At 44.1% G+C, this 72,089-nt stretch overlaps 1 protein-coding gene across 1 annotated transcript; it reads left to right on the forward strand.

Annotated features, from left to right (window-relative positions):
• The first annotated feature begins 11,352 nt into the window (after positions 1-11,352).
• On the forward strand, positions 11,353-40,416 carry ACBD3 (acyl-CoA binding domain containing 3). Its single transcript, XM_084828647.1, has 8 exons — positions 11,353-11,703; positions 22,776-22,917; positions 26,464-26,604; positions 27,538-27,696; positions 29,571-29,745; positions 31,381-31,570; positions 32,157-32,441; positions 38,095-40,416. Exons 1-8 carry the CDS (start codon positions 11,415-11,417, stop codon positions 38,304-38,306), a joined length of 1,593 nt encoding a protein of 530 aa, XP_084684773.1. The 5' UTR covers positions 11,353-11,414; the 3' UTR covers positions 38,307-40,416.
• Positions 40,417-72,089: the final 31,673 nt, after the last annotated feature.

Below are 72,089 nucleotides of genomic sequence, written 5' to 3' on the forward strand. Positions count from 1 at the left end.
ACTTAATATAATACACGTCTGAGCAGTTTACATAAAAATGTTTTTAAATCATAGTTAAAAGTACAAAATAGTATAACATAACACTAAAAATTCCACTTACAATAACAAAGGTAAGATAAAAGGAAACAATAAAAAGATGTAAAATGGAGCATCATGATGATGATCAATTATAAGCTAAGAAAAGCTTGCATGAACAAGTGCGTTTTCAGGAAGTATTTAAAACATAACACATTTTCTGCTCCCAAACTGTATAGGGAAGGCAGGCTAGGGGCCACTACTGAGAAGTCCTACTTCCAAGATGTCACATGGCAACATTCTGTTAGTTGCGGAATGGCCAAGAAGGCCTTCACAGAAGATCTTAGCGGTTGGCTGGTATATGTAGGGGAACGCGGTATGCTAGGCATCCTGGTCCCTAGTAATTTAGTCAGTCAAATGGCTGGTTGGCCCATGCAGGAGCCAGGCTATTGATCCATGCAGCACTCCTCCTGATTGGCTTTGTATGTCAACAACAACATTCTGAATATGTCTCAGTAGCTAATGGGTTGCCCCTTTCCCTTGTTTACCATGGAGTGCTCCACCCTGGCACCTTTGGTTGTTGGGGAGTGGTGGTGGGTGTTTGTGTCTGGAGTACCAAGACAAGGTACCTGGTAGAGTTCTAGGAAGAGATGCGTTAGCAATGTGCTCAGGTTCCTATGAGTGTTATGGAAATAGGCTGTTTGTGCAAAGTGCTCCCTTTTTGCGCAAAGAGCCCTTTCCCCTTTTTCTCATCAGCACAGTTCTCCTTTCATCATAGGGCCAGAGAGATATAGCATCCCCCATGCCAAACATCCTAGCATTTGAGTAATGGGTTCCTTGTGTTATATACTGGTGGCGGCGTGCTGAGTTACACCATATCCTACACTCTGTTGTGATGATGAAGGTGGAGCTATCGTTGGATGTAGAGACAGCTATTTTTAAAAATGGTCCCCTCAAAGTCAATGCACCAGGTCTGGCGTAAAGTTGCACCATCAACGGGGGCATGGAGGAGTACAGCGTAAGTGTTCTCCGCCCTGTGCTGCTCCCAATTCTGCCATATTTTAGTTCTTCCACCAGCATCTCTTTGCTGGTGGAACAGCTCCGCTGGCAGAGTATTCCACCTGCAAATCTGAGGTGTCCCGCCAGTGTATCTGTCATGGCAGCATATTTTGCACTCCACCGGAGTGCTGGGGCTTCTGCCAAACCCTATGGCTTCTCAGCTGGTGGTTCTTGAGTAAAAGATTGCACCCTTAATCTTTTTCTTTAAAAAAAAAAATCATTTTTAACCCAGTTGTGCTCACATCAATAAATCAGCTGATTGTTACAAAAGGAACCTCTTTTCAACAACTTGCCTGAGGAAGGGATCTAGAGATACTGAAAGCTTGCATATTTTTGTGACCTTTGAGTAGGCCTAATAAAAATATTACACTAATATGGATTTTGGTACTTTTCAAATGTGTTACTTCATCTCACTGCCAACACATATCCAGCTAATTCAAAATCCTTTGTATAGAGACATTTTTAAAAGATCTCTCTCTCTCTCTCTCTCTCTCTCTCTCTCTCACGCGCGCGCACGCACACACACACACACACACATTTTAAGGCAGGTTTTTGCACACCACCAGCAAAACAGGCGGTATCTAAAAAGGACACATCTGAGTTTGTGAAACATCTGACTGCTTGCAAAACATTTGAGAAATGGTAAAGCAAAAAAAAAAAAAAAAAAAAGATGCCTTTTGCAAAATGCATAACACAATCCTCTCTCTTCAGTTCTCTCCAGCAGATGGCAGCTGAGATTCTATTCCTGCTCTTCCTGTTCCATTTCTGGACTTCTATAAAAAAATTCCAGTCTGTGGGCAGAACCAACAAAGAACTGAGAATTTTGCTGGTGAATATAAAGGATAAAAGTGATTAGATGTACAACAGAGAAATAATGCAACTTACTTCCAATAGAAATTGGATGCCCAGCCAAAGAATTAAACTGCTTGATAGGACATTATTAGCAGGCAGCAATCATACTGGATATCATGTAGCACACGGGTATTAATCTTGGCAAGACTGACCTCAAAGGCCTGCTATCGTCTCTGCAAATCAGCCCTGAAGCACTTACAGTCCAGTTCTAATTAAAATGGGAGGATCCCAAAGTAAGTTAATGGAGATGAATAAAGTAAATCCAAAGAAAGCAGTAGGGAAGGGAAGAGCTTGAAGGTCACACAATTGGCATCAGACACTGGTGGACCCTCCTTCAGACTTTCAAATGTGTAAAGGGGTAAGACTTATCCAGTTTAGCCCAATGCTGTACCCAAACATTTAGGATTCCTGTCTAACAGACACATTCAGGATTGTCTACCAGAGAAACAAGTCAGGAGTTGGGAGCTGATGAAGGCTGGTGCAGGCAGGGCTGGAGTCAAGGACAGGCATGGTTGGGCTCCTGCCAACGACCCACACTTCAACAGGGATCTGCTGATGAGAACCCCCTGGAGTTGCTCCTCCATTGCAACTTGACTGTTCACCTGTCTCTTGCTTTGGCCCAGAAAACACAGCGGTAGATGCTTCTGCCTATGTGCTCCCTGGGTCTCTGCATGTCAGGCAAGCAAGTGATGGCAAAGAGGATGAGGAGCCATAGTTGCTGGTGACTATGGCGATGAGAAGGTGGGCTCACTGTGGGAGGGGGCCCATTGAGAGCATATCACCCAAGGGCCTGAAAAATCTGGAGCTGACACTGCCTCCTCCTGTATAAGCCATCCCAGTCTTCATTGGAGGGCTTGCTTGTTGTTGTTCAGTCGTTCAGTCGTGTCCGACTCTTGGTGACCCCATGGACCATAGCACGCCAGGCCTTCCTGTCCTGCGCTCTCTCCCGGAGCGTGCTCAAGTTCATATTCATTGCATCCGTGATGCTATCTAGCCATCTCATCCTCTGCCGTCCCATTCTCCTTTTGCCTTCAGTCTTTCCCAGCATCAGGGTCTTTTCCAGGCAGTTTTCTCTTCGCATTAGGTGGCCAAAATATTGGAGCTTCAGCTTCATTATCTGTCCTTCCAATGAGCACTCAGGGTTGATTTCCTTTAGGATGGACTGATTTGACCTCCTTGCAGTCCAGGGGACTCGTAAGAGTCTTCTCCAGCACCACAGTTCGAAAGCATCAATTCTTCGGCGCTCAGCCTTCCTTATAGTCCAGCTCTCACAGCCATACATTACTACTGGGAAAACCATAGCTTTGATTAGACGGACCTTTGTCGGCAAGGTGATGTCTCTGCTTCTTACTATGCTGTCTAGGTTTGCCATAGCTTTCCTCCCAAGGAGCAAGCGTCTTTTAATTTCATGGCTACAGTCACCGTCTGCGGTGATCTTGGAGCCCAAGAAAGTAAAATCTGTCACTGCTTCCATTTCTTCCCCTTCTATATGCCAGGAAGTGATGGGGCCAGATGACATGATCTTAGTTTTTTTAATGTTGAGTTTCAAACCAGCTTTTGCACTCTCCTCTTTCACCCTCAACAAGAGGCTCTTGAGATCCTCTTCGCTTTCTGCCATTAGGGTGGTATCGTCTGCATATCGGAGGTTGTTGATAATTCTCCCGGCAATCTTAATTCCGACCTCTGATTCATCCAACCCGGCATTTCTCATGATGTACTCTGCATATAAGTTAAATAAGCAGGGTGACAATATGCAGCCTTGTCGTACTCCTTTCCCAATTTTGAACCACTCGGTTGTTCCATGTCTGGTTCTTACTGTTGCTTCTTGACCCTCGTACAGGTTTCTCAGGAGACAGATAAGGTGGTCTGGTACTCCCATCACTTTCAGAATTTGCCACAGTTTGTTGTGATCCACACAATCAAAGGCTTTAGCGTAGTCAATGAAGCAGAAATAGACGTTTTTCTGGAATTCTCTTGCTTTCTCCATGATGCAGCGAAAGTTGGCGATTTGATCTCTAGTTCCTCTGCCTCTTCGAAACCCAGCTTGTACTTCCGGTAGTTCTCGGTTCGCATACTGCTGAAGCCTAGCTTGTAGGATTTTGAGCATCACCTTGCTGGCATGAGAAATGAGCGCAATTGTGCGGTAGTTTGAACACTCTTTGGCGTTGCCCTTCTTTGGAATTGGAATGTAAACTGACCTTTTCCAGTCTTGTGGCCACTGTTGAGTGTTCCAGATTTTTGGCATATTGAATGCAGCACTTTAACAGCATCATCTTTTAGGATTTTAAATAGCTCGGCTGGAATATTGTCATCTCCGCTAGCTTTGTTGTTACTAATGCTTCCTAAGGCCCACTTGACTTCACTCTCTAGGATGTCTGGCTCAAGTTCAGTGACCGCACTATCATGGCTATCAGGGACATTCAGATCTTTCCTGTATAGTTCTTCTGTGTATTCTTGCCACCTCTTCTTAATCTCATCTGCTTCTGTTAGGTCCCTGCCTTCTTTGTCCTTTATCATGCCCGTCTTTGCACAAAACGTTCCCTTGAGATCTCCAATTTTCTTGAAGAGATCTCTAGTCTTTCCCATTCTGTTGTTTTCCTCGATTTCTTTGCGTTGTTCATTTAAGAAGGCCTTCTTGTCTCTCCTTGCTATTCTCTGGAACTCTGCATTCAGTTGGGTATATCTTCCCCTTTCTCCTTTGCTTTTCACTTCCCTTCTTTCGTGAGCTACTTGTAAAGCCTCATCAGACAGCCACTTGGCTTTCTTGCATTTCTTTTTCTTTGGGACGGATTTCGTTGCTGCCTCCTGAACAATGTTACGGACCTCCGTCCATAGTTCCTCAGGCACTCTGTCTATCAGGTCTAATCCCTGAAATCTATTCCTCACCTCCACTGTATATTCAACAGGGATATGATTTAGGTCATACCTGAAAGGTTTAGTGGTTTTCCCTACGTTCTTCAATTTAAGCCAAAATTTTGCAAGAAGCAGCTTATGATCTGAGCCACAGTCAGCTCCAGGTCTTGTTTTTACTGACTGTATGGAGCCTCTCCATCTTTGGCTGCAAAGGACATAATCAATCTGATTTCGATATTGACCATCTGGTGACGTCCATGTGTAGAGTCGCCTCTTGTGCTGTTGGAAAAGAGTGTTTGCTATGATCAACATGTTCTCTTGGCAAAACTCTATTAGCTTTTGTCCTGCTTCATTTTGTACACCAAGGCCATGCCTGCCTGTTATCCCGGTGATTTCTTGACTTCCTACTTTAGCATTCCAATCCCCTATGATGAAGAGGACATCTTTTTTTGGTGTTAGTTCTAGAAGGTGTTGTAGGTCTTCATAGAACCGATCAACCTCAGCTTCTTCGGCCTCAGTGGTTGGGGCATAGACTTGAATTACTGTGATGTTGAATGGTTTGCCTTGGATTCGTACTGAGATCATTCTATCATTTTTAAGATTGTACCCCAGTACTGCTTTTCCCACCCTTTTGTTGACTATGAGTGCTACTCCATTTCTTCTAAGGGATTCTTGCCCACAATAGTAGATATGATGGTCACCTGAATTAAATTCGCCCATGCCTGTCCATTTTAGTTCGCTGATTCCCAAGATGTCGATGTTCAATCTTGCCATCTCATGTTTGACCACCTCCAGCTTACCTTGATTCATTGATCTGACATTCCAGGTTCCTAAACAATATTGTTCTTTACAGCATCGGATTTTCTTTTCACCACCAGACACATCCACAGCTGAGTGTCCTTTTGGGTTTGGCCCAGCCGCTTCACTCTTTCTGGCGCTACTTGGAAATACCCTCTGCTCTTCCCCAGTAGCATATTGGACACCTTCCGACCTGAGGGGCTCATCTTCCGGCGTCATCTCTTTTAGCCTTGTGATACGTTCCATGGGGTTTTCTTGGCAAGAATACTGGAGTGGGTTGCCATTTCCTTCTCCAGTGGACCACATTTTGTCAGAACTCTCTGCCATGACCTGTCCGTCTTGGGTGGCCCTGCACGGCATAGCTTATGGCTTCACTGAGTTACGCAAGCCCCTTCGCCACAACAAGGCAGTGATCCATGAAGGGGAGGGCTTGCTTACCGTACCACAGTTTAGGTGATATTCATCAGATAGTGGTGCGCTGGAGGGGCTTCTTTGTAGTGGCACCCACCAAGTGGAATGATCTCCCCATTGAGATCAGGTGGGCTCCTGGTGTGGAGTGTTGCCACCAACAACTTAAGACATATTTGTTTGCTCAGGCATTTCCTGACTGTTAGTACTTCCAGCCAGCTTTCGTTATTGTGAATATTTTTGTGTTTTATGGTTTTATTGATTGCTTTTACTGTATTTTGGTATGATATTATTTTGTGAACTGCTTTGGGATTTTTCTGGTAAAAAATGAACAGTGGTGTATACATCCTTTTCATAAAATAACGATAAGTATATGAATTATCAGTTTCCACCTGTTCCTTGCATCTCAGTCATAGAACTTGCAAACAGATAGTAACAACTATCTGTATACAGGTTTATAAATTGCTTACTTTATTATGCTTCTGTTGCTTTGGTCATAACTTCAGACTTTTTTCTGTGATTGCCAAATCTATATTGCTTTAATGTTTTTGAAACTCCTCACTCTCAAAAGAGATTTGCCATTCTCTGAGAGCTCCCTGGTGGCCTTTAGCAAACTAGATGGTCGCTTGATTCAGCCCCCATCTGCAATATAGGACTAGTAATATTGACCTTCCTTACAGGGTGGTTGTAACTAAGGATTGCTAGATAATATGTGTTTACTGCTTTGAACACTCTCAGGTGCTATATCATTGCTTGTTGCTTCATTTGGGGGAGAACTACTGCTCCTCAATCACAGGTGGTCTAAAATCCTGAATTTCTCAATTTTTTTATATGGGCTGATCTCACTTCTGCTCACAGTGATGGAAAAAGGGGTCCAGGAAACCAGAGGTTTGGAGGACTGTGTAAGTCTATCAGTTCAGTCTATGGTTGGGAGTAGTTGAGACTTGGATTGTTAGCATGTCAGTTGAGAAGAAAAAAGGAGGCATGCAGAAGAAAATGGCCTCTTTAAGCCCCCTAAAAGCTTATAGTGAGTATCCCAGAGGGGGCGAAGGCAGTGGGTGAGAGATTATGGGGATGTGTTAGGAGGAATGAACAAAAAAAGGAACCCTTTTCCCTTTCTCACTCTCCAGAGCTCTGCAGTATAGCAATAAACTGCTCAAGTTTGGGCCTGCCAGCCAGCCCCCCAATTAACTAAGCCTTCCTCAACATTTCCCCCATTCCCCAGAAGGCCTCAACGCTATATCATGTCTCAGTTCCAGCAAGTCTGGAGTTGTGACCTGAACAATAGCAGTCCTCTAACATAATGTTGCAGGTCTCCACTGTTTGTTCTAAAATCAAAGTGCAAGTGTGGCTATGGCAGGGGATCATACCCCAAAAATGCAAACTAGGGGTTAATGTGTTCTTGGAGTTTTTAAAGCAGTTAGTAGGTGTAATACGAAGAGTCACTCCTAGCTTTCCTACAGGAGACATTTATTGTGCACCGGTGATTCATCACTCACAGTAGTTTGCAGGTACTTTACACAATGTTGTCATCCTCCACGGTTTCTTTGCAACCATTATAGCATGTGTGCGTTTTCTAACAAGGAACGTCTTGTATTTCCCTGAATGGTGGCATGAAACTCTGGTGTATTTGTGCAATTCCGCTATACCACAGTGCCACCTAGTAGTTGTGTAATGGAAGATGCAGAAAGGCAGAGACAGACAGACAGACAGACAGACAGACAGACAGACAGACACACACACACACACACACATATATATATATATATATATATATATATATATATATATATATATTCCAATCTTAATCCCATAAAGAATCTGGAAGCAGAAGCCTTGAGAGAGTGGCAGGTTAAAAGCCTCACGTGGAAAACCTCTCAGAATGCAAAGTGAATTAACAGTTATGGATGCATGAGGGAGCCTTGCATGTCAGCAGGGGTTAGGGGAGGGGGTTCTAGCAGCCAGGTGGATCCAAAGAAGTTTCCTTTTTAGCCTGGGTTTCTTGTATATTAAATAGACTAGTATGTTCAGCAAGTTCTGTAGTAGTCATGATTTCATTCTGTTACAAGCCTGGCTTAATTTGTTTCACTGTTTTATTCTTCTAGCTCCTTAGCCAGGGAACTGTTTATGACTGACTCATGGAGTAGCTTTGATTCAATAGCAGTGTGTCTCCTCAAAACAAAATAGCAACAAGCACCTGAAGAGCTATATTATTATCTAGCAATTATTGTCTAGTAATAATATTATCTAGTAATTCTTACAACAACCCTGTATGATAAGTTTGTGAAGCCCTTCACTTTCTGGATTCTGTCTGCTTTATTCATCCACTTCTGCTAATGCTTATTAGGCTTCCGCTGCCCAACTCAGGACCTCATTTTCCTGACAATCCTACTGATTCTATCTTAAGGAGCGCCTCCAGCAACACCAGACAGGCCGCTTAACAAGATCAGCCTCGGATGGCCTTCTCTCTGTCCATCAGCCAGGACAGTTAGACTGGTGCGGACAAGGGAGAGGGCCTTTCCTGTGGTGGCCCCCATTCTGTGGAACTCCCTCCCTAGGGAACTCCACCATGCCCCCTCTTTAATGAGCTTCCGTCGTGCATTAAAAACGTGGTTGTTCAGGCAGGCATTTGGGGTGGGTTAGGGTATTTTATAAATTTTTTTACTGTAGAATTTTATTGGTTTAAACTGTTTTATTGTACGCTGTACATCGCCCAGAGTGGCTGGGTGACCAGCCAGATGGGCGATTAATAAATTTAATAATAATAATAATAATAATAATAATAATTTGCAGAACCATGAGAGGTAGGCAACTAGGTTGCCCTCCAGGTTTTTGGAACTACAACTTCCAACATCCCCAGCCATTGGCTATGCTGACCAAAGCTTCTGAGAGTTGTAGCCCAAAACACCTGAGGGGCACTAGGACATCACTGTAAGCACCAGGTTCAAGGTACAGATGCCCATTTTCCCAGCCTGTTGTTGATAATGGCTCCTTTGACTTGCCTTGTGGTGCCAGTTTCCAAACACTGTATGTTCTGCAGCTGCCTGTTAGAGTCACCAGTGACCCCTCCCTATCAGAGGGAAATGGGAAGCAATGGAAGAGTTCAGTGGTAGAGCTTGTGCTTTGCATACAAAAGGCCTCTTGCCCTTGGCAAAGAAGAGCTGGAAAAGAGGCCTACCCCTGAGGTCTCAGAGAGAAGAACTCTTGCCGCTCAGACCCCATTGCACTACATGGGCGAATAGGAAATTTCATACATGGGACCGGAGTCTTTCTGATGGCTGCTGTTTTTCAGCCACAAGGGAATGAACTAATGTAAATAGATTGATTGAAACAGCTGCACTGTCACTTTCTTCTCACTCATTTCCTCCCTTATTTGCTTTCATGCAGATGGTCCAGGATTAATTGCATGAGATATGAAGGACCTATTTCCTGAATCATAAAACTGATATCATGCAGAAGACTTAATAAGCCGTACACTGTCCCAGAGGAGGTGAAGATGGCATTACATCATTTCCATAAAGGCTGAAGCTTGGTTTTGTACAAGATAGAAACAGGGAAGGGAAGAAAGCCCATGCATTAAAGTGACTTCTAAAAAACACACAGCTATCTGTAGTTTCCTAAATAAATTATCCTCATATCAACTAAAAAGTGGTAAGAATGTAAATAGGACCACTGAGCCATGAAACCACTGGCTCTACATACCAATGCTGAAAGGGGTGGGGCAGGGAGTCTTTGGGCTGGTTCACACGATTGCCACAGTCCACTGTGGCTTATTTAAGCCATGGTGGGTTGTGGTGTGTGCTGACGACCATTTTGAATATGCAAGCTGCGGTGGGCAGGCGCTGTGGCGCCTCATGTTGTGCAAACCCTGAGAGGGTGGCTTATGTGGGGGTTTAACCTATGCAAGGTTATCCCTATGCAAGGGATAAACAAATGGGTTGTTTTAGGGTTATGTGAGGGTTAAACCCTCACATAACCCTAAAACAACCCATTTGTTTATCCCTTGCATAGCCACCCTTGCCCGGTTCAAATGACAAGATAAGCAACAGCGACCGCCTGCCATGGCTTGAATAGTCAAAAGGGCCACTGGCGTGTGCCACAACCACCATGGCTTAAATAAACTGCAGTCAGCTGGGGTAATCATCCAAACCCATTCTTTGTCTTTAAGTAGAGGGTTCCTAGCACTAGCAATTAGAAGGCATTGTGCAGCTGCATAGTCTTTTTCTCTTTAACTGATTTTCTGCATCAAGAAAAAAAGGCAGGAGAAGCGGTAAGAAAACACAGGAGTAGAAGTTGACCTTGTCTGGCGTTTGCCAGACGACCCCGCACACTTTCCCCCAACCAACTGATCTGGTTTGGTGGCTTCCCGGCTTTTGTTCATCCCCCCCATTCTAAAAGGCTGAAACACCTCTCCTCGTCTTTGTTATTGGCACTAGGAGCTTTAAGAGAAAATATGCCGGTATTTTTGGAATTGTTGGTCCCGCCCCTCTTGCCTCCTCGCTGCCCACTACTGGAATGCGCCCCAGAGCTTCTCCGAAAGGGAATTCACCCCTCAGGCTGAAAGACGCTCTGCACTCCGGGTCTAAATTGTAGATCGGGCTTCAGGAAGTTTTTGCGAATTTATTTCCCGCAATCATCTAAGGGCGTCCAGATTTTGCAAGGTTCGCTGAAACTAGCCGGGGTTAGAAGTCGTTGCTACCTCGACCCCACGCCGCCCGCCCCAGCCTTTAATAGCTGGAGCAAATCAAGAGGTAGAGTTTTGAGCCGCAGCGGCAGGAGTAGCTTCCACGACGACAGGTCCCATCACCCCCAGCCAGATCTTCCAACCTGGCTCCCCGCGGAAGCGTTGGGCTATACAGGCTCCATCATCGCCAGCCAGCCTGCTGGCAGAGCGCCAGGTGGGGGAAGCTGGCCGGGGATGGTGAGACTTATAGTCCAACACTTCTGCAGGGCGCCAGGTTGGGAGATCTGGCTGGGGGTGATGGGAGCTGTCGTCCAACACGTCTGCAGGGGGCCGGATGGGGCAGGGCGGGGGAGCATCTGGAGAACTCGTGCTTGTCACACAGCAGCGGGTAAGCGTCAGAGAGTGAGATTTTGTCAGGAAAAAAAGATGGCAACCCTACGCCTGCTTACTCAGAAGGAAGTCCCCTTGAACTCAGTGGGTCCTGCTCCCACCTCAGTATGCACAGGATCGCAGCCCCAAATATTCTAAATAAGGCCACGTCGAGGCGAAAGAATCTAGGAGAAGTGTAGAAACGACTGGGGGGGAGGGGCGGCGGCGCCCGTCGCGCCACTGAGGCGCTGCCCCGCCTCCCCCTCCTCCGCCGGCCTGGCCGGGCCTTCGCGGCGCCGGAAGATCCGGGTCGTGAGGAGGGAGCAGGAAGTCGAGACGTGGCCGCCCAGCGAAGCAGCGGGGGGCGAGGCAGGCGATGGCGGCCGCGGCGGCGCTGAGCTCGGAGAGGCTGGAGGTCTCCATTGACGGGCTGACCCTGAGCCCGGACTCGGAGGAGGCCAGGCCGGGCCAGGCGGATACTAGGCCGCTCCCCGCTGCGGGGGGCCGAAGCGGCCGGGTGGGGACTAGCGTTCCGCCGGGGCAGGAGATGGACGAGGCCGGCGGCGACAGCGACGGAGGCGGCGGCGACGGTGGGCTGAGCCTGGAGCGGCGCTGGGGTTTTGGCCTGGAGGAGTTGTATGGCCTGGCGCTGCGCTTCTTCAAAGGTGACCACCCTGAAGCCCCCTTTTCCCCTTCCCGAGGCGGGAAGGTAACTCGAACTTCTCCGATTCCCTCCCCCCCATCTCCAATGTAAGGGGTGGGTGGCGGGAAGGCTTGGGAGAGCCGCCCACTCCCTTGTCTCTGAAGCCCGCAGAGTTCACTTCCAAAATCTTCTCTGTCATCAATTATCTCGGGCTACTTAACTGTTCACCCCGTTTATTTGTGGCTGTAAGAAATTGAGTTGAGAAAACGGCCTCCCTCAAAGGGTTGTTGTGAAAATCAATCAGAAATATTGAAAGGACTCTTTGCGGGGGTGGGGGGAGATTTGCGTTACTTTGTCCAGTGCCATCTACGCAATGTATGCAGAAAAGACTTTAAGGTTTAAACTTTAACTGCTAAGAGGAGAGTTGTAGTTGCAAGCTGTGTCCCCCCCCCCCCCCGAGGGTGCCTTTTGAAATAAGATTCTGGCTGGTATGTTAAGGGGTGTGTAGAATAAACATTTGTTTTAAGGGGATGTAATACGGTCTTGGAAAAATGGTAGCCTGGGTCCTCATAACCTTCATTTATAGTAGATTGAGGTTTGCTTTGAAATAATTTGTAATAAGTGAAACTGGATCTGTGTGATCCTGATCAGATCAGTCTTCCCAAGTTGCTGTAAGGTTAGATCTGCCCTTAAGAAGTTGGAGGAAACCATGGGAAGCTGTAGTGGATAATGCAATCAAGGATGTCAAATAAGCACCTAGCTTGATTAAAGAGAAAACACTTGCTTATTGATCGTTTAATTTAGCTTTGCAAGGCACTAATGGCAGTATTTTGGATTACTTCCTGGTAATGCACTCAGGATTATTGTGTGAAACGGAAGCATTCTTGTGTTAATGAAGAAGAGCAAAGGTGCTGTGATGCTATTAATAAAAGTACTTTTTATTGCACACTTGTTCAGGTTCTGTCCTGAATTAAACTGTCTTCCCATGGGGAATAACTTTTTTTACAGTATTGATTTGTCGGAGTCCCGTAAGTTTAAAATGTATTTCTTGTACCCATGAGATGCTATTTTGAATGAAAAAAGTGCTTCTACTCTGTTACTGATTTTATTGGTACACCCCCCCTTCTCCAATCCCAGTGTGGACAAGCTGACCATGAAGGAAATAGACACATTGAGATGCTGTCTTCATGTTGACCTTGCTCATGTGATGGATGGAGAGGAGAAGGGAATAGTAAAATCCCCTTTTCATCTCACTCAAGTCCCTGATTATTTTAATAACTTCTGTCCCACTTTTAAAATCTAAGATGGATCCAAAGCTGCTCACAAAATTGAAATCAAATACAACCACGAGTACAAAATCCAGAGCAGTAAATTACTGTTTGTAGACCCATTTTTCTGCTCATATTACAGTTGCAGGCACAGTAGTGTTCTTCTTCTTGGATGTTCTCTGGATATTATTTTATTTTGGTTCTCACAGGATGTTGTCTTTACAGGTCATATGATTAATAGAATGCATCTGTAACTTCTAAAAGTAGCCTAGGAATTGCCGTTTCTAGTAGGGGGAAGGGTCAGGTCTTGTAACTGAGGGATTTGCAACCCCTTTTTCCTTTAAATAAGTTGCTAGTGTGCAGTATTTTTCAAAGAGAACTCCAGAACAAAAGAAAGATCAGTTGATCCGTGTTTGGAATGGCTAGTGTCATAAATATTATGCCCCCTAAATGTGAACTTTTAACTTTGCTATTTCTTCCTAGAGAGAGTGAAGCACAATCCTATTCATCTTTAACTTGAAGTAAGTCTTACTGAGATTGGTAAGACTTACTACCAGGTAAATTTTCTGGGCAGAATATGTACTATGTTTCTGAGTGTTTTTTCGTTTCATAATATGATTATAAAGTGATGTGTTTATTTAGTCTGTAATACATGTGCATTCAGTAGATGGTCAGATCCAGGGGACTGATCATGGTCTGTGCATTTTGTGACTTAGTGAAGTCAGGTAATTACTTTGCTTTCTGTAACCATTTGTAGGTTATTTAATATTTAATAATATTCAGGGTGCAGTCATATCAGTTGTGCCCTTGATGATTGGAAGCCCCTGAACTCGGATGCTTCTGATTATCCAGTGCAGGGTGAGGGGAGCGGCGGAAGGGATCTTCACCTTCCTGTCCTCTTGCCCTTCATTTTTCACTAGGTGGGCTTTATTGCCCATCTAGCAATGGTGCTTCAGAGGGGGAGAGAAGGAGTCTGGAAGAGGCTCAGGACAGCTCGTATCCTGGCCTCTCTGGTCTTTTCCCCTCCCCACACACCTAAACGCCTCCCTTCCCCCCTCCCGACCGGGGGAGGTTGGATTCCCATGTATCCAATGGCCTCTCAGTCGATGCTTAGGGGCCATATAATTGTTCCCTTAGTTACCTTCCTTCCAATACAGGCGTAGTAATATTTAGCTACCTCATTCCCCATGATGAGTGCCTTAGATGCAAATTACTATATTTTTTACCTGAACTATCAGTTCAGATAATTTGTCACAAATTCATTTACATCAATATAATTTCATTTTACACTAATATCTTATAATAAGTGCATGTGCATTTAATGAAATAAGCTATTGACTTTGAAACTTCAGACGACGCTAAGCCACTTTGAATATATCCGTACTTGATTGTTTCTATGGAAATTAACATGAATAATTTTCTGGAATGACTAAGTTATTTTAAAAGAACATAGTCCACTGTTATGCATTTGTTCCCATAGATGCCTTTACTTACAAGATATGGGTGGACTCCAACTACTTTTCCCTCTTCCAATGGTGGAATCCAGTTAGCTTTCCTCTTCCAATGGAAGGAAGGGTGCAATTTTCAGCTATTTCCCTTCTCCCGCTGCAGCCCATAAGCCATCCCAAAATCTGTTCCACCGGTTTGGAGGATCTTCTGGAGCAGATTTTGGGGAGATGCGTGGGGGGAGGGGCGGAATAGCTGAAAATAATACTCTTCCTCATTCCGCTGACAGAATCCTTCTTTTGGTTAATCATAGAATTATGAAATAGTAGGGTTGGAAGGGGCCTATAAGATCATCGAGTCCAACCCCCTGCTCAATGCAGGAATCCAAGTCAAAGCATCCCTGACAGGTGGCTGTTCAGCTTCATCTTGAATGCCTCCAGTGCAGGAGAGCCCACTACCTCCCTAGGTAATTGATTCCATTGTTGTATTGCTCTAACAGTCTGGAAGTTTTTTCATGATGTTCAGCCGGAATCTGGCTTCCTGTAACTTGAGCCCATTATTCTGTGTCCTGCACTCTGGGATGATCGAGAAGAGATCCTGGCCTTCCTCTCTGTGACAACCTTTCAAGTACTTGAAGAGCGCTATCCTATCTCAGTCTTCTCTTCTCAAGGCTAAACATACCCAATTCCTTCAGTCTCTCTTCATAGGGCTTTGTTTCCAGTCCCCTGACCATTTTCATTGCCCTCCTCTGAACCCTCCCCAGTTTGTCATCCTTCTTAAAGTGTGGTGCCCAGAACTGGATTCAAGATGAGGCCTAACCAGTGCTGAGTAGAGAGGAACTAGTACTGCACGTGATTTGGAAGCTGGAGGGATGTTAGTTGGATTCCACCTCATGTGTCATAGTTGGGAGTTTAGAGAGGAATAATTGAACATTCTTGAAGGACCTTCACTTTTGAAATAAAGTTATTTTAACATGTTATCTATATAACTTGGTGTCTGTATAAACCATTACTTTTTAAAATAGTGTGATACACTAAATTGACGCTGTCATTCGATTTGTAGATTGAGCCTTCAGTTGGATTTACAGTTTGTAACCAGGAGAGTTTTCCATGGCTCTGTGGTAAAGCCCATTCTTTGCATGCACAAAGTTCCTGGTTCAGTCCCCAGCATCTCCACTTCAAGGATCTCCAATACTAGGCCTGGAAATGATAAAAGGGGAAGGAACGGTGCTGCCATTTTCCTCCCACAATCACCTTGGGGCATATTCTTGCTTAGTGTGACCTAGTTCCTAAAAATATCAAACTAGGTCAAAAGAGTTCCAGCATTTGAGAGAATTTTCTTAATATTTGCTCTACAAAAAGAGCAAAGTACAGATAAATTTGAACAAGACTAGTAAATCAGCAGGAGGGCTTAATACAGAAACCAGCTTCAGTGTAGGCAAGCTTGAACATAAGATTCATGGTTACTGTGCAGCAAACAAAGTGGAACTTTTGCATAATGTGTAATGTGGTGCTGAGTGTCTCCTGAATGCATACTGTACTAAGTGAAAAAGGTCTGCAACATTTATGCTTGAGGTACTTGAGGGGGGTTTTTTTTTGCACCCCTTCAGTTTTTGGCAATAACTGGACAAATTTGAAATTGTAGTTAACTTTTTTTCAGGTAGTTATTCCAAGGGCATATATCACGCACAAGTGCTCTGGGCGTGGTAAAATTAGTATGTTAACAGTTCTCAGTGCCACACACACACACACACACACACACACACACACAGATTCTTTCTATCTATCTATCTATCTATCTATCTATCTATCTATCTATGGGAAGTATATGAGCAGTCTTGTATTAAAATAATGTTCTTTGTTCCAATAAAAATAATTTTCCAAAAAAGCTTTCAATTTGTCTGACTATAAGTTAAATCACATGAACGGTGCAGTCGTATGCTTGTCTACTCAAAAGTAAGCCCCATTGAGTTCAGTGAGTCTTACTCCCAGGTAAGTCGGTATAGAATTACAGCCAAAGTATGTTTTATTTTTCTAATCAAGCATTTCTGTTCAACTACCTTTGACTACTGGAAAAAACTCTTCAATATTTTATACCGCATGTGCAATTAACATGTATTTTTTGTTTACTAAATAGTAAAAATATTCTAAATTGGATCCTGGTCAGTTCTAGGACATGAAAACATTCTCCAATTTGAAAATTTTCAGAAAACCCACATGACAAAATAATGTCTCCTTTGTTTTTCTGCACTAAGCTTTGCAATATAATATTGGACTTGTTGGGAGGGAGTTTGAAGGGGTGCATGCCCATTAATTAATTCAAACAAGATAGAGCAAGTTGTAACCTAGAAGCCTCCTCTCCTGGGGGGCATAGAAAGATGTCATTTGCCAAGTACTCTTGTTTATCTTAGGCGCAAGCCCTTGAGTGTCTCATTCTCCCTCATCACATTACCATTATCTGCTGCCAGTGAAGGTCTTCCTTTCTTAATTGATTCTGTATTTTTGTTTCTTCCTCCTTCAGGCATCTTTCTGGTGAAAGCAGACTTGAGCCTCTTGGCCTTTGGAAAGCTTGTTCACAGTGGCAGGATTTCAGCTTGCTTTTTGCAGATGTGTAAATTCTGAAGATGGCATTCTGTTTTGACTTTGGAAAATTTATTTTTTTATTCATTTTTATACTGCCCAATAGCCAACGCTCTCCGGGTGGTTCACAAAATTAAAACCATGAAAATACAATATAAAATAGATTAAAACTACAGAATAAATACAACCAGAATAAAACTTAGCAGCAGTGCGGATATTTAAAATGCAGTAGCAGATTTAAGATAGCAGAGCTAAAAAACTGGGATGATAAAATGCTAAAAATGCCTGGGAAAATAAAAAGGTCTTCACCTGGCGCTGGAAAGAGTACAACGTAAGTGCCAGGTGAACCTCTTTAGGGAGTTCATTCCACAACTGGTATGCCACAGCAGAAAATACCTTTTCCTAGTAGCCACCTGCCTTACCTCTTTTGGCAGGGGCTCCTAGAGAAGGACCCCTGAAGATGATCTTACAGTCCAGGCAGGTACATATGAGAGGAGGCGATCTTTCAGATAACCTGGCCCCAAACTATTTAGGGCTTTGAATGTTAATACCAGCACTTTGACTCAGGCCCAGAAAGGGACCGGCAACCAGTGCAGCTGGGAAAGTACTGGCATAATATGATCTCATTGGCCAGTCCCCATTAACAATCTTGCTGCTCTGTTTTGGACTAGCTGAAGTTTCTGGACCATTTTTAAAGGCAGCCCCACATATAATGTATTTCAGTAATCCAGATGAAAGATTATCAGAGCATGGATAACTGTACCTAGGCTATCTCTGTCCAGATAAGGGCATAGTTGGTATATCAGCCCAAGCTGATAAAAACTGCTCCATGCCACTGAGTTCACCTATGCCTCAAGTGACAGTTCTAGGTCCAAGAGCACCCCCAAACTACGAACCTGATCCTTTAGGGGGAGTGCAGCCCCATACAGAACAGGTTGAACATCACCTAGGTAGGTAGATGAGCCACCCACTATCAGTACTTCCATCTTGTCTGGATTGAGTCTCAGTTTATTGACCCTCATCCAGTCCATTACTGTGCCCAGGCACTGCCTGAGAACAGCCACTGCCTCACCTGGATTTGGTGAGAAAGAGAGGTAGAGCTGGGTCTCATCTGCATATGGATGACACCTCTGCCCACAGCTCTGAATGACTTCCCTTAGCGGTTTCATGTAGATGTTAAACAGCATGGGGGATAAAACAGAGCCCTGTGGAACCCCGTGGCATAGTTGCCAAGGCACAGAGCAATAATCCCCCAGCACCACCTTCTGGAATCGGCCATCCAAGTAGGAGCGGAACCATTGCAGCGCAGTGCCTCCAGCTCCCAGCTGAGACAACCTATACAGAGGGATAAAATAATTCGTATTTTATTTAAATAAATAAAGCTTTGGTTAGTTATATGACAAGAGAATTCAAATTGTGTTTAAACCACAGTGTCCAATAGGTACCATGGTGCAATCAAAAGAGAGAATAAATCCTTACTTAATTTTCTCTTGAATGATTTGCACTCTTAACCTGATGAGGTTATACAAACTGTCATGTTGTTAGTCATCCCGCTGTTAGCAGTTATACTTCAAATTTGACCCAAGACCAAGTGACAGTTTGAGGACTCTCTTCAGAGAGTGGTGGATATTCCTGCATGCTTGCATTTTGATTTGCCTGGTTGAGCCAGATGACACTGAACTTGTAAGTGTCCAATTTATGTTACAGCGATTTTGCAGAGTGTAAGTCTATCGTGGCTGGAGAAAATACTAAAACTTTGCTTGCAGTTGCACTGTGAACCCCAAAAGCTGTTTATACCAAGAAGTAACTAACTCTCTCGAGACGGGGGTGGGGGATGGGGAGAGGCTAAAGCCCTCTTGCCATCTTCTTCAAATTCCTTACGGGTGTAATTCTGTGCATATTTAATCAGAAAAAAGTCTTATAATTCCCAGCATACCCCAGCCAGCCATGCTGGGAGTAGTAGGACTTTTTTCTGTCTAAACATGCAAAGAATTGTGCCTTACGTCACTTGCTTTGTTTTCTCTTGCATTTTCCACAGCATCTTGTGGAAAGCCCATTGAGCAGACCATCCGACACTTATCTTAATTCTCCAGTATGATTTGATCTACAGCTAACCTGACAGTTAAATAAAACTCTTCAGTTGAAGTCTGGGAGCCATGTCAATAGGGAGCTAACACTGAATATGTAAGATCGTATTTAATTTTGCAGGGTGGGGGTGGCGTTAGTGTCTTTACCATCTTGGTAACCACAAACACTCTTCAGACATAGTCCCTTAATTAGTCACCTTAATTAAGTCATGTAAACTGAAGCTCTTAATGCATTTTAACAAGTCCTCTTTTAAGACCGTTGCTTTTAAGGACCTGGAGGCCATGTTGTAGAGTTGGCATTGCATGTAGTGTATGCACTGCAGTAGATGTATGCATGTATGATGTGACTATTACATGCACCTGTTGGATAGCATCCATGAAGAGCAAGGCACTCATTTGCTTCCCTTCTTCTTCCCATACACCTACATAATTCTTGGAACCATTTCTCAAAGTCTTCTAAAAGAAATAGTATGATATGATTGGAAATAATCTACATGTGCTCATGTGACCCTTTAACCAAAGGAAGAAATGTAAACTGTCTCTTAAGAATGCAGCTGCTAACCAGAAGCTGTTTGCCATCTGTTCTAGTCAATTTTACATCACCTTTGAAAACCAAGGAATAAGAAAGATAAATTGCTGTTAAGAAATTAGCAAACAGACATTTCTGTCTCCACTGAGGTCCCTCCCTTCTCCTTTATTACATTTCTACGTTTATCAGTTTACCAATTAGGGCTATTGCCACAGTAGCCAGAAGGAGAGGTCACTGCCGTTGCTCCAGAGAAATTGGCTATAGCAACCTTCCCCAACCTGGTGCCCTCCAGATGTTTTAGATGACAGTTCCCAGCATTCTTGACCATTGGCTATGCTGGCTGGGGCTGGTGGGAATTGAAATCCAAAACATCTGTAGGGTGTCAGCTTGGAGAAGACTGCACTATGCATACCATATAGAGTTTTAGTTGGAGGTAAGGCGAAAGAGGGATAACAGGTCAGGCAGAACGGACACTTGTGATACTTATTGAACATTCTTCCTAAAAGTTGAAGCCTCATTCTTGTACCCACCAAACTGAGAGAACAGTTCCATGGCACTTCAAAGACTAACAGTTTTATTGTGACACAATGTTTATGGACTAGATCCTGCTTTGCCAGATATGTGGAATTATCCTCAGTCAGATATTCACGCAGGTACCTAGAAAGAAGTTCATAAGTACTTGTGCCAATAGGTCGTGCAATGCATGCGGTTGCAATAGGTTTGCGATATTTCTGTGTAGAATGCAAGTGGTATACAAGTTAAGAACAGCATTAGCACTTCTGATAATACTACATTATTAGCTGTGGTATATTAATACCTTGTATATTTTTGCACACGTATAATGAGAGACACCTCCCCCCGATCCCAATTAAATCTTAATCAAATTTGCTTATAAATTCTAGTTCAGCAATTACGTGCTAGAGGCTCCTTCAGTATTTTGATTGAAATATGTTGATCTTCCTGTTAGTGGCAGAGTGTCCTGAACAACGTGTGGGACCTGCAGTACAACATTGATATGTATCTTCATCACCAACTCTTAACAGGAACGCTTCTGTTCAGGGTGCCAGCCAGTCAGCTATGTGCTCCCCCAGGATACCTGGTGCCCTTCAGATGTGTTGGACTACAACATCTGGAGGGTGTCAGGTTGGGGAAGATTGCTGTAAGCAGTAAAGGACTCAAGCAGGCCAAGTCACTTCCTCCCCCAGACCCTCCCTGGTTTTAATTTCCAACCCTCAAAGTTCTGTGGTTCTGGGGGCTACTGAGCATCCTCGGCCCTCATTGGACTGTGTTTTGGAGGGTTTGCCTCCTTTTGAGTGTAGTTTTAAAAACATTTTGTACTTCTGTGGAACTCAAGATACCCTGAGCATGCTGATACTTCTGTCTGTCTGTCTCTCTCTCTCTCTCTTGCCCTGTTTTGCCTCCAGTCCTGCCTTTCTAGAAGCTATGTAGATAGCATAGGTGACCATGACTGTGTTCTGTCAGTTTCTCTTCTCTTGTAGTAAGACAACTGGGTACAAGTCTGGAGTTCTTGGCAGTCTTTCACTTTACTGGTCTGATATTCTAGTTCTTAAGAATGCCTGATACAGTTTCTAGCATAATGTAAGCACAATTGTGTTTGGTGCTGTTGTTCACCTGGGGTGAACCCTTTGGGGCTGGATTGATGAAAGTGGGATATTTAAACTAGTACTAGATGACATTACTCTTGTGTCACACATCAGAAAAGCTAGGTTAAAAATTGTGAAATGGATAATTATTTATTGTTTATTTGGTTTTTAATAAAGCCCTTTAGTCCTGTGCATTCCTGCTTCCCTGCAACTCATATATCAGTCAGATCTGTGAATAATTTATTAAGCTGCTTTGAATAATTGAAAATAAAAACCGGTTATTTGTTTGCTTCACTAACAGTTTGGATAAATGTATTTAAATCGCATTTAAGTATGTATATAAAATAACAAGAATAAATAACTTCTGGGCAAACCTATATCCTAGTTGAATAGTCAAAAATAGGATTTATGTACTGGAAATTGTAAAGGGGCAGGCAGCTGTCTTGATAGAGAATAAAAAACATATTGATCTAGAGAGCCGACTGTGTTTCTGCAGTTTTTGTAAAAAGTGAATCTTATTTGTCTATTTATGTCCTTTACATTTTTATCTCACCCTTCCTCCAAGTGGTTCAGGGTATTATACAACAGTTTCCCACCTCTCCGTTTTATCTTCATAACAACCTTGTGAGTTAGATTAGGCTGAGAGAGATTGTGATTGGCCCAAGGTCACCCAGTGAGTTTTATGGCTGAGTGGAGACTTGAACCCAGGTTTCCCTGGCCCTTATCCAACACTCTAACCATGGCACCATACTTGTTCTCTCTCTCTGTTGTCATTGGGGCTGTTCATGCAACACACTAACCCACACTCAGTGGTTGAGTGTAGGTTGTTAAACTGTGGGTTGTTGAACCATGGGTTAGTGTGTTCTCTGAACCCAGGACGTTTACCGCAGGGTGGCTTGTTAACCATGTGGCTTGTTAACTACCCTGAAGAACCAAACAACAAACCATGGGTTCCCAAGGTGGCTTGTTTGAGAAAAATAAGCCACACTGCATGGATAACAAACCACCCTGCAGAAAATGTCCTGGGTTCAGACAACACGCTAACCCACAGTTCAACAACAAACCACACTCAACCACTGAGCGTGGGTTAGCATGTTGTGTGAACCCAGTCAGTGTGTGTTAAAGAGTAGTTCGCTTCCCCACAAATAGAATAAGACAAGGGCTTTTATTCTGTGGACTGGGACCTTGGGCAACTATCCTTGAAGGCTTCTCACTGAGTTCAGTAGGACTTAACAGAAGTATATGTAAAGGTAGGGGTTTCAGCCTTCCATCCACATTTTTTACATATTTACTTTGGAGTAAGTCCCAGTGAGTTCATTGTCACTTATTCCTTACAAATAAATCTGCACATGACTGAAGCTCTAGTTTTTTGCGTGGGGCAAAACGCTAGAAGTGAAAAGGGAGATATTTGTTTTACTAGTTCTGTAGGTCATATACACTGCTCAGTTCCCCTAAGTTGGTTAATATCTTGAAGTTACATAATTCATTTGACAAGGGAATGGGTGGCAAAGTGGTACATACTGATGCAGTCATTATGAGCACATATGTCTTTAAAATCATCCTGTCATTTATTTTCTTCAGAAAAAGATGGCAAAGCGTTTCATCCAACTTATGAAGAAAAACTCAGACTTGTAGCACTGCATAAGCAGGTTCTGCTGGGACCTTACAATCCAGACACCTGTCCTGAAGTTGGATTCTTTGATGTTCTGGGAAATGACAGAAGGTAAAAATCGATCAGTTTGTATGGAGCTTTCCATCAAATACAGAGATTGACCTGGTTCTTACATAATGCCAGTTCATGGGTTATTTAACCCATGAATTGGCAGGGCCACGAGCAAGGCAGCAAGCACACTGCCTCCTACGTGCTCGTCGCTTCCACTTTCAGTTGTCTTTCATGAACAACACAGGAACGCCTTGTTCCTGTCTTTTTTATGTGATGCCTGAACCTGTAGTTCTGGGTTGTTGAGGGGCAAACAACCGGAGTTTTAACCCAAAAACTCTGGGTTGTTTAACTCTAAACAACCCAGAGTGCTGAGTTCAGATGACACATCAAACAACCCAGGAACAGGGTGTTCCTGTGTTGTTGATTAAAGCTGATTCAAAACAGAAGCGGCGAGCATGTGGGAGTCACAGCACTTGTTCCCTCACTTGTGGTCCCAACAACCCATGGATTGTCATTATATGCAAACTGGAACATAGACTAAGCCATGGGGGCCAAATACGGCCCTCCTGGGCTCCCAGTCTGGCCCGCCAGGGTTCTCCAGATGGCCGTGTCCTCTTTCCCCAACCACAGATAGTTTGGTGGCTTACTGGCTTTTCTGCAATCTTTTCCCCCATTCAAAAAGATTGAAATGCTTCTTCTAAGGTTTGTTGTTGTTCAGTCGTTCAGTTGTGTCCGACTCTTCGTGACCCCATGGACCATAGCACGCCAGGCCTTTCTGTCCTGCGCTCTCTCCCGGAGCGTGCTCAAGTTCATATTCATTGCATCCGTGATGCTATCTAGCCATCTCATCCCCTGCCGCCCCCTTCTCCTTTTGCCTTCAGTCTTTCCCAGCATCAGGGTCTTTTCCAGAGAGTTTTCTCTTCGCATTAGGTGGCCAAAATATTTGAGCTTCAGCTTCAGTATCTGTCCTTCCAATGAGCACTCAGGGTTGATTTCCTTTAGGATTGACTAATTTGACCTTGCAGTCCAGGGGACTCGTAAGAGTCTTCTCCAGCACCACAGTTCAAAAGCATTGATTCTTCGGCGCTCAGTCTTCCTTACAGTCCAGCTCTCACAGCCATACGTTGCTACTGGGAAAACCATAGCTTTGATTAGACGGACCTTTGTCGGCAAGGTGATGTCTCTGCTTCTTACTATGCTGTCTAGGTTGGCCATAGCTTTCCTCCCAAGGAGCAAGCGTCTTTTAATTTCATGGCTACAGTCACTGTCTGCTGTGATCTTGGAGCCCAAGAAAGTAAAATCTGTCACTGCTTCCATTTCTTCCCCTTCTATATGCCAGGAAGTGATGGGGCCAGATGCCATGATCTTAGTTTTTTTAATGTTGAGTTTCAAACCAGCTTTTGTGCTCTCCTCTTTCACCCTCAACAACAGGCTCTTTAGATCCTCTTCGCTTTCTGCCGTTAGGGTGGTATCGTCTGTGTATCTGAGGTTGTTGATAATTCTCCCAGCAATCTTAATTCCGACCTCTGATTCATCCAACCCGGCGTTTCTCATGATGTACTCTGCATATAAGTTAAATAAGCAGGGTGACAATATGTAGCCTTGTCGTACTCCTTTCCCAATTTTGAACCAATCGGTTGTTCCATGTCTGGTTCTTACTGTTGCTTCTTGACCCTCGTACAGGTTTCTCAGGAGACAGGTAAGGTGGTCTGGTACTCCCATCACTTTCAGAATTTGCCACAGTTTGTTGTGATCCACACAATCAAAGGCTTTAGCGTAGTCAGTGAAGCAGAAATAGATGTTTTTCTGGAATTCTCTTGCTTTCTCCATGATCCAGCGAACGTTGGCAATTTGATTTCTAGTTCCTCTGCCTCTTCGAAACCCAGCTTGTACTTCCGGTAGTTCTCGGTTCACATACTGCTGAAGCCTAGCTTGTAGGATTTTGAGCATCACCTTGCTAGCATGTGAAATGAGCGCAATTGTGCAGTAGTTTGAACACTCTTTGGCATTGCCCTTCTTTGGAATTGGAATGTAAACTGACCTTTTCCAGTCTTGCGGCCATTGTTGAGTGTTCCAAATTTGTTGGCATATTGAAAGCAGCACTTTAACAGCATCATCTTTTAGGATCTTAAATAGCTCAGCTGGAATACTGTCATCTCCGCTAGCTTTGTTGTTACTAATGCTTCCTAAGGCCCACTTGACTTCACTCTCGAGGATGTCCGGCTCAAGTTCAGTGACCACACTATCATGGCTATCAGGGACATTAAGATCTTTCCTGTAGAGTTCTTCTGTGTATTCTTTCCACCTCTTCTTAATCTCCTCTGCATCTGTTAGGTCCCTGCCTTCTTTGTCCTTTATCATGCCTGTCTTTGCACAAAACGTTCCCTTGAGATCTCCGATTTTCTTGAAGAGATCTCTAGTCTTTCCCATTCTGTTGTTTTCCTCGATTTCTTTGCGTTGTTCATTTAAGAAGGCCTTCTTGTCTCTCCTTGCTATTCTCTGGAACTCTGCATTCAGTTGGATATATCTTCCCCTTTCTCCCTTGCTTTTCGCTTCCCTTCTTTCCTCAGCTAAGCCTCATCAGACAGCCACTTTGCTTTCTTGCATTTCTTTTTCTTTGGGATGGATTGAGTTGCTGCGACCTGAACAATGTTACGGACCTCCGTCCATAGTTCCTCTGGCACTCTGTCTATCAGGTCTAATCCCTGAAATCTATTCCTCACCTCCACTGTATATTCATCAGGGATATGATTTAGGTCATACCTGAATGGTTTAGTGGTTTTCCCTACGTTCTTCCATTTAAGCCGAAATTTTGCAACAAGAAGCTCATGATCTGAGCCGCAGTCAGCTCCAGGTCTTGTTTTTACTGACTGTAAGGTTTAGCCACTGGCAATAACAGTTTTAAACTACAATATGATGGCATTCGGTGGGGGGGTTGGCCCCACTCCCTTTGCCCCCACCCATCACTGGAACGTGGCCCCCAAGAGTGTTTCTAAAATGGAATTCAGCCCTCATTCTGAAAGAGATTCCCCACCCCTGGTCTGTGGGCTACAGTAGCAGTGGTGCAGTAAGATCTCACAAATTCAGCAGTTGAGCAAATCTTATTTTATGGAAAAATCTTATTTTATGGAAAGAGTCATCAACTATATGTTTTGACAGAAAGATGGGGGACAAATTTTGTTTTGTAGTTGAAATGAACCGTCAAAAATTTGTCAAATCTGACATGGGATTATAAGCGATAAGAAAGAAACCTTAATTCCTAACCAATTTGCTACTTTCTAGAATTCTCAAGTAGGGCTGTGCTGTACTGCTTCAAAGATCATTCAAGGAGGTTCCTTTCTTTTATAGAGTTGTTTGTATGTTGTCCCTGCTGAGGTACTGTTAACCAAGCTGCATATCTGGCTTAGCACCAAAATGCGAACTGGGAGTTTGGGAATCTCCTCTGCAGACATGCCCTATGCCCTTTGCTTTGGGTTGTCTTCCTTTTGGCTAAACAAGCTAGAAATTCCTTGGCCTTGAAATCCTGGCCTGCCATATTATCCCCCTACTAGTCTTTACACAGATGGTTGGACAAAATGATGTTTCACATATCTTTCCTTCTTGCAGGAAAGAATGGGCTGCCCTAGGAAACATGGCGAAGCAAGATGCCATGACAGAGTTTGTAAAGCTCCTAAATAGGTGCTGTCATCTCTTCTCAACGTATGTGACCTCCCATAAAATAGAGAAAGAAGAACAGGAAAAGAAAAGGTAAGTTTTTGTGCTTCTCTGGAATTGGGTGGGAGTTCACATAGTGTGCTGTGTCCTAGCTATCTTTCCTAAGAGTCATTTAGTTCTTAAACCATTTTAAACACTCCTGATATAAGTATGTTCTAGTGCAGTTTTTCTTAGCTTTGGAAACAGCTGCTTCCTTGTCTCGAAAATAGTGGTATTTCAGAAACACATGAGGAATATTGGTAACATTTTAAACAACATCAAAATATCTTGCCACCATTGGGCACGAATCTTATCAAATGTGTGTATGTGATTTAAAATATCTCTCTTTGGCCCAGGCCTGTTCATCTTCTTAAATTCTAGGAAGATACTGGCTTGTCTTAATGTTTGGCAAAGAATTTGGTTCCTGTTGAAAAAATGAGCTTTGTGACTTGCACTGTGCCTGCTTCCTATCAGCCATGTTTCTGTGCTTACAGACTGGTGGCATCCTACATTTAACATTCCACATTGTGTGGAAAACCTCTGAATCAGAGTTTAGAATAACATATGCATATAGAGTAGACTTGCAGAATTTCCCTAGTTTTCTTGGTACGCATTTTGGATTGTTTTGGTGTAGAGTATGAAATAGTTCTGAATTAAAGTAACAGTTCTGTATTCAGTGCTGATTCTGAGAAGAGATCTCTTAAATCTTCCCCATGCCACTTCTATTCATCTTGTACCTTACAGCACAATCGGACATAAGTCCCATTGAGCTAGTTACATGTGTATAGGATTGTAGCCTAGTATGTCACCACAAATAACTTAATGTGCCTATCTCTTATTTGAATTAACTTTATTGTTGGCAAATCTAGTGACAGTTCTGTAGAGCGATGGGCAATCACTTACGTCTTGAGTCTTCTTCCTTCATATAAAATGACAGGGGCAGTGGAGAATTGTTGACTAATTGTCTGGTAAACATGACTATTGCAGGAGGGAAGAGGAAGAACGTAGGCGACGTGAAGAAGAAGAACGAGAGCGTTTGCAAAAGGAGGAAGAGAAACGTAGGCGAGAAGAGGAAGAGAGGCTGAGACGGGAGGAAGAGGAGAGGCGGCGGATAGAAGAAGAGCGATTCCGAATGGAACAGCAGAAGTAAGGAGTCAAGAGTACATGACCGTTTTTATCACATTTGTATCCTATCATCTTCAAAAGAGCTTTTGTACATTAGGTTATCCCTTTTATTCTCACAGTAGCCGTGTGAGATGAGTTAGGCTGCACCTGAGGAAATGCTGCCTTGCACAAGGTCACACAGCGAGCTTTACAGTAGAGTCTTCCTTCCTTCCTTCCTTCCTTCCTTCCTTCCTTCCTTCCTTCCTTCCTTTCAAAGTATTTTAGCTGCTTTTTAGGGCCATGCTCTCACAAAGAGACATACAAAAGGAATGAGAGGAGGTACAATAGAAACAGTGTATGTAAAACTAATGGACACAATACTTGAAAAAGCTGCTCTGGGCATGCAAGCTATTTGTGGTTTCAACTCAAGACAGCATTGAAAAGGAACGGTTTCAAGGCCTGTCTAAATTTAAGAATTGAAGAGGATAGGCATAAGTCCATTTGAAGTAAGTTCCACTGTGTTGGGGCTGCCACTGAGAAGGCCCTGTCTCTTGTGTATGTCAACCTAACCAGTCTTAATGGTTGGTGCTTGGGAAGGACCCCTGAGGAAGATCTTGGTGTATGGGCAGAAATCTGTGCATGGAGATGGTCCTTTAGATAGCCTAATCTCAAGCTGTTACCTAGGTTATCTATCTCAAGCTGTTTTAAAGGTTTAGACCACTTTGAATTGGGCCGAGAAACCTACTGGTAGCCAATGCAGCTGATGCAAAATTGGAGTTATGCATTTAGACTCCTTGGTCCTCACTACCATCCAGATGGTCACATTTTGCATCAGCTGTAGCTTCTGTACAATCTTCAGAGGCAGCTCCACATAAAGTGCATTGCAGTGGTCTATTCTGGAGGTAACCAGTGCATAGGTAACCAAGGTCAGATTTGACTGTTCCAGATAGGGCCACAGCTGGAGCACAAGCTGGAGCTTTTAAAAAGCACTCCTGGCCACTGCTACTATGGATTTGAACCTGTGTCTCCTAGGTCAAATTCCACTGATGGTTCACTACACCACATTAACTCCCTTTAAAGATCTGTCCTGCCTTTTACTTCTTAATTAGAACCAGCTACATTGATCAAAACATTCCTGTCTAGTGTCCAATACAGCTAAAGCATTTTCTCAGTGTCATATGCAACTTCCCCCTTCTCTTATATCATAAAAAGTGCTTATTTCAGCATGCATACCAGTTTTCATATAAAAGTGTTGTTTGTGCCCTTCTTTGCAAATAGCAATGGGCAAGTGGGATCCTGCAATAAAATGTTGCAGCATGGAGTGCTTTGGTTCAGGATTCTGGTCACTCCATTCTATTCCCTCCTGCCCCCCAATAGTCAATCAGTGTTCCTTGCCACGGAGCATGCTCAGTTCTCATTGGGCTATTTGGGGGTTTCCCCCCTCCAGTTTGGTTTTGCCCAATCCTGGCCACATTATAATCTTGGATTTCTCCGCTGATGTCTATGGACATCTTCTGTCTGTGGAAACACTAAAAATAACTTCTGAGTGTGAACCAGGAAGTGACTTATCCAGTCTATGGTTCTTTTATGTGTATGTACGCGTGTGTGTGTGTGTATGTATGCATATGATCTAGTAATTTCTTAGCAAATGCAAATTTTGAATTGGGGAGTTCGGATTTCTCTCATTGTCTCTCAGCCACTGCACCTAACAAGAAAGTTAACATTCCAATCCGCTTTCTCATGTGTGCTCAGCTATTATGTTTCAGAAGTAAATCCTAAATATTCTGTTTTTATTATTACAGCCAGCTTGTTGTTAATATGATCAGTATTTAGTTTGCTGTGTTTGAGGCCAGCTTAAAAGGTGACTCTTTGATGTCTACAGAGTTGTTTATTAGGGCAATGTGTTCTTCATCTAGACAACAGATAATGGCGGCATTGAACTCTCAGACTGCTGTTCAGTTCCAGCAGTATGCAGCTCAGCAGTACCCTGGCAACTATGAGCAGCAGCAGATCTTAATTCGTCAGCTCCAGGAGCAGCACTATCAGCAGTACATGCAGCAACTTTATCAGGTCCAGCTTGCACAGCAACAGGTATAGCACATTGTGTTGGCAATGCAGCTTTTGGAAGGAGAGATGTTGAGCTCTCTTCTGAGACATCAGTGAGATATATTGCAGTTAATGATGAAGACATTCTAATACTATTCAGGTCCATATGCTAAGATTCTTTCTGTTAAATATATACAGTATTTCTCTGTCCTTTCCAATGAGGGTTAAGAATACATTCCAAATAAAAATATAAGCATTGATGTATCTGTGCTGCCTTTGCTAATCACGATCCTTTCTTGATCTCTTGGAAGCAGAGAAACTCTTGCACTAGAGAAAAAAAGAGTTGTCTTGATCCTTTCCCCATGTATGGTATGGCTGGAAGGCAGAGTTTCCTCTTTTCTGATCCACTGCCCAATCTTAAGGAGAGAGAGTATTTCTGAGAGCCAGTGTGGTGTAATGACTACAGGGTCAGTAGGACCCGGAAGACTCAGATTCAAATCCTCACTCAGTCAGCTTGCTGGGTGGTTTCAGGTTAACCACTGTCACTCAGCCTAGCCTAATCTACCCCAAATACAGCTTTGAAGATAGAATGAGGCTCGGGTGAAGGGTTCAAGAGAACTATGTATGCTGTCCTGAACTCATAGGAGGAAGGGCAGGATAAATGTAGCAATTAAATAAATAGCTCACAACCGTGGACCTTCCCCTTTCCAGTTTATTGTAAAATTACATGTTGACATCCAGCATTTTCATGGTAGCACCTTCCTTTAGTGCTTATTAGCTGGGGTGGGTTGTGATATTTCCGAGGGAAGGGAAGCTGTAGAATCCTAGATGAAGTTGCCTTGACTTCAGTGGGAAATAGCCACTTGCCAGAGAATGGGTTAAACAGTAACTTGGTGTGTCCAGCTCAGGAGCAGCTTACGGCACATTGATTCACATTGACTCTGAACTCAGAGACTGACGGGAATCCTCTGCAGCGAGGAGCGGTGGAGGCGATGTTTGCCTCCACACTCCCCTCTTTCTGCAGTTTAGCTTGGTGGGCATTTTCACCCATCTAGCTGAGGCGTTGCGGGGGGAGGGAAGGAGGCTGGGGAGGCCTCTGGATACGGCATAAGCCGGCCTTCCCAGTCCCCTCCCCGCCCACCGGCACTCCCGGCAGTTATGAGCTCATAGACACAGCTGGCGCGATGCTTTCCACACCGGCTCAAGGGGGAGGGGACCTCAGATTCCTGGGTCCGAGTGCTGTCTCTGGCTTCAGATCCAGGAATCCGAAATATCCTGTGCACCCCCCAGGCGTTGTCTAGGGGCCATAGGATTGCTCTCTTAGGCAGATAGAAACCTAATGTAATGGACATCCAACCACTGGAGCGATTACTTAAAAAATTAAGCATCCTGAGATTAGAATGGATCACTGGTCTGTAGCTTTGACCTTTCTCCAGGCTCAGGCTTCAAATACAAATCCATCCACTACACCTCTGCATATGCAACTGCCAGCAATATACAGGGTAACTGCCAGTATTCTATCGCCTTAAAGCTGACTGACTGGATCCTGGCCTCTTAGTTCTATTTGAACATGCAAGTAGGTTCCACAATATTTGCCACTCATAGATAGCACTCTAGTTCCTCTAAGATACATTTCACATCTTTCATTGCTCTTAGGTTGTTGTGTGTTTTAATTTGTAGGCAGCTTTACAAAAACAGCAGGAAGCAGCAGCCACAGCAGGGGCTTCAGTTACTTCTGTGTCAAGGGCAAACCCAGCCGTCACTGGAGAAATCCCATCCATAAACGGACAGGCTAGTGCACATGCAGACAGCTCTGAAAAAGATCTGGAAACTGATGCTTTAGAAGAAGCACTAGAGAATGGACCAAAAGGTAGGAATAAGGCTCTTGAACTCTAAAGGGAAATAGAAATGTTGGTATAGAAACCTGCTTATATGTTGTTTCTGATGGGGCCCTCCACTATCATTCTTCTGTTGTGGTTGGCAACCAGTGGTCCTTTAGTGTAATCGAGCCCACAAAATATGCCCTCCGATCTGTGAATCGGTGGTTAGCTGCTACTTAACTGCATGGGGCTCAACATCCTTGGCTATGATAGACATTTGTTATGGGAAAAGTGAAAGGGGAGAACTGGAGGAAGAAGGGAGGTGGTATACTTCCCTGTTGCTTCCAGGTTATCCAGGTAAGGTAGTACTTGGTGTATAGTTGGAAGTTTCATCCATACTCTTAAACCAGCCTTCAACTGACTTAAACTCAGGGAGGCTATGAGGTGCAGGATAGGCTCAGACTTCCTTCTGAGCCACCAAGTAATCTGCAAGGTTTGTCTTTGGGAGGGAGGCCTCGTGTTGCTGCTTCTTTGCGGTGGGTCTTCTCTAGTCTGTTGGCTTGCTACCCCAGAACACTTGTGTGTTATGGTGTAAATGGCTCGGCAATTGCACTTTTGTTCCCTCCTCCTTTTTAGATTCTGTTCCAGTCATAGCAGCACCATCCATGTGGACACGACCCCAGATTGCAGATTTCAAAGAGAAGATCCGCCAGGACGCAGATTCTGTGATCACAGTTGGCAGAGGAGAAGTAGTGACAGTTCGTGTACCAACACATGAAGAGGGATCTTATCTTTTCTGGGAGTTTGCTACAGACAATTATGACATTGGTTTTGGGGTATATTTTGAATGGACAGACTCCCCTAACACAGCAGTCAGCGTACATGTTAGTGAATCCAGCGAGGATGAGGACGAGGATGAAGGTACCTTATTTTATACACTTAGCAGGGGGTTGTGCCATTCAAGAAGGTATCCCAGGTTTTGCACTTGTTTAATGTACATGATCTGTCATGATGAGAAAGAGAAAAATCTGATGGTTATCAAACTTGGGATCTGGAAACTTGGTTCCATTGGGCAGGATCCAACAGAGGCCTTCCACACGCAGCCTCTACCACTGGCAGCTGTGATGTAGCACTTCTGGAGGTTGCGCCCCTTCCAGAAACGAGTGTTTCTGCTCGTTCCAGGGTTTTCCTGGGGAAGCACTATGTCATGGCTGCCAGCAGTAGGGGCCGTGCGTGCATGGGGACCGGTGGGAGCTGGCCGCGTGCAGAAGCCCCCCATTGGATCCTGCCCATTGTACGAGGGCAAGTGGGAAATGGGGAGGAGAAGCTCTAGAACATTGTGGTTTAGTCACTTGTGGGCAAAGAGTTATCAAGTGGGATTCATCTGGAGCAAGCAGGAATTCAAATGAGATAGATGTCCCTGTCCATTGCTGTCAATATCCTTGTGTAGCATTGATGATAGCAAGGTTCCTTGATTAGGGTAGCTCTCCTTCTCCACTGTCTTACACACACCCTCTCAACTTGGCAGGAATTTCAAAGTCAACTTAGAATTGAAATTGACAGGAAAATTGTCCTAGTGATATTTATAGATAGGCATCATTGAAAACCCCTTCATGGATCACTGCCTTGTTGTGGCGAAGGGGCTTGCGTAACTCAGTGAAGCCATAAGCTATGCTGTGCAGGGCCACCCAAGACGGACAGGTCATGGCGGAGAGCTCTGACAAAACGTGGTCCACTGGAGAAGGAAATGGCAACCCAATCCAGTATTCTTGTCAAGAAAACCCCATGGAACATATCACAAGGCTAAAAGAGATGACGCCGGAAGATGAGCCCCTCAGGTCGGAAGGTGTCCAATATACTACTGGGGAAGAGCAGAGGGAATTTCCAAGTAGCGCCAGAAAGAGTGAAGCGGCTGGGCCAAAGCCGAAAGGACACTCAGCTGTGGATGTGTCAGGTAGTGAAAAAAAAGTCCGATGCTGTAAAGAACAATATTGTTTAGGAACCTGGAATGTAAGATCAATGAATCAAGGTAAGCTGGAGGTGGTCAAACATGAGATGGCAAGATTGAACATCGACATCTTGGGAATGAGCGAACTAAAATGGACAAGCATGGGCGAATTTAATTCAGGTGACCATTATATCTACTACTGTGGGCAAGAATCCCTTAGAAGAAATGGGGTAGCACTCATAGTCAACAAAAGGGTGGGAAAAGCAGTACTCGGGTACAATCTCAAAAACAATAGAATGATCTCAATCCAAGGCAAACCATTCAACATCACAGTAATTCAAGTCTGTGCCCCAACCTCTGATGCCGAAGAAGCTGAGGTTGATCGGTTCTATGAAGACCTACAACACCTTCTAGAACTAACACCAAAAAAAGATGTCCTCTTCATCATAGGGGATTGGAATGCTAAAGTAGGAAGTCAAGAAATCACCGGGATAACAGGCAAGCATGGCCGTGATGTACAAAATAAAGCAGGACAAAAGCTAATCGAGTTTTGCCAAGAGAACACGCTGATCATCGCAAACACTTTTCCAACAGCACAAGAGGCGACTCTACACATGGACATCGCCAGATGGTCAGTATCGAAATCAGATTGATTATGTCCTTTTCACCAAAGATGGAGAAGTGCCATACAGTGAGTAAAAACAAGACCTGGAGCTGACTGTGGCTCAGATCATGAGCTGCTTCAAAATTTCGGCTTCAATTGAAGAACGTAGGGAAAACCACTAAACCATTCACATAAGACCTAAATCATATCCCTTATGAATATACAGTGGAGGTGACGAACAGATTTAAGGGATTAGACCTGAAAGACAGAGTGCCTGAGGAACTATGGACGGAGGTCTGTAACATTGTTCAGGAGGCAGCAACTCAATCCATCCCAAAGAAAAAGAAATGCAAGAAAGCAAAGTGGCTGTCTGATGAGGCTTTACAAGTAGCTGAGGAAAGAAGGGAAGCGAAAAGCAAGGGAGAAAGGGGAAGATATACCCAACTGAATGCAGAGTTCCAGAGAATAGCAAGGAGAGACAAGAAGGCCTTCTTAAATGAACAATGCAAAGAAATCGAGGAAAACAACAGAATGGGAAAGACGAGATCTCTTCAAGAAAATTGGAGATCTCAAGGGAACGTTTTGTGCAAAGACGGGCATGATAAAGGACAAAGAAGGCAGGGACCTAACAGAAGCAGATGAGATTAAGAAGAGGTGGCAAGAATACACAGAAGAACTCTACAGGAAAGATCTTAATGTCCCTGATAGCCATGATAGTGCGGTCACTGAACTTGAGCCGGACATCCTAGAAAGTGAAGTCAAGTGGGCCTTAGGAAGCATTACTAACAACAAAGCTAGCGGAGATGACAGTCTTCCAGCTGAGCTATTTAAGATCCTAAAAGATGATGCTGTTAAAGTGCTGAACTCAGTATGCCAACAAATTTGGAACATTCAACAATGGCCACAAGACTGGAAAAGGTCAGTTTACATTCCAATTCCAAAGAAGGGCAATGCCAAAGAGTGTTCAAACTACTGCACAATTGCGCTCATTTCACATGCCAGCAAGGTGATGCTCAAAATCCTACGAGCTAGGCTTCAGCAGTATGTGAACCGAGAACTACCGGAAGTACAAGCTGGGTTTCGAAGAGGCAGAGGAACTAGAAATCAAATCGCCAACATTCACTGGATCATGGAGAAAGCAAGAGAATTCCCGAAAAGCGTCTATTTCTGCTTCATTGACTACACTTAACCCTTTGATTGTGTGGATCACAACAAACTGTGGCAAATCCTTAAAGAGATGGGAGTACCAGACCACCTTACCTGTCTCCTGAGAAACCTGTACAAGGGTCAAGAAGCAACAGTAAGAACTAGACATGGAACAACCGATTGGTTCAAAATTGGGAAAGGAGTACGACAAGGCTGTATATTGTTGCCCTGCTTATTTAACTTATATGCAGAGTACATCATGAGAAACGCCGGGTTGGATGAATCTCAGGTCGGAATTAAGATTGCCAGGAGAATTATCAACAACCTCAGATACGCAGACGATACCACCCTAATGGCAGAAAGCGAAGAGGATCTAAAGAGCCTCTTGTTGAGGGTGAAAGAGGAGAGTGCAAAAGCTGGTTTGAAAGTCAACATTAAAAAAACTAAGATCATGGCATCTGGCCCCATCACTTCCTGGCATATAGAAGGGGAAGAAATGGAAGCAGTGACAGATTTTATTTTCTTGGGCTCCAAGATCACCACAGACGGTGACTGTAGCCATGAAATTAAAAGACGCTTGCTCCTGGGGAGGAAAGCTATGGCAAACCTAGAAGAACATAGTAAGAAGCAGAGACATCACCTTGCCGACAAAGGTCCGTCTAATCAAAGCTATGGTTTTCCCAGTAGCAACGTATGGCTGTGAGAGCTGGACTATAAGGAAGGCTGAGCACCGAAGAATCGATGCTTTTGAACTGTGGTGCTGGAGAAGACTCTTACGAGTCCCCTGGACTGCAAGGAGGTCAAATCAGTCCATCGGAAAGGAAATCAACCCTGAGTGCTCATTGGAAGGACAGATACTGAAGCTGAAGCTCAAATACTGTGGCCACCTAATGTGAAGAGAAAATTCCCTGGAAAAGACCCTGATGCTGGGAAATATTGAAGGCAAAAGGAGAGGGGGATGGCAGAGGATGAGATGGCTAGATAGCATCACCGATGCAATGAATATGGACTTGAGCACACTCTGGGAGAGAGTGCAGGACAGGCAGGCCTGGTGTGCTATGGTCCATGGGGTCACGAAGAGTCGGACACGACTGAACAACTGAACAACAACAACAATAATTGAAAATCAGCCCGATACCATACACTTTTTTAATCTCTTGCAGACATGAAGCTTAGAAGCCTAATTAATTAGAGCTTAAATGTTAGGGCAGTATTCAGTGGTGTCATTCCACAAACTCAAGTAGTGCTAGCAGAGCTCCGCCAATTCTTTCAGTTGTGCAAGCAGAGTGTGCACTAGCAGAACACCTGGCCCATTCGCGACTGCACGAGCGGAACTTAGTTGGGTTCTCCCCTTGCACGTAGCTCAGAAACTTAGTTTCCACTAGTACAATATCATTTGCGCTGGCAGAATGACAATGGCCTGGTTTGCACTACACGACAGCCTACCGTAGCTTAATTTACCTGCAGGGACTCTTTAAGTCGTGCTGGCCACCTGCAGGTACCAGGTTTGCATGGTACCCACAGGCACACAGCTTGTCATGTCATGCAAACCCAGGTGGTAGGAGTTGTTTGTGGGTTAGACAACCCTCAAATAACGCATGGCTTGTTTTAGGGTTATTTGTTGGCTGTCTAACCCTCATACTGCCCCTGCCCCTTATGTTGGCACAACACAACAAGCCATGGCAAGCAAGGCCACTATGGGTGCCATGTAAAAATGGCCCCCATGGGCGCCCAGAACAACACAACAGTCCCAGCAGGTAAATTAAGCTACGGTTGGCTGTCGTGATGTGCGAACAGGCCCACTGTTGAATACTGCCCTTAAATTGTCTGCCTATCTATCTAAAATTATTTCTAGGCCACCTTTGCCATGTGACTCTAGGATCTAGAGTCCAAAGTATGTGGTTTTCTGTGCTGTCCCTTCATCTGTTTCCAGGGCTCACTACCAGATTTTACTGTCTTGCAATTACCTAGTAATTTTTCTTTCTTACCTTTGTTGATGGTGTCACTTCCCAGATCCTCTTTTTCATAAACCTTCAGTTGATTTAAGAGCCTGTTTCACATGTCTTCATAATTAGGGAAGACCTTTGCATTATGGAACCATTACCCAGTCATTTGCCTCTCACTGTGTGATGTGCTTTATTGACTCCGTACAATGCCCAGATTTTAAATCTTTGGGTAGGAAAAATTGGTCTTTGTATTGTGGGAAGAGAGGACATTTGTGGGGGTTAGTTCTGTACAAGTGTGATGTTTGCTAGGAGCTTCATGCTAAGATCTTAGCGATGTAGTCCATGACATGTACTAGCTGGACAGTCAACTTCGATGGTTTTCATTCGCTTCGCTCCCCAATTTAACCTTCAATGTTGACATTAATAGTGGCCAGTCTTTGAATGTTATGTGACAGCAGATGATCTGGGATACTTTCAACAGTCTTGGATCTGGTGGTAAACAGCTATTTATTTTTTACAGAAGCAGTAGGAATACAGTGCTACTAAAATTGGGCCAATCCAGGCCAGGTTACTGAGGAGCTCTGGTCTCACTGACATCAGTGGGTCTTAAAAATTAGTCATTGAGACTGTGCTGAGAAATCATTGAAACAGGGTTTTAAAAATCAAAACCTTCATGTGCTAACACCATGTGTTCTTGGTCCAAATCCTCCTTGTGAACAGCAGCTGGTCATCACTGTTTTCTGTAAAGTTCTATCATAGATGAGATCATATGGTTTTGCTTTTGTTAAATGTAAATATTTTGCTCAGGTGTTGATGTGCTTTTAGGGGGATTAATCAACACTGACTATGAAGAATTGCGTTGTGGGGTTTGTTTGACATCAAGGCAACTTGCATCTAGTGACTAATGCTTTGCTTTTGACTCTTTCTCAGAAAATGCTAGCAGTGAAGAGAAAGCCAAAAAGAATGCCAACAAGCCTCAACTAGATGAAATAGTGCCTGTGTACAGACGAGACTGTCACGAAGAAGTATATGCTGGCAGCCATCAGTACCCAGGGCGAGGGGTCTATCTCCTTAAATTTGACAACTCCTACTCGCTATGGAGGTCAAAAACAGTTTACTACAGAGTCTATTATACAAGATAAAGATCTTGTTGTGGTGCCAGAGGCTGGGGTGGTGCAGAAGACATCATGTTGTTTGGAACTTCCATCAAGCATATTGGACCTTTTTGACTCTGTTACCCTGTCTGATGTATCTGTATGGTTTTTGTGTGTGTGTGTGTGTGTGTGTGTGTGTGCGCGCGCGTGTTAACTTTTGACACTGGGATCTGGGCTTTCTTCTGCAGCTCAGTGTTAATGCAGTTAATGGGGTTAGGATCTCCCAAGTCCTTTCGGGTTGTTTGCCAGAGCTTAAGACAGAAGGCCAAGCAAGTTGCAAACATTGCATAAATTGACCTTCCAAAACCCCTTAAACTCTTAACACACACATACAAGGACGACATGTTTCCTTGGTGGCAGTCAATCCGCTGTTGCCTGACCTATAAGTTTTGAACGTTTGAAGACAATAAATCTGTTAGTTGTTCATTTGAGGGTACCAGCCTTATTTGTGGGGTGGGAGTCTGATGCAATCTGCACTGTAGCAAGCAAATTTCTTAAAACTGTATTTGAATGTCAGAATTTTACACCATTAAACTTGAAACCTTAGTGGATGCAGTTTAGAAACTGATTTGTCTCGTGTCTGTTCTCATTGAAGAAATCCTTTGGCTCCTCTCTGTCCAAACAGCGCACTGCTGGATGAGACACAGGAGTGTGCATGCATGTGTACCCATGCCCTTGCCAGAGGTATGTAGGCCCATTCAACGCAAGAGTGTGGGTGTGGGTGTAGATATATATTTATATGCACATCAGGGCTATCTCTTGCTTGATTTCAACAATAGAACATTTTAATGTTGGGCATCAAGGAGAAAGATATCTGTCTTTCCCCTCTATCTGCTGCTAATCCCGAGATCCAAGTTTTGTGCAGGATTTTGACTTCAGAACAGAGACATAGGTAACTCACCTTTTGGATAAAAATCTCCAGAACTGTTCTTGTACATATCACACTAAAATGAATGGGAACTGTCTTTGTGTAATTCTTGCTTGTTGAATTGGCAGGTGTGTGCATGAGACATTCCTGTTGGTGGGCTTCTCTTTTGCAGCTGTCTGGGTAGGCTTCCAGTTAAAATCAGTTATCTGCCCAGTTTTTATAGTTCGTTTGGGGACCCTTGGGGGTGGGGGTGTAAACCTGAGTTTGCAATTCATGCATTTACATAATGAAAGGATGTTGTTAATGTTGTAGGAATTAATGTTGCACTGATGTTATGGCAATCACTGCCAGAAACACACTCACCGTAGTTTTTACTCAGATTGCATTTGTGTACTTATTCTGATGTCCTTATGTTATTTCAGGTACACAAGTAGCATTCTAATTTTCTTATCGATTTTAGAGCAAAACTGCACGTTTGCTCAGCAGTGACTAAGGCAGGTGGGCTTTTTGTTCCTTTTTTTTTTTTTTTGCAGCATAACAACTTTTATATGGAACCATGTTTCCAAGAAGGAGTTGGTATTTCAAAAAATGACTTGTATTAAGTGTGTTATGCATGAGGAATGCAATGACCCCCCCCCCCCCCGAATTATTTTTTGCAGTATAATTTATGTGCATTAGCTGCAAATACATGTTCCACCTCAAATGGGTCTGTTGGAATTCTGGGGGCTTTCTGTTCAAATATTTGTACATACATTATACATGGTTTTTTTCCTTCTCACATCTTATGGAGATCTCTTAAAAAGACTTGATTCCTCCATCTTGTTTGATTTAGCAGTGCATTACGAGCTACTGTCTAGCTAGTGGTTTTCCAGTCAACTCTGCTCTAACATGTTCAGTTCTCATGTGTACATAACACTTTATAAACTCATGGAGTTAGAAATGCGTTTTTAAAAGCTGTATTTTAAATTTTAAAAAGAAATTAGAGGCAGGCACTAATTCTATTGAGTACCTTAGATTTCTTTCTGTTCATACAATATTATGATTTAACAGGAAAAAATTGTGTTGGATAGCACTATACATTTGTTGTAAACAGCAGCACATTTTTGCTGTCATGCTTTGGATATCCATACTCCAAAAATTGCCTCTGACTGTTGACGAGTAGAGAAAAGTGTGCTTTCAAAATACCTTGGAATAATATATTTAATCTGAATTAAAAATGCTTATATGGAACCTCTTGGCTTTTTCTTAAGTACTGCGGGTATTGCTGTGGTTGAAGAAGAATATGATTTATTAAATTTGCAAACACTTCTTAAATGAAGCAACATTTTCAACCCCTACTTTTAAGTCAGAGGCGATGGGGACTAGCATTGGTTTCATCAGCATCACCCATTTTTCTGTTCAGGAATTTGCACAGGTTTCTGTGTCTAGTATAAATTATGCAGTGTGGGTTTAAATTGCATGACTAGAGTTTTGAATAATTTTCTGCTTGCAGAACTCAGATTTCTTTGTGGAATGTGGAGCATCTTTGGCAGAAATTATACTACTATTAAGTTGCAAGTTGAAGAGAGGCACTACAGTAAAGGAGACTTTGGAGAGGAAGAGGGAAACCAGCTGTATAGATTGGTAATATGGGAAGACAGAAAGGGACTAGAGGGAGGATTGTGTGGGGTGCATCTCCCTCTGTCTCCTCTGAGCTACCATGGGGTGGGGGGGAGAACTTAGCAAATGCAGGAGTTGAAAGTCGATTTACAGTTCCCCAGTCTACCATGAAGGGCACCCAGTGTTTGAACCTGTTTCATGGGAAAGAAAGCCCCCAGTTCTGGCTCATGTATCAACTACTGAACAAAAATTGAATCTAGAACTGGAAGCTACCATGTGATTTATTTAGGATGCAATCCTATGCATGTTTAGAACGAAAAATGTCCTGTATCTCCCAGCATTCTCCAGCCAGCCATGCTCAAATTGCATCTCCCAGCATTCCCCAGCTAGTTTCTCAAATTGCCAAATGTTCCCACAGCCCCAAAAGGTTGCCTATCCCTGCCCTAGCCTATCATGGAGGAAAATGGAATGACTGAGAAGGTGCTTGTCCAATGATAGTTAATGTGATCACTTGTAATTCAGCTGCACAAATGTCTTGATGGAGGTTTGTGGTTACTTTTTTTTGTGGCTCTTTATGGTTGACAAGCAATCAATCCAATATACTTTTGTATATTATTACAGTCCTCTATGGTTGATGTATCTAAGTATGTTTTTACAAGTGATGCTAAGAACACCTGTTAGCATAACATTGTATGACTTCTGAATTATCTAAAATTATTTCTAGGCCGCCTTTAAGGGTGAAACCCGCTCAAGATGGTTTACAAATAAAAACCACACAGAGTGGATACAATAGAAATCCATAAAAACATATTCAATAAAATCCATAGAAACGTATTCAATAAAATCCATAACATATTCAATAAAATCCATAAAAACAGTGAGTGCCAGTTAAAATCAATAAAAAGCAAAACTCACCAATAAAAACCAACAGCCCAGACTTCTGGGAAGGCTAGCGAAAACAGGTGGGTCTTCAGAGCTTTCCTGAAGATATGCAAAGAAGGGACCTGATGAACCTCTGATGGGAGTTGATTTAAGAAGTGCAGGGCCATCACTGAGAAGGCCCTTTCCCTTGTACTCATCAGTCTAACTGCCCTTGGTGGCAAGCAGGTGCAAGGTGTACTATAGAATGTCGAGATGGCCACTTTTTAAATTGAATCTACATTCGTATAACTTCCATTCAATGTATACTTATGGGAGATCTAGATGTTATTTGACCACCAGTTAAAATGGCCTTAAAGTACAATTGTCAAAATGGCACCATAAGCATCTGGTACCTGTACACATTCCTTTTTTCCTATGTAGGTGAGGGGTGGGCACCTTTTCCTTCCGATGTTTTGGCCTACAACTCCCATCAGTGAGGGCTCACTTTGGCATGTTTTAATAAATTAGCCACAGTGGCCCATCCTGTGAAAGTGAAAAGGAACGATAGCTGGAGTGATTAGATGCAGCCTTCCCCAACCTGGTGCCCTCCAGATGTTTTGCACCACAACTCCCATCAGTCTCACCCAGTGTGGCCAGTGTTGGGGGATAGTGGGAGCTGTAGTCCAGAACATCTGGAGGGCACTAGGTTGGGGAAGGCTACATTAGAAGAATTATCACCCAAGTGGTCAGAAAGCAGCTGTACATGGTGTGCTTTCTTCAAAGATTACAAGAGGCACATGGTTCTCAGATGTCTAGAGGGGGAAGGTAGAATATATTACTTATTCTACATGGTATAGGCTGCCTTCTCTGCCACCGGGTGGTGCCCAAAGTGAGCTACAATCCACAATAAAATCAATCTCAAACCATTAACATCCATACATGGTAAAATGCCAAAGCCAGAAAGAGGGCAGAGCCTGAAACTGTTAAGCAGCAGCAGCAGCAGATTAAAGAGTTCATGAGCCACTTCTGGAAATGCTTGTTTTTAACTTGATGGTAACAAGCAACCAAAGCTGAAGCGGGATGTCTGTCCTTCAGAGGGCAAAGCGTTCTGACATATGGGCACCACAACAGAGAAGGCACATCCTTCAAGAGTATCAATAAGGTGTGGGACGTGGAGCAAAGTACCGGTTTCAGGTCTCAGAGAACAGGCCGTTTCGGAATTTATAGCCCCTGCACTTTGAACTGGCCCCAAAATGAACAGGCAGCCAAAATGGAATAGGAAGGAGTAGGTCACTCCTTATGGCCTGGCCCTTGTTGAGAGGGATGCTGGAGCATTCGAAGTTGCTTTCAAAGGTAACCCCACTTGGCAACAGTCAACATCAGAGGTGACTGAAGCATAGCTGACTGAATATGCTGGCAGTATCCCCTCAGTCTGAAGTGATTATCTCAAAATTGGAGTGGGGGAGAGAGTTATTTTCCGCTCGTTGCGGTATTTCAGGTTCCCAGCAATTGGTCACAGGGAGAAGTGGAGCTCTTGAACATCAGATAGTGGGGAGGCTGTGGATGTTGTTGTACTCCATCTCCCATAATCTAGCCATTGCCCTGCTGGCTGGGGATGATGGGGTTTGTAGTCCAACATCTGGGGGGGCACAGGTTCTCCACCATATGCAAAGCAGATTTAATTTTCTTTTGAGCACATTTGAACTGTTGTCCTAAAGACCTTGTCAGGAAGAAGGCAAGAAGTGTGTTTATGTAGATTGCTTTTCTTCTCTTTGCTTTTTGTGCTTTGCTCTCCCAGCATCCCACCCCAACTAACCCAACACACTGAAGGCTAAAATGTATTCATTCCATTCAGCTTTGCAGGGATTAAAGTTGCATAATAATGTTAAGCCAGCAAACTTTGCCATATTATCTCTGAGCTGAAATAAGCGATGCCAGGACAGTTGGTGGCGAAGGGAAACATTTCTGTGAAAACTGGTCAAGCGTGCTTAAAATTCTTTCTTTTTCAATTTGCCCCATCCAAATGGTGGCCTTAGCTTATGGAAGCCTGCTCCTGTACAACATATTTTGCCTTTTGGAGACAAGGCAAAACAATTTTGACACGTCTTCCAGGCAACTTCTTAATTCCTGATGATCTGCCTTTTTTCCCTGTTTCTTTTTTTAACTGTTACCAGTATTTTTTCCTTGTATTCTTCTGCAGTTGACTCAGTCATCTAATATGCAAGTTTTGATAACACTTTTGAATCTTGTTTCGTTTGTTTAAGGGGTGGACAACTTCTGGTTGTCCGGGGGCATTTTTGCCCTCCTGGATCCCTGCCACAGTCCGCTCATTCCACCCCTTCCATGCCATGCCAAAACTGCTCTGCAGTGCTACAGAGCACTCAAGCTAAATTTAACCCTTTTGGTGCTCTGTAACATCAACGGAGTGCCAAAAGGGCCAGATGTAGCTTGCAAACAAGCTACTTTTGGCTGCTTGAGTCCTCGGTAGTTGCTACAGGCACTATTTTTTTGAGGAAGGGGGATATTGTTTTTAAAGGGGGGGGCTGCATCTTGCCCACCCCTGGTTTAAAGTATTCTTAAGATTATCAGAGTGGCATACATGAGAACAACAACAAACAAAATGGTCCCTGCCTGCAGGCTAACAACTTAAAAAACACAACATGCAGTGAAAAGGGGATGGTGAGGGGAGAGGAAAAAAAGCGAACTCAGACACCAGTTCTTAAAGTTACAATGTTCTTATAGTGATCAGCTTGAACAGGAACAGTTGAGGAGGAGAAAAAGGGCAGTGGAGCTGGTCTGTCAGCAGAACTGATGGAATGGCTCCTTCAAATATTGACGGAGGAATTTTTGGAGTTCCTTCACCACCTCTGCTTCTGAAGTTTTGGTTGAGGAACTGGGAGGCAGGGTTTTTAAGGCAGTCTGTGATGCGGTACAAGAGAGCCTCTATTAAGAACATTAAAGGCCCATGTGCCAAGACTTAGCTGGGTCAAGGTTATAACTAGTGCTGTGCCAAAAAACCTCTTCTATGTTTGTTAGGGCCATTCTTATTCAATTTGATATGAAAGACATTGCTTTTGAAAAGAACTTCAGAACTTCAGAGAAATTCTCATAGATGGGGTTCAGGGTTCTTGTGCTTACCTTATGAGGGGGCTGAGAGGAGTGTGTGTGAGTGTCTGATCTTTTATTATACAATTGATCCAGCAGCCTGTAGCCTCCTGAGCTACATCTATCTATCATCTGTCTATCATCTATCTAATCTCCTATCCTTCAGCAATATCTTTCAGGGCAGCTAACAATCATAAAGCAATGAACAAAAACCAATTAACAGCCACATAATACAGCAAAAAGCAAAAGACCAAAGGAGATAAAACACATGAGCAGCATAATAAAATCAAACTCAGCTAAAAATTTAGTCATAACATTTATTTTTATAGCACAGTGATGTGCATAGTGATTTTGCAACAAGCGAAAGGACCTTTGCTCCGAGGAGCTTGCCATCTAAAATTAGGCAGAGGGAGATAACAGGGGAAGGGGTTTGAGATGGAAGCTGAGGTAAACAAGAATATGCATCTCTCTCAGGTACATGAACTTCAGCTTAGTTCAGGAGTGGGCAGCCTGTGGCCTTCCAGTTGTTGGACACTGTGGCGTTCCTGCTCTCGGTTATTCTTCCTCCAGTTTCCACCTGCTGAAACTGAAAAAGAAACCCAGGACCTCTGCCAGTTGTCCTCATGGAATCCCAAAGCTTCAGCCCTTTGTGTCAAGGAGATACCCGTTAGGTTAACTGGTTTCCTTTAACCAATACAGGAGTAGTAACCAGAAAATAGACTTCTCTATTTGGTAGTGTTAATAAATCAAATCAACACATGGGATTATATATATAATGAAACAACTAAACTTTTATTAAACACAAGAAGAGTTATATAGGCTATTATTTAATCATCCGGTACTTAGTCTTAACTTACCTACCTACCTACCTTACCTACCCCTTCTAACCCCTTCTCCCCAAGCCCCACTCACTAGAGGTACATTCACTGAATCCCTAAAGCCCATGTAACCATTAAACTGCCTGTCCTCTCCTTTTAAACGCCTTAGAATGCTCTCATTCACAAGCCCCTCTCACCTTTCACACCCACATTCCATTAACTTACCTAGATAACATTTTACAATTCACAAACATTTACATTATCATGCATACGTTACAGGCACCAGCTCCTATCATCCCCAGCTAGCATGGCCTATAGTCAGGGGTGATGGAAACTAGTCCAACAAGATCTGGAGGGCCACAGGTGGCCCAAGGGGTAAGGAGATTAAGGGGTTCTGTCATCAAAGGCTTCTCAGCAAAGGTGGGCTTTGAAAGAAAGGTGGCATCTGTGTTTCCAAGAGGCAATGGTTCTTTCCAGGATTCAGGATACAACAAACACACCCATGGGTGAAGGCGAAAGATTTCAGTAAGCAAGACTAAACTAACAGCAGAAAAGCCGAAGACAATGACTGCAGCAAGAAACGTTACAGGGGCAGGGAATCCCCTCCAAGCGACAACAGACATGGCTCCAGTAATGGCCTGGTACGCAGCACCTTTCCGGATTGGCCTGTGTGGAGATCCCACCCTGAGAGTGTCTCAGAAATTCATATATACCATTATGCTTGTATTAATCCCACCCCTGTCCTGGAATTCTAGCAAGTGGGATTGCAGCCAGAATGAATAACTCCATGACTATCCCAGACACTCTTCTAACAAGTGGCTAACCTTAAAACCTCGCCAGAGGCTTACCTAAAGGTAAATACTAGCCTCTCGAGCTGTACCGTCTCAAACATATCACTGACTCTGGGAAGAAGCATAGCTAACCACTAAAAGCAACAGGCCCAGCCGGCAATCTAGGTGGGAGAAGGAGCAATTGTTGCACACAACTGAACTCCTTGATATAAGAAGTGTCTTCTGCCTTTCCAGTACAGCATCATGCAGGTGTTCTGCTAGGCAGTTCCAGGCATAAGAGGGAGCAAGGAAGAAAGGGTGGCATCATTTGAGGGAATACGAGACTTTGGGGTCATAACACTGGCCTGGCCTAGAGTTCTTGTAAACATAGGCCAACCTGGTGCCCTCCAGAAGCTCTGCATCATAATTCCCAGTATTTCTGAACATTGGCCTTGCTGGCTGAAGCCGATGGGAGGCCAGCTCTAAAACATCCGGAAGGCACCACTTTGGGGAAGGCTGCTCTAAAACACTGGTCTTCAGCTGGTAGGCTAGGACCCACTCCTGGGTTGCTGTCTGACCTAAGATGCATCTCAACAGCTGCGCTACCGCCCTACACATATGTGTTAAAAGAAAATTGGGAAGTAGGTCTCCAAAAACATGCTGGCTCCCAGGTCAACAATGGTTGAAGATGACTGCGCTTACACGCTATATATAACAATGTTAAGAGTCTTAGGGTGCAATCCCATCTGGATGCCCACCAGCCTCCGAACTGGGAGGCTGACAGGCATCCTATGCAGAGCGGGAAGAGCACAGAGGCAATCATTGCCTCTGCACTTCTCCAGCTCTGCATTTTTGCTAGATGGGCATTTTTGCCTGTCTAGCTAGGGCCCTGCATAGGGAGAGGGAAGGAGGCTAGGGAGAGCTGGGGAAAGCTCATGTCTCTGCTTCCCCAGCCCCCTCCCCGCCCACAGAAACGCCCCCTTTCCGTCCTCTCCCAGGTCGCTTTTGCAAGTTCGGAGAGGCAGCTGGTGCGGTTCTCTCCATGCTGGCTGTGAGGCAGAGGGGACAGGGAGCTCGAACTCTTGGGGCTGAGGTCAAAGTGCAGTCTCCAACCTTGGATCTAGGAATCCGAACTAACCTATGACCTCCCAGACACTGTCTAGGGGACATGGGATTGCTTTGCTCGATAGCTGTATCGCAATAGATGTTCCTACTTCTAGTTTATATTATTAAAATAGAAATAATATTACAAGTCACTGGGAGAGTGATGTTTAGAGGTCGTCAGCAGAGGCAAGCGCATGAATAATTCTTGGGTGGGAGGTGGGGTTATCTTCTACTCCAGCAGGTGAGCCAGTGTTATAACCTGGTTAGGAGGATTATCCATTTTTTGTCTTTAAACGCATACACGGTGGACTGCTGAATGCCTGCTGGGCAAAAGAGAGACATTAAGCACACTTTGCTCCTACAGACCACAGAAAGGTTGTGTGCCCTGTTTTTCTTGGCAGTCAGAGCTTAAGCATTGTGCCGGCTGGAGCACCTGCACAAAGCTCTCCTGCCGTTAATCCAGGCACACAATTTCCCTTTCACTTCATCTCTCTTTTGTGCTAGTTTGATGCCCTGAATGAAAAAAGAACCCCTTCTCCTCATCTGCCTGAATAGAATCTGTCTTTCCCAGTTTCATTATTCCTGGCCTGCAGCTGAGCGCTAACGGGAGGCTTTGTTAGAGAAGTACACAGGGACTCACCTACTGCTAGAAAAGTATGGAGGGACTCATCCACTGCTAGAGCTCATTGAGCAAACAGAGGCTCTGGCTGCATCCTATCCAGTTTGTTACCAGCCTTATGCTAATTATTGGTAGACCTGAAACGAATTAAGCTTTTCAGAGCCAATGATCAAGCTGATTTTGTTGCTGTTGCTGGCATTGTCAATCTCATACCCATACATTAATTCTTGGAGCCCTAAACACTTGGTAAAGATTTGCAAATCTATCACTGAATGGGGTTTGTCCTTAAAGCCGTTGTATTCTCTCTTGATCTGGTGTATCTCAGATACGCCTATTCACATTTGGGAAACAAGCTAGTCAGATGGAGTGAGAAGAAGTTTCTTGTCTCAGTTGGACCTTGGATGCTTCCTATGTTGTGGGGGAACATGAGTGGGAGGGTGCTATTGTACTCATGTCCTGCTCGTGGTCTTCCCAGAGGCACCTGGCTGCCAACTGTGAGAAACAGGATGTTGGATTAGACCAGCCTTTGGTCTGATCCAGCAGGGCTCTTCTTATGTTCTTATGTTTCCTATATACATACACTATCTCCAGATTCTAACCCTACCTCTTATACATCAATTAAATGTCACTCATGTGCCGTTTTAACTTATGGTGTGTGCTTTATATGACCTTATTATATGATTTAAAATCAGCACGTTTCTCTCTATGTCTTGTATTATGATTTTTTAAAACAATGTTTGTTTAATTAAAAAAAGCGTGACGCTGCCCTGAATATCTGAAAATATGTATCATTAACATAGTTTGGTCAGTAGGATTCATGTGATACTAGGAATGTCCAGCAGAGGGAGCCAGCCTTCACACAGGAAGGACAAAACTGGTATAGCGCATCTATGGATTCTAGATTACTGTTAAGGTTAGAAGCAGTGTTTGTTACTAATACAGCAGCAATGTATGTTGAATGATATATCAGTAACTTCTCGCTTGATGAGATGCTGTCAAGCTCTTTAGCTTTGCATTTAAAAGCTCAGAGTATGACACTCTTATCACCCTGTTCCAGATAATATGTGGTCAGTTACTGCTCAATAACATTCATCACCACTTCTCACTTTTTAAACCATGTGTTTAAACCAATTAATGGCACAATCCTATATGTCTACTCAGATTTAAGTCCCAATGAATTTAATAGGCCTTACTCACAAGTCAGATGGTAGCCAATCCACTGTTTACATTTTGACAAGTTTTGTTATTTCTGATTGCTTTTTAAAGGAAAACACTGGGCTTCATTTTTGTGAGAGTGCGAACAGCTAAAAAGCCTCTTGTGCTGATCTCTCTCCACCCGAATATTTGCAAATAAAAGAACTAGACAATTTGGTTTCCTGTTAGACTGTGTACTATAGAGTAACAGAATGACCCAATGGACTAATATGAACGCTTTTCGTTTCTCTGCAAAAGACCATTTGAATTCTCAATTTTACCTCTTGCTGAATTGGTGTCAGACGGTTTTGTGTTAGCCTTCAAAAAGTATTCACACATTAGAGGATGTTATAAGCAGAAATAATTATGGGCTAAAATGAGTGAATCAGTGGTGTGGGAAGCAGCAAACTATTTAGTGTAAAATAGGTAGATAAATGCTTATTTAAAAATTCAAGCACCTCTTGGATGCAGAAAAGAATTGCCTGAGAAGAATCATGAAAAGGTTTGCAGAGGGGTGGTGGTGGAGATGGCGGACAAGCAAGCCTGTCCTATGCTATGTTGCCCAGTGAAAGCAAAAAATCATGGCATTAGGCTCCCAGTACTAGGGCAAGGAAGCATCTGATCCTCACGCTCCAATGCTGTAACCCTATTTGGCCAAAGTCTACCCCAAGCACTGTGCCAGCTGGCAGCTTTTTGCATTGTTGTACTTTGGGGATGTCTCTGTGCCTAATGGTGTAGTGGTAAATTTTGAAGTGCAGGCGCTCATCATGATAGTCCCCACAGGGCCACCCCCAAGGAGAGTCCAAAATTGCAGACAGCTGTGTTGATCCATCTCAACAAACTATTTCTAGGAGTTTTTATCTTGCTAGGAGCAGGTTTTTTTTGTAGCGAATAGGCCTTAATTGCCCATTCTAGACCAAGACACCCCCAAATATTTTATATTGCAACAAAGAACGCAATATATCATTGCTGGGAAAACTCATTCCCGGCCAGCTAAGCTCAGAGGGAACAGGAAATTCCGAGGGGGGGGGGTGGCAGCTGACATCAGTGTTCCTGATAATAGAAAAGTGCGGGTGCTGCATCCCTGCAGTTCATAATGCTGCTACACCACTGCTTCACAACTGTGCTCCGTTGAAAGCATTGTAAGGGCAACATTGGGAGAGGAGGTGGGGCTAAATGTTTGGTGGTGGGGCTACATGTGGGGCTAAATAGTAAATGTTTGGCACTCTCCAAATAGCACCAGCTATTGTATGCAGTGGAGGCTGGTGGCTCCGATGTCAGTGCGGTGGTGAATCCGTACCAGGTTTCAGTCAGAACTCTGAAGGAGCTCCAATCGCAGGGAACCTATCTGGAGAGAAAATGAAAAGGACTAGAATAGCCTGCATACATCTCAGTGGTTCATGGAAAGCACAGTCTTTTCCCACCCCAGTTTCTCCCAAATGGTCACAATGACATACTCAAATAGCACAGTGCCTTACTAAAATAAGTAAGCGCTTTTACTGCTCTTAGATTTTTGCACTGTTTTATTCCTGCTACTGGTTTCACTTTTGTTTTTATTGTGTGCTGCTGGTGGCGCTATCTTGTTTTTATCTAACTTATTTTATTATTGTTTTATAGCTACTTTGCATTTTTTGTTTTTTAATTTATACCCCATCCAGATAACTTTGGATACTGAGCAGTTTAAAAATGTAATAAATAAATCAACAACATATTTATTTTCAATCAAGAGAAAAAGAATTTGATTTCCTAATCTGTACAACTGCTTGTTTTTCAGGTCTACAAATTAGTGTTTGGTTTCAAATCCTGGGATTTGACATGAACAACTTCATTCTTTCTCTGTTCATGGTGTTTAGTGCATGTGATACTTCATGGGGTCAAGGGGCTGTTATCCCACTTGCTCAGGATACGTCTGAAGACTACCTCTCCATGTTCAGGGAATAGGGTTTTTCTCTCTCTTTCTGCCACCCTTTCTTCCTTTCTCCCTCCCTCTTCCTCTGCGCCCAGCAGGCTGACTGGACAGTTATAGTTGAAGGAAGCAGAGAGTAAGAGGGGCGGTGAGTTGCACTAAAGCTGTCTGTAAGGACTTCAAATTCATGTTGACAAGCTTCTGCGAATCTGTAACACCTAAAAGTATACCCCACACACATTTCCTTCTGTACCTGTGAATTAGGGCCATTGCATCAGTGAGAACGCAACATTATCTTAGGGCACAATTTTTTGTATGTTCAGACAGTAAAAAAGTCCTACAACTCCCAGCATTCCTCAGCCAGCGTGGCCGGTTGGGGGAATGCTGGGAGTTGTATGACCTTTTTCTGTCTAAACATGCACAGAATTGCACCCTAAGTTACAGATAGCCTTTAGCAACTGTTCTTTTCTTCAGCCCAAAAGGCCAATGCAACATCTTTATTTATTTATTTATTTATTTCATTTCTATACCGCCCAATAGCCGAAGCTCTCTGGGCGGTTCACAAACTGAGACTTCTGGGACTTTAGCCAAGTCCCCATCTACATGAGCCATTTACTCCAGGGCTGCCGCGATTTGAGGTTCTTCAGGACATATGATGTAGTCACCACTTCGCAGACAAACCGTGGTTTCCACCCAGAAAATGCAGATTTCCAAAGAGGCGTTTTGCTGTGATGTTTTTGGTTTGCTGTGGGTTTCCCGTGGTTGCAAGCTGTCTGTCCCTTCCCTGATCTGACTTTGCATTTTGTGGTGGGCATGTGGTAGGCATGCCCAGTGCTTGTGTCACTCTGTGATGCCCCGTCACTCCTCCCCATTCCTTTGCGGCTGTGCAGTTACAGCAATGTGGAGAAGCATGCTCATTTCTTCAAGCACACCTTCGCAGCTTTGTATCTTTGCAATGGCTGCTTTGGAGTCAGTGGCCAAGGGCCAGGGGGTTGTTGGGGGAGCAGAAGGTCCAGGACCAACGTCATTCCAAACACCATTTTAGAATGTTGGGTAGGCAAGTAACTCTCATGGGCACACGCCTTAGTGTTTGTGAACCATTGCGAGAGTCTTGGGCTGGAGAACTGCCAAACAGTTGGCATGGTAACGAAGGAGCAGACCACCCACATTTTACCTAATGAGAAATGGACAGACACAAAAGGACCCCTAAAATACAAAACAGCCGCTAAAAGCCAAAGTGTCACACCCCCACGCTCACGTCCCTGCACAGCTGCACATTTAAATATAATGGTAAAAAAAAAAGAGCAGCATGACTGCCGCAGTTTACTCCACTTCAACGGTTATGTGTCAGGGCACAGCGGATTTTCCTGCTGGAGAAGTCTGCAGTAAATTGTGCATGTACCACAGCAGAAGCTAATTTGCAGCTGCATTGCTGCGCAGTTATGACGGAATGAAGGTTGAAAGTGGTGCCGTGTAGATGGCTCCCAAGTCAGTATTGTGTTCCTCCTGCTGCTTAATGGCAGAAAGTGGTCACCCAGAGATCTGCCAGTAGATCCCAGTCTGTCTTCTGCCACCAGTTTTGTAAAGCATGGGCAGGATTAATATCATTTTCCCATTAGAATTAAATATCAAGGATGGTATACTTACTCCTGATTAAATCTGCATAGGGTCTACTATAAGAACATAAGAAGAGCCCTGCTGGGTCAGACCGAGGGTCCATCTAGTCCAGCATTCTGTTCACACAGTGGCCAACCAGCTGTCGACCAGGAACCCAGGTTCTGAGTAAGTTGCAGGGTGTAGAATTCCCATTCAGAAATGTGGCCTTGTTTGCTGCAGGGTCCAAAACAAGACAGTTACTACTCCCAAAGAGTTAACACTCTTCGGAGACAGCAATCCTATGGCCGCTAGACAGCGGCTAGATGGCCATAGGATATGCCGTTTTCCAGGATCCGACCTCAGGGCCCATACTCCAAGGTCGATTCCCAGAAAACTGACCTCCTCTCACTTCCACGCTGCCTCAGAGGCAGCGTGGAACAGCCCCATCCTAAGCGCTCACAAGAGGAGTGCGGAGGGGCTGAAAAGGGGCATGGCTGGGGATGTTCCAGGGCGGGGAGAGCATAGCTGCGTGTACGACACATCCAATGTGTTGTACAACAGCCTCCTTCCCTGTTCCATGCTCCTGCGAAAAAAAGCAGGGCAGGGGAAGTGCAGAGGGCACGATCCCCTGGGTGCTTCTCCTGCCCTCCTTAGGATAGGTGGTTGCAGCTGAGTTCAGAGTTGGCCGCCTATCTCGATAGGATTGTGCCCTTAGTTGCCTAATCAGGTTTTAATTCTCATGATTTTTAAGCTGGTTCAAATTAGCTCACATTAACACAGATGCCTTATGACTGAAAGGTGGTCATATTTTGTATTACTGAGGCATGCATTATGATCACTGTGTAATTAATATCTGTCCCCTCCCCCTTTTTTACTATGGAAAACATAATATTTAGAAACAAACCTTTGCTTTCTCTTCCATCCTGTATGTGCCGATTGGCTAATTGTTGCCTTGTTTCCTCTAAAGTACTCTCTTGATGCCTGTGTTGTTTTCAAACTCTCCAAGGTCGGTGAGACATAGTTTCCCCGTTGATATTCCATAATGTCCAAGGGTCAAAGCAGGCCAACCATATGTAGAGGATGTGCATGCATGTCCCCTGTACATCTAAAGTAGGTGTGGAGCGGAGTTTACTCTTCATACAAAAAGGTGGATGAAGAGGAGCAGGAGAAAGACCAGCCAAATGAAGTCCATGTTTAGCTGCTACACAGGCTCAGTAACCTGTGCATTTACTGCCTGTCTGGGATGCAAAAACTGGGGCAGTTCTCAAACATCTGGTTGACCATAATATACAGTTGTTGGACTGTATTTGGCTTCGTTTTGCCAGTTCCACAGTGTAACCTGCTTGATCCATTTGCTGAGGCAAGAAATATAAGCAACTTGGGTGCTTATAATTAATGATTCACATACATTGTCATTTTTAAACTCTGGTCTCCCCCCCCCCCAATCTCTTTCCTTCCAGGGAACATCTGTTTAACTACTGACATCTGCTGGACAGTTGGCATAATTTTTGTGAAGAAGCAAATCTTACTGGCAGAGCTGACACTTCTGTCCCTTAATCTTCACCCTGCCTTTCGCCCCCCCCCCCCTGGTTCTGAGATAGGGCTGGCCCTGTCTTGAGGCAGAGTGGGTGAGGCAACTGACCGTGGCTGCTGATTCTGGAAGTCATAAAAGGGCAGCACATTGTTCATTATTTAATGTATTATTGTTGTATTTTTATTGCCAAGGAAGGGGAGAAGTGCTTGTGGAATGTTCGGCTTCAGGTGTCAAAGTAAATTGACTGGCGTTCGGTATTATGTACCAAAGTGTGTATTTGGGGGGCGGGGGGGGGATCTGCTGTTCTGTCCCTGGCAGCAAAAAGTCTTGGGCCAGCTCTGAGTGCACTGAGTGTCAGGCAGAGCTGATTATACGTGTTGTCTGAAATGAAAACTGTGCATGGGATGAGAAGAGTGAAATGGACAAAACAAGAAATATGTATTGATGCTCCGTTTAGAAGGGGGTGGGGAACCTCTCTCAGCAAAAGGGCTGAATTCAATTTCAGAGATGCTCTCAGGAGCTGCATTTGAGTGGTGGGTGTGGCTCAAAGGCAAAAGGGGTGGGGCCAATGGTAAAAGTGGGGGACAAAATTACAAAAAGTACTACCATGTTTTGTGCTACATCGGTGCCTGGCTGTGACAATGGGCTGGATGAGGGTTTATAAACTGAAGCTCAATCCAGACGAGACTGAGATGCTGTTGGTGGGCAGTTCTTCTGACCAGATGGAGGGTGCTCAACCTGTACTGGATGGGGTTGCACTGCCCCTGAAGGACCAGGGCCATAGCTTGGGGGTCCTCCTGGAGCCATCTTTGTCACTTGAGGCTCAGGTGGCCTCAGTGGCATGGAGTGTCTTCTACCAGCTTCGGTTGGTGGCCCAGCTACGGCCCTATCTGGACAGGGATAACCTGGCTTCAGTTGTCTATGCTCTGGTAACCTCCAAGTTAGATTACTGCGGTGTGCTCTACGTGGGGCTGCCTTTGAAGATGGTTTGGAAGCTGCAGCTTGGGCAAAATGCAGCAGCCAGACTCATAACAGGGACCAGAAGGTCTGAACATATAAGACCAATTCTGGCCCGCTTGCACTGGCTGCCTATACCAGGTGGCCCAAAAGTAGGTATACAGTTGTTTAGTATGTTGATGGGAGGGGGAGAGAATGTGTGAGTAGAAGATGTGTGGGTGGAGTCAGAAGGACAGTTGGGAAGAGTGAGTGTAAATGTAAATGTAATAAACGTCATGTAATGGAATACATTTCGAGCACTTACGAGATTAAACAGTGTTAAACAAATGTAAATGTAATAAACAATGTAATAAAATACAAGTAAACTATACTGTATACCTACTTTTGGGCCACTTTGTATACTTCCGAGCCCAATTCAAAGTGCTGCATTTGACCTATAAAGCCCTACATGTCTCGGGACCACAGTACCTGATGGAACACCTCTCCCAGCATGAACCAAACCATACACTATGCTCTGCATCTAAGGTTGTCCTCAGGAGCTTCCTCCAAAGGAGGCTCGGAGGGCAGCAACAAGAGAGAGGGCCTTCTTGGTGGTGGCTCCCTGTTTGTGGAATAATCTCCTTGACGAAGCCCACCTGGCACCAACGTTGTCATCTTTTCAGTACAAGATTAAAACTGCCCTCTTCTCTCAGGCATTTGGCAGTATATAATGAGTTTCTTGATTGTCTCTGGCTGATGTTTTTGTTTTAGATATATGTTGTTGTTGTGTGTGTTATTTTTTCTATGTTATTATGTGAATGGTTTTATATTTTATATTTGAATGGTTTTAATTTTTGTGAACTGTCCAGAGAGCTTTGGCCATGGGCAGACTAGAAATATAATAAATGAAATGAAATAATGTAGCTTTTAAAGCTCTTACTACCAGGACCTGAGCTCAGGAGAAGCATTTCAACCATTCAGAATTGGAGGAAAAACTGTCCAGAAGGTGGGAAACCACCAAACAATTGGTGGTTGTGGAGAAGGGACTGGGGCCAGAGGAAAGGGGCCTGGCCTTCTGCGGAACCCTGGAGGGCCAGATTGAGATCCTAGGAATGCCAGATTTAGCTCTCAGGCCTGAGGTTCCCCACCCCTGGTTTAGAAGATTTTAGAACTACATGAACATGATGGGATTGTTGAACAACACAGAATCATTGCCAGGGAACCATCAACAACTGTATCCATTTGTCCTGCAGAGGAAATGGAATTCCCTGGTGCCCATTTTACCAGTTGTCACACATTGGATGGTTAGTCTAAAAGAATGCTGTATTGCTGGAGCAAAATTTTGAGGTATTTAGGATGAAAGATGCCTCGCAGCATCAACAATGTAGTGTCCCGAACACATAATGTTATGGAACCAATTCACTTGAACTACAGGTAGAAGTGCAAATAGTCAAAGAAAGTTGAATTAATGTTTATACATCATTCTGCTATCGGTACTTGATTTAAGGGTGTAATGAAAAAGCCCAAGTGAGAGACCATTACACTGCTGCTTCCTCAGCACTTCTACGTATTTCTATGATATACCATTCAAGATTGCATCTTAGGCGGAAGTACAGGCAGTAAGTGTTTATTCACTTTTAATTTGATACAGGCTTCAAGGGACCCAGACTAACAGAGGTCCAGTCAAGTGTATTTTTCCATGTTGATGTTGCTTAGGATACTCCCAGGAGAGAGACAGAGGGACAGTGGAGGCTGGTGGCTCTTATTTCTGCCACCAGGAAAGTGGGGGTGTGGAGAAGGAACAACTGACAGGCACTTCGCCAAGGCTCTTCTCAAAGCCAGATTTGACCCTGTTTATGTCCACCTGTCATTTGGGATAAATGAGCTTGCACAGTATTTCTGCGGCGCATGAAGCCACTGCTTTCTGAGTTAGTGGAGTAATTTGCTCACTCTTTTCTCAGGATAAAGAGAGGAGATGTTCCCTCTCTATCCCTACTTACAAGTGGGATGGAGAATATTATTCCTGTTTTAAATATTTGTCTTTCATTGTCATTACAGTGCTTTTATGCTATTAGCCTTCTCAAACTTTGGAAGGGCAGGAGAGATATTAATAATATATTTGTAAAGAAATAGATGAGAATAGCTGTGTTTTAAGAGTAATTTCTAACCATGAAAATATAAGGCGGGAGATGATTCCTAATGGATATTTTTAAAGGCTTTTTTAAATGACTGAACATTCTGCTAGATTTGTGTGATTTGTGATTAAATATTTGCACTCCACTTTAATGCGTATATTTTCACCAAAAGAAATCCTGTTATTTTTATCATTTGCACAAACCCCGCCCCCCACTAAAAACCTCTGAGGCTGCACTGGAAACTATCAAAGAAAATTCAGCTTTGCAAAAATGAGCATAGATGAGAAGCTGCCGGTATATAAAATATACTAAAAGATGATGTATTGCCAAGCAAAACTAAAGTAGCCCTGAACCGTTGTTGATCTCTAGATACGGAGCCAATGGTGGTGGCGTGGAGTGCTCTACAACATATCATAAGATCTTGGCTTTTAAGGATTGGGTCTTTACTTCAAATGAGCTCCAGTGTAAAAGTCCTTGAAGTCAATGGGACAACTTCTGAAGTAAAAAACATGTTGGTGTGAAGGAATGTAGTGGTATTTGCACACTGGACATACAAAGTATCCACATAAGTCAAGGCACTGGCTCTCCTGGGTTTCAGGAGGGATCTTTCCTAGCCCTACCTGGAGATGCCGGGAATTGAACCTGGGACTTTCTGCATGCAAAGCAGGCACCCTGCCACTGAGCAACAGCCTCTCCCCATCCACCCACCACCTGGGTAAAAAATGAAAAAGGCCTTGTGACTAGAAGGTTTCACTACCTTCCTCCTAGGATTTCAGCCTATGCAGAGGCCTTTCTTGCTGGGGGGTTTTAAATACAAGACCAAGTGCCAACCCTATCATTAGGCATGGTGAGGCAATGATTTCAGCATATCATTAAAAGGCAGTAAGGGCGCAATCCTATGGGGATAGTCGGCTGCCTCCAAACTCGGAGGCAACCACCTATGCAGGGCAGGTGGAGGGGATCTTCTCCTCTGCACTCCAGCTGCCCTGCATTTGCGGCTAGACGCCAATCTCGGCTGTCTAGCTGGAGTGGCTTGAAATGGGGGCGGGGGGGCAGACAGTGCGTAGGAAGCATCGTACCGGCGCTTCCACCGTCCCCTTCCCTCAGGAATGCCCCCCTTTTCCCCACTCCTTGCTGCTTTTACTAGAGCAGAACCGGGGACAATCCGTGCTGCCCACGAGGCACTGGCTCAGAGGTCAGTTCCCAGAAAACAAAAAATCCTATTGCTGTCTAGCCTCTGTCTAGCAGCCATAGGATTGTGCCCTGAGTTGTTGATTATATAACGTATGAATGTATTTTTACCACTATGCGGGGTGGGGGTGTCATTTGATGATGATGATTTTGCCTCCGTCACCAACATGTCTTCGGTCATCTCTGGATTAGATCTCGGCATGTAAGATTTAGCGAAGTAAGACTTTGATGTAAAGTGTGTTCAGGTGCACTCCTAGAGAGGTTTACCCCTGCTGCTTTCCTGTATTTTAAGTACTGTGATTTTAAGGATGCCCGTGCTTCTGTTTTTATTGTTGCTTGGGTATTTTGTGTTGTTAGCTTCCCTGTGGTCCAGAACTGGACGAAGGGCGGGATACAAAAATATGGCACAAATTAATAAATACGTGGATGGCTGCACGCGCTGTCATGGTGCACAACAGATATTGTCTTCCTTTTGCCTTTCCTGTTTCACAGGAAAGGGCTTTTGCAGATCAGGCTGGGAAGAGAAGCAGGCTTGATGTGACATCCTGTTAAAGAGGCCTTAGTGCTTTTCACCATAAGTATGTTTCTATATCATTGCATTTGCTCCTAGCATACGTCATCTGGCTGTGACCTGCTCTGGAATGAGAGGGATATCTGGAAGTTCCACGTGCTGTCACTAAGGGGAGTGGTGCCCACGTCTGCCACGCTCTAAGCTTGGCACAACTGTCACTGTCCTCTCTGCGCTTCCAAATTTTCTTTTGCCGCTGCATGCGGAAATCACCCCCACCAGTATCACTTCTGTGATACAGTTCTGTGAACTGTAGACCTTTAGCTCAGTGCAGCTGCGAAATCTTTTTTTTGTTGCTATGGGCATCCCATTGTATTCGCTATTGTGCTGTTGATGAAGGAGAGGAGGGGAAGCTATGAGCGGCAGATTTATTCTGTAAGTAACAGACTGAAAAACATGCATCTCCAGCTTTCCATTTTTCCCAGTCCTGTTCCAGATGTAACAGTTTCACTACTTGTATCTAACCTGCCTTACATCAACCTGCGTGGATGCCTTGGCATTCAATCCATGTTAATAAACGACGCTCTCAGATCAGCCATCCTAGCTGCTGTGGGTTCAGTTTAAACATTTTTCAGAGGGTTGTGCTTTCTCACCCCACCCTGACATCTGTTTTCACAGCAGAACTGACACTGAAATTATTCTCATGGAAATAGATCTTGCAGATAAACAGCAGTTGGCTGAACTTTAGAGATATACTGTAAGGAGTTGGCTCTGCCACCGATTTTCTTCTTGATCTTGTGGAAGTCACCCAATGGGCCGCAGTTTCCTGTAGTAAAAGGGATGATACTAGTCTTTCTTTCCCCACAAATATTTATTCTCTCCTTGGAATTTTTCTACAAATTTGCTCTTTGTGAGGGGAGAACTGGACAAGCAGGTTGCCAGACTCAGTAGATAACCCAGCAAAAGTTTGTTATGAAGTGCAGTGGAGAGCCAGTGTGATGTAGTGGTTAGAGTGTTGGACTGGGACTCCAGAGATCTGGGTTCTAGTCCCACTCAGCCATGAAGCTCACTGGGTGACTTTGGGCCAGTCACTGACTCTCAGCCTAACCTACCTCACAGGGTTGTTGTGAGTAAATATCAGAATGGGTTGTGAGAATAAAATGCAGAGGACGAGGGTGATGTAAGCCACCTTGGTCTCTTTGCCCAAAGGAAAAAAGGTGGGATATAAATGCAATAATAAATGTGCATAGGATTGTGGCCTCCCTGATATCAATGGGACTTACAGTTAGTCACAATCACATCCCGCTCCTTTGCTTTCTGTAGGGCTTTGCTTTGACTAACCTTTCCTGGATGCCACCCAATTAATTTTTTCCCATGACAACTCTTGTGTATTTCAATACTGTTTAAAGAATAATTATATTTGTGAAGCTCTGCATGACTTGTTGATTAAGAGAGCGGAAGTGACAGGCCCACGGAGCATCTTTCCACATCCCTATATCACTGCTTTAAGCTGTGGTCCCACTTACCTTGGAATAAGCCTTACTGAACTCAACAGAACGTACTTCTGAATAGAGCTGCATAGGATTGCATTGTTGTTGTTGTTTTAGAAATGAGAAAAGCAACAACCAATATTCAAAATGTACCAATTTGGATGTATGGATGATATGCTCCAACATTACTTTTTTCCCTAGTCTCCAGCCTTCTCCAACTGGCCCGCCAGACGTGTTGGACTACAACTCCTATCATCCCCAGCCAGCAGGGGACTACATGAAATACATGGAATGCATGAAACAATAACAAAAGAGAGCGCACCTTGAAGGATGTGTACAGCTCCTTTCCTTTGTTGCTGAGTGGCCACAACAAGGCCTCACATATCTTGGATTGTGGAGGGGTGTGTGTGTCATGTCGGACCCCAACACCCCATCTGAGGGCCACAGTGCTGGTGGTACGGGAGATAAGGGCTCCCAATTTGAGCTCCTACTCAGTGCCTTACAACCCCCCACTTCAGAAATGGAGGACTGGCCCTGGGGGACTGTTTTGTCTACCCAGGCTTCTGGAACATCTGGCTATAAAGAATGGTTCTAGTGTAGCATCCCCCAACCTGGCATTCTCCAGATATGTTGGACCCCAACTCCCATAATTCCCAGCCAGCATAGCCAATGGCAGAGGATGCACATCTGGAGGGCACCAGGTTGGGGAAGGCTGTTCTAGTGGTTGCAGTTAATATATCCTGGTTCAACCTCCAGGTTATATGGGCAAGCAGTGAAGGCTGGTGGGTCCAATGTCAGTGGGGCTTCGGGTTTCAGTCAGAACTCTAAAGAAGTGAAGCACCTTGAATAGCTCTTTTAGAGTTCTGACTGGTTCTGACTGAAACCTGGAACAGATTCACCACCGCACTGACATCGGAGCCACCAGCCTCCACTGTATGTAAAGATTCATTACACTTACACCATATCCAAGCTTCTTATGAGGTTTTATGGATTTTGTAGAGCTGCTTCTCCTTTGATGTCCTGCCAGCAGCCTTGTTTGTTACACCTAGACCAATCCTGGGTAGTTGAGAAGCGGTGAACGAGAAGGAAAGTCTTGTTAAATTCATCCTTCTCCTTCGTGCTCCCGGTGTGGCTTCTGAGCGCGGAGCTGAATTGAAGCATGCATGAAAGACACATTCCCCTTTGAGGTGAACCATTCCTTGGAATCAGGCATGTTGGCAATATAGGAAGCTCACTGCTGCCAATTCGGTACCTGCTGCCAGCCAGCCAGCCAGCGGCCGTGTGTGTATGTGTCTCTAGGGTTCTACTAGCCTCCATCTGGGACCGCTGGTAAAGTCTCAAAGGAACAAGCACATGGAAATTGTTTGAAGTCGCTCCAGCCGGTCGGTGGAATGACACGCAGCTTTTCTCAGTATAATCAGTTCTGAGTTTGCTTCCAGATGGGACTCCTTGCCTCACTCGAGCAAGAACGCTGGCATAACTCACGTGGCACAGCCTCTTCATTGCTCACATCCAGGCCCGTGGGTCTGTCTAGAAAGACCCCCTTCACAGGCTGTTTAACAAGGTCACAGCTGCCAGGCGCTGATGCGTTTAGAGAAGCATATTGGAGAAGGCTGGTGGACGGCAGCCATTTTGCCGGGTTGCTTTGCTCTGCCAAAAGGGAACCATCCATGTCTCCTGACTAATTGCACCTCTGCTGGCTTCCTAACCTGTTCCTCATTCTGTGGAAAGGCCACTTTTCCACTAGAAATAAAGATGTCTCCATGTCTGTATAAGTGAGGAGTAGCCACGTTGGAGCCAATTGAGAACACCCATTGAATTCAGAATTTAGCACAACTTTGCCATTTGTATATATTTATTTGTTTTACCTTATTATTTTATTTAAAGCAGTTGTACCCCACTCCTTCAGCCAGAAAGGCCCCCAGAGCAGTTTACAGATAGATAAAAACAAGACCATCCCTGCACTCAAGCTTACAATCTAAAATAGAGACAACACAAAAGGAAAAAGGGATGGGAGGGGAAAAGAAAGAAAAGAAAGAAAAGAAAGAAAAGACGACTCTGGCACCAGTCCTTAATGTTATATGGTTCTTATAACAACTTATGCTGTAATACATCGGCACATCCCCCATATACCCCAACAGTTCCTACGTACCATCTTTTAGTCAAAGGGCAGTATAAAAATGTTCTAAATAAATACAAATGTACAAGGCACAGTCCCTATTTTCTGGTCCTGTCCCTTGTAAATTGCCACCCCTATTTTGCCTTTTGGGAACACTCTGGAGATAGCTTTAAAAAAATTATTGTGTGCACATTCAGCAATGTTTACTGTCAATATAGGCAATAATAGGGGAAACAATTATTTTATTTATTTATTTATTTATTTATTCATTTCATTTCTATACCGCCCAATAGCCGAAGCTCTCTGGGTGGTTCACAAAAATTAAAACCAAACATTTGATCATCCTCAGCGGCCCTTTTCCGTGAGCCCCTGCCAAAGGAAGTGAGGCGGGTGGCTACTAGGAGGAGGGCTTTTTCTGCTGTGGCACCCCGGCTCTGGAATGAGCTCCCTAGTGTGGTTCGCCTGGCACCTACATTGTATTCCTTTTGGCGCCGGGTGAAGACCTTATTATTTTCCCAGGCATTTTAGCATTTTAGCTTTCTAAATTTTTAGCTTTGCTGTTTTAAATCTGTATTTTAAATTCCTGCACTGCTGCTAGGTTTTATTGTGGTTGTATTGTTATATTGTGGTTTTAATGTTCTATATATTTTAAATTGTTTTACTGTGTGTTGTTTGGTTTTAATTTTTGTGAACCGCCCAGAGAGCTTCGGCTATTGGGCGGTATAGAAATGAAATGAATAAATGAATAAATAAATAAAATAATTGTTTCCCCTATTATTGCCTATATTGACAGTAAACATTGCTGAATGTGTTTTGAGTTCCAGGTTTTCTGTCATGACTCCAACAAGATCCACTGGCGGATTACAGATACAATTAAAAATTACTTCTGCATGTTTTAAAAAATAAAATAAAAACACTGATACGGTCAGTTTACAAGTACACCTTCCCTGCTGCAGAGTAAATCAATACAGCATATTGCAACAGAGAAGAGCTTTCAGCAATATACAAGTTGGACCTGCCACAAAATATTGCTGTTCAGGATTCCAGCCACCCCATTCCATTGTCCCTCCAACGGTCTTGCAGCATCCCATGGGCACTGAGCACATTCAGTCTCTATGGGACTGTTTTTGTGGTCCCCTCCCCAGTAGGGTTTTTTTCCTCCCTAAAGATGTTTTCATACTTGTGCAAACCTTGGGACTCCTCCAAGCCTGCTGATACCTCTTCTCCTGTGCATGGGTGTTGTTGTTTTGGCTACATAAAGAATGGCACTCATCGCCTGAATATTGGAAATAAAGGGAATTGCTTCTGCCAACCTAGCAGTTCGAAAGCAAGAAATTGCAAGTAGATAAATAGGTACCCCTTCATGGATCACTGCCTTGTTGTGGCGAAGGGGCTTGCGTAACTCAGTGAAGCCATAAGCTATGCCGTGCAGGGCTACCCAAGACGGACAGGTCATGGCAGAGAGTTCTGACAAAATGTGGTCCACTGGAGAAGGAAATGGCAACCCACTCCAGTATTCTTGCCAAGAAAACCCCATGGAACGTATCACAAGGCTAAAAGAGATGACGCCGGAAGATGAGCCCCTCAGGTCGGAAGGTGTCCAATATGCTACTGGGGAAGAGCAGAGGGTATTTCCAAGTAGCGCCAGAAAGAGTGAAGCGGCTGGGCCAAACCCGAAAGGACACTCAGCTGTGGATGTGTCTGGCGGTGAAAAGAAAATCCGATGCTGTAAAGAACAATATTGTTTAGGAACCTGGAATGTCAGATCAATGAATCAAGGTAAGCTGGAGGTGGTCAAACATGAGATGGCAAGATTGAACATCAACATCTTGGGAATCAGCGAACTAAAATGGACAGGCATGGGCGAATTTAATTCAGGTGACCATCATATCTACTATTGTGGGCAAGAATCCCTTAGAAGAAATGGAGTAGCACTCATAGTCAACAAAAGGGTGGGAAAAGCAGTACTGGGGTACAATCTTAAAAATGATAGAATGATCTCAGTACGAATCCAAGGCAAACCATTCAACATCACAGTAATTCAAGTCTATGCCCCAACCACTGAGGCCGAAGAAGCTGAGGTTGATCGGTTCTATGAAGACCTACAACACCTTCTAGAACTAACACCAAAAAAAGATGTCCTCTTCATCATAGGGGATTGGAATGCTAAAGTAGGAAGTCAAGAAATCACCGGGATAACAGGCAGGCATGGCCTTGGTGTACAAAATGAAGCAGGACAAAAGCTAATAGAGTTTTGCCAAGAGAACACGCTGATCATAGCAAACACTCTTTTCCAACAGCACAAGAGGCGACTCTACACATGGACGTCACCAGATGGTCAATATCGAAATCAGATTGATTATGTCCTTTGCAGCCAAAGATGGAGAAGCTCCATACAGTCAGTCAAAACAAGACCTGGAGCTGACTGTGGCTCAGATCATGAGCTGCTTCTTACAAAATTTCGGCTTAAATTGAAGAACATAGGGAAAACCACTAAACCGTTCAGGTATGACCTAAATCATATCCCTGATGAATATACAGTGGAGGTGAGGAATAGATTTCAGGGATTAGACCTGATAGACAGAGTGCCTGAGGAACTATGGACGGAGGTCCGTAACATTGTTCAGGAGGCAGCAACGAAATCCGTCCCAAAGAAAAAGAAATGCAAGAAAGCAAAGTGGCTGTCTGAGGAGGCTTTACAAGTAGCTCACGAAAGAAGGGAAGTGAAAAGCAAAGGAGAAAGGGGAAGATATACCCAACTGAATGCAGAGTTCCAGAGAATAGCAAGGAGAGACAAGAAGGCCTTCTTAAATGAACAATGCAAAGAAATCGAGGAAAACAACAGAATGGGAAAGACTAGAGATCTCTTCAAGAAAATTGGAGATCTCAAGGGAACGCTTTGTGCAAAGACGGGCATGATAAAGGACAAAGAAGGCAGGGACCTAACAGAAGCAGATGAGATTAAGAAGAGGTGGCAAGAATACACAGAACTATACAGGAAAGATCTGAATGTCCCTGATAGCCATGATAGTGCGGTCACTGAACTTGAGCCAGACATCCTAGAGAGTGAAGTCAAGTGGGCCTTAGGAAGCATTAGTAACAACAAAGCTAGCGGAGATGACAGTATTCCAGCCGAGCTATTTAAAATCCTAAAAGATGATGCTGTTAAAGTGCTGCATTCAATATGCCAACAAATCTGGAACACTCAACAGTGGCCACAAGACTGGAAAAGGTCAGTTTACATTCCAATTCCAAAGAAGGGCAACACCAAAGAGTGTTCAAACTACCGCACAATTGCGCTCATTTCACATGCCAGCAAGGTTATGCTCAAAATCCTACAAGCTAGGCTTCAGCAGTATGCGAACCGAGAACTACCGGAAGTACAAGCTGGGTTTCGAAGAGGCAGAGGAACTAGAGATCAAATCGCCAACATTCGCTGCATCATGGAGAAAGCAAGAGAATTCCAGAAAAACGTCTATTTCTGCTTCATTGACTACGCTAAAGCCTTTGATTGTGTGGATCACAACAAACTGTGGCAAATTCTTAAAGTGATGGGAGTACCAGACCACCTTACCTGTCTCCTGAGAAACCTGTACGAGGGTCAAGAAGCAACAGTAAGAACCAGAGATGGAACAACCGATTGGTTCAAAATTGGGAAAGGAGTACGACAAGGCTGCATATTGTCACCCTGCTTATTTAACTTATATGCAGAGTACATCATGAGAAATGCCGGGTTGGATGAATCAGAGGTCGGAATTAAGATTGCCGGGAGAATTATCAACAACCTCCGATATGCAGACGATACCACCCTAATGGCAGAAAGCGAAGAGGATCTCAAGAGCCTCTTGTTGAGGGTGAAAGAGGAGAGTGCAAAAGCTGGTTTGAAACTCAACATTAAAAAAACTAAGATCATGTCATCTGGCCCTATCACTTCCTGGCATATAGAAGGGGAAGAAATGGAAGCAGTGACAGATTTTACTTTCTTGGGCTCCAAGATCACCGCAGACGGTGACTGTAGCCATGAAATTAAAAGACGCTTGCTCCTTGGGAGGAAAGCTATGGCCAACCTAGACAGCATAGTAAGAAGCAGAGACATCACCTTGCCGACAAAGGTCCGTCTAATCAAAGCTATGGTTTTCCCAGTAGTAATGTATGGCTGTGAGAGCTGGACTATAAGGAAGGCTGAGCGCCGAAGAATTGATGCTTTCGAACTGTGGTGCTGGAGAAGACTCTTACGAGTCCCCTGGACTGCAAGGAGGTCAAATCAGTCCATCCTAAAGGAAATCAACCCTGACTGCTCATTGGAAGGACAGATAATGAAGCTGAAGCTCCAATATTTTGGCCACCTAATGCGAAGAGAAAACTCCCTGGAAAAGACCCTGATGCTGGGAAAGACTGAAGGCAAAAGGAGAAGGGGACGGCAGAGGATGAGATGGCTAGATAGCATCACGGATGCAATGAATATGAACTTGAGCATGCTCCGGGAGAGAGCGCAGGACAGGAAGGCCTGGCGTGCTATGGTCCATGGGGTCACGAAGAGTCGGACACGACTGAACGACTGAACAACAACAACAACAAAATAGGTACCGCCTCGGCGGGAAAGGTAACAGCGTTCCGTGCACCTCGGTGTTCAGTCATGCCGGCCACATGACCACGGAAGCGTCTTCGGACAGCGCTGGCTCTTCGGCTTAGAAACGGGGATGAGCAGCGCACCCTAGAGTCGGACACGACTGGTTGGGGACACCTTTACCTTTTTAATAGCGGAAGCACTTAGGTAGCAACCCTTAGTGTATGAACAGGGTTCTTTATGAATACCGGGACTACCATCATGGTTTTTAATGATTTTTGTAGCTAACAGTTAACAAACAGAATAGGGTTGTTAGGCGTACTCAAAAGGGTCCCTCTTTTCCTCCTGTGACCCTCAAATTTCCTCACTTGATCCAACTAAGGAGAGCCCTAGGCTACATAGACACAACCTGGCATGCCTGTATCGCTTGCTTTCTTGGTGAACATGGTCGAAAATCAAATGCACATCCGCATGTCTATTTTCACTGCCTTGCTTTCCATGAGGTGCACACGTTGATTCATGTTCTATGGAAAACAGTACAGTGCAGATAGACTGCATACCTTTTTCCACAGCAGGGGCATTTTTCTTTTAAGAATTCTGGGGAATATTCTGCACATGATCAGTAAAGGAGTGAGTTAGGGAGTGGCCACTATTTTAGGTAGTTACCGGGATGGCGGAGTGGAAGAAGCTTGTTTTCTCGTCCCTGTAAGACCCTGAACCTTAAGACAGGTTAGTAGGGAGGTTTCCTTCTGAATTTTTTCTAATGAGTTATGATTTTTTCTCAAACACTATGAGTTCCTTGTTTGTTTATGTTCTTCTGTATTATATAAAGGGCTGTTCAAGAAGTTGTTCCTGTGTTGCTGGATCCTGGTCCATTTTGAGAAGATTGCTGAGGAGCTGGAGTGAACAGACTGTTTTCTTTCTTCAAGCTTCAGAGAGAAGTTTTATTTATATTTTTGTTGTGGACTCAAGCTGAAAAAAATGACAGAACTTTGGGAGGGCTGTGCTCTGTTTTATTGTTTTGGTGGATTATGCATGTAAAACTATTACATGTGCATTATTATTGTTTTAATTAAGATATTAAAATATATGTTAATTGTCCCCATACAAAGCCTTTGCTGTGAGCCCGTTTAGAGACCCTGAAGAAAAAGTGTTAGAGAAGTATTTTGGAGAGAGAATTGCTGTCTGCACTTTTGTAGGAGCACACCAGGGCACCTTAAGAGCTCATTAGATTCCTGCACTGAGCAGGGGGTTGAACTGGATGGCCTAAATGGCCCCTCCCCACTCTGTGGTTCTATGATCATTGGCTGGATGGACGTCCCCACTCTGTCCACGAGCCTTCTGATTCCCACCAGCTGGGACCTAGCTGTAAAGCGGGAAAAGGAAAGTGGCAAGATACTACAAATGAAAATGAGAAAATGGTGACCTGTGATATCACAATAGGAGGAAACGTCACCCAACTCTGGGGGTGAGGGCTTGCACCATCACAGTGCTTTTGTGTGTCAATATTAGCTGGCAGCTTGAATCCCAAGGCAAGTACACAATATTTCCCTACATTCTTTGGGTTCCCTCCAAGTCTGTAGGGTCTGCCCACCCAGCTTGTCCCTTCCCCCACTTTGGAGCTGAATATGTCCATATGGATTGCTGACCATACTAATTAGTGGGAACATATCAAAGCAGAAGCAGGAAATTGAGTTTACCATGAAATCCCATGGGAGTTAGCTTGGTCATTGTTATCAACACTCTGGTAATATCCAGGATTGACTACTGCAATTTGTTGTACATGGGGCTGCCTTTGGAGACTGTTTGGAAACTGCAGGTGGTAACCTAGCTGCTGCATTTTGCAGTAACTGGGACTGGGTGCTGGAAACATCTTGCGCCAGTACTTAAAGCGTTTCACTGGAGGCTGGTCTCTTCCCAAGCACAATTCAAAGTGCTGATGCTCACCTTTAAAGCTCTATATACCCTGGGAAATTCCTAAAATAATCATCCCATGGTGGTGGCAGAACCCTTCTAAATTCCCTCTTGTCTTTTAACCTTGCTTTCCTGTCCTTCATCCTCCCCATTTTCCTCTTGCTAGGTAATCACTACCAACTCCTGCAGATGCTCAGATACCATCTGGCAGTCACCTGAACACCAGTAGAAATTGAGTTTTTTTGCAGAGGAGAATTTAACCCATTCTGATAGCTTACTCTCCATTTAATACTCATTTCAGCAAGACAGCTGCTATCTGGCAAAATTATCAGGAGGCCCCTACACTAGTGATGGGCAAATCTACCCTGGGTGAATTCATTGTTTCTTTGAAAAGTAACAAATTCACCCATGTTAACTTGGATAAGATTTCTCCTTCAGTACGAACTCTTGTTCCATTTATACGAGTTTTTGCACAGGCATAATATCAAAGTGCATCTTGGGATGGATGCATTACCACATGTACCCCCTTCCTGTTTGGTTGTTTTCAGAGTTAATCCTACTCAGTACATGCACAGAAATGGCATTACTTAGATGCAGACCGTGCATACTCCGACGCTTGTAATCAATGCTGAACTTAATAGCAAATTGGTGAAAAACAGATCCAGGCTCACTACAAAGGTGAGCATTATGAACGGACGCGTTTCGACCAGCGAGCTCATTACAAAATTTGGCAGCATCGCTAAACATCGCAATCACACACAGATCGATTTCTCCCCCTCCCCTATTATTTTTAACTCAGTCTCATTTCCTGATTTCTCTGCATGGGGGCATTCCTTCCTTCTGTCCTTGTTCCATGTGACTTCCTGCCCTGGGTTATACCTTCTTCCAGCTTCCACCTGTTGAAACTGAAAAACCCCTCAGGACGTCTGCTTCTACTTTGGTCAGTTGTCCTCACTGACACAAAACTTCAGCCCTTTGTACTTTCTGGGTTAAAGAGACACCCAATATGCCTAATTGGTTCCCTCTACCCAATACAGGAGAAGTAAAAAGGAAATAGATTTTCTAATGGTAGCGCAATAAGAGGACATGTGGGATTTTGTATTAAAAGCAAACAAAGAAAATTTATTAAACAAAAGAACAGTTATATATTATTATTAATCAAACTATCCTTGGTCCTAACTTACCTACCTACTCTACCCCTTCTGAATCCTGGTTCCAAAACCCCACTCACTAGATGTAGCTTCCTCAATCCCTAAGGCCCTGTCTAACTACCTATCAGCTCTCTCCTTTTATAGCTTCAGAATCCTTACACACACACACAAACACGCGCACGCGCGCGCCCCCTCCCCCCTTTCACTCACTCCCAAACATTCTTTAAACGCTAACCTCCTAGGTTACACTTAACAATGCAAGCACATACACTAATATAACAACTGCATGTTACTTTCTGCTTGGCTAGAATACGCATGCCCATTGCACTCTCACTCCATGCCTCACTGCCTCCTATGTTCGGTTCCTGCACCTGATACTACACATCCACAGCTAATAAAGCTTTGGATGAAATTATCAGAGTCACGAGGCTGGCAGTAACTGGATCAAGGCTCCGTGCAGGCTCAGCACCCACATGTGTGATGCACAGAGACCACGAAGAAGAACTTCTGTTCCCACAAACCCTCCAAAATTCAGCCCAGGTTATTGGCATTATTCAGTTGTACCTGATGCAGAAAGGTGGAAATGTGAACATATAAGGTGGCAGATCACCCGTTTTCTCCCTCTGCCCCCAACTAAGATCAATGGGTTGTATTCAGACTTAGTCATGCTTGGAGCAGTCCTGTTGAAATAAATGGGATGTAACCATAACTAACTTGTCACATTGATTTCAGTGGGCCTGTTCCAGGGATAGGCAACATTGTGCTCATGGGCACCAATGTGTTCCTGGACACCTTTCTTGCCCTACCCTACCCACTTTTTTTGTAATTAACACATTTTTGCACCAGCGACTGGGACTGCTGTGAAATAGGTTTCAATTGGTGCTGAATGCGGGTTCAAAGGAGTTGTTTCATGTGCTGGGGAAACAGGCCCCACCACCTGAGTCTTTTGGGAAGGTACTTGTCCTTTGCCACACCTCCCATGGCAGCCATCATGTGGTGGTGCCTAGGGCAGTTTCTCAAGTTGCCAAATGTGCCTACAGGCCCAAAAAGTTTGCCAAGCCCTGGTCTACTCTAAGCACAAACGGTTATCTAACCCAATGCAATTGATTCTTTCTCAGTTGAGGGGGAAACCATGTTTTGAATACTTTGTACAGCCCATGCTGGCTGAGGATGATCGGCATTGTAGTGCAACACATCTGGAGGGCACTAGATTGGGAACGGCTGTAAAGCTTAAGCGTGTTGACTATCACTGAGGGTGCTTCTAGATGAGGCTTTTAGGGCTCATCAGCCTGCCTCATTCACAGAATGTTATGGGGGGTCCATACGTCATCATCCACTTGTAATCCTCCTATGTTTTCCCACTGCTTCTTCCACCTTTTTTTTTTTTTACTGTGGAAAATCCATTAAGGAAGACAGAATTGCTGCACGATGCCTTCTGAGTGGTAGCGCTAGGACCCTACCTCTGGAAAGGCCCTAAATTATTCATGGGATTTTTATTACACATCAACACCACTGAGCTGAACTTGGACTACCCTGCATGCAGAACATGGAGATGTTTGCATTTAAGTGTGTGTGTTGAGGGGTGGGGGTTTAAATTGTCCTAAGTTTACACCCTAAACCAGGTGTGGGGAAGCCTATCCCATCCAGATGTCACTGGACTTCTGCTCCATGACCATGAGCCATCCTGGTTGGGACCAATGGCCATTTTAAGTCCAATTTTAAGTCTAGGATTACCTTGTTGTTGTTTTTCAGTCGTTCAGTCGTGTCCGACTCTTCGTGACCCCAT

This window comes from Heloderma suspectum, chromosome 1, assembly GCF_057233095.1.
Source record: "Heloderma suspectum isolate Gila_16-S chromosome 1, 16-S_ref, whole genome shotgun sequence".
Taxonomy (NCBI): domain Eukaryota; kingdom Metazoa; phylum Chordata; class Lepidosauria; order Squamata; family Helodermatidae; genus Heloderma; species Heloderma suspectum.

What these genes read in the sequence shown, in the direction of transcription:
- ACBD3 (XM_084828647.1), top strand. Translation starts at nt 11,415, where the DNA reads ATGGCGGCCGCGGCGGCGCTGAGCTCGGAGAGGCTGGAGGTCTCCATT. An exon ending in GTTCTGGGAAATGACAGAAG is followed by an intron (nt 22,918 to 26,463) that starts GTAAAAATCGAT and finishes TCCTTCTTGCAG; the next exon opens with GAAAGAATGGGCTGCCCTAG. An exon ending in TTCCGAATGGAACAGCAGAA is followed by an intron (nt 27,697 to 29,570) that starts GTAAGGAGTCAA and finishes TTCTTCATCTAG; the next exon opens with ACAACAGATAATGGCGGCAT.